This window comes from Hylobates moloch, unplaced genomic scaffold (assembly GCF_009828535.3).
Source record: "Hylobates moloch isolate HMO894 unplaced genomic scaffold, HMol_V3 SCAFFOLD_6, whole genome shotgun sequence".
Lineage (NCBI taxonomy): Eukaryota > Metazoa > Chordata > Mammalia > Primates > Hylobatidae > Hylobates > Hylobates moloch.
The window spans coordinates 116,450,685-116,516,062 of record NW_026652281.1 but is presented as its reverse complement, the minus strand read 5'-3'; the positions used below and the strand labels follow the sequence as shown (position 1 = coordinate 116,516,062).

Genomic DNA, 65,378 nt, shown 5'->3' with positions numbered 1-65,378 from the left:
TTTTTAAAATAGATATGAGATGTCACTATGTTGGCCAGGTTGGTCTCAAACTCCTGGTCTCAAGTGATCCTTCTGCCTCAGCCTCCCAAAATGCTGGGATTATAGGTGTAAGCCAAGACATTACTTCATTATACATTTTAAAAAATGAGGCTTTAGGCCGGGTGCGGTGGCTCACGCCTGTAATCTCAGCACTTTGGGAGGCCAAGGTGGGTGGATCACGAGGTCAGGAGTTCGAGACCAGCCTGGTCAAAATGGTGAAACCCAGTCTCTACTAAAAATACAAAAATTAGCTGGGCATGGTGGGAGGCGCCTATAATCCCAGCTACTCGGGAAGCTGAGGCAGGAGAATTGCTTGAACCCAGAGGCGGAGGTTGCAGTGAGCTGAGATGGTGCCACTGCACTCCAGCCTGGGTGACAGAGCAAGACTCTGTCTCAAGGGATTAAAAAAAAAAAAAGTGAGGCTTTGGCAGATGCGATGGCTCACACCTGTAATCTCAGTACTTCGGGAGACTGAGGCAGGTAGATTGTGTGAGCTCAGGAGGTCAAGGCTGCAGTGAGCTGTGATCGTGCCACAGCACTCCAGTCTGGGTGACAGAGCAAGACCCTGTCTCAATAAAAACTAAAAAAATAAAATTGAGGCTTTAGTAGAGGTTGTAACTTGGTAAAGATCAAATAAGTAGTAGGTAGTAAAACCAAAATTTAAATGCAAGTCTTGGCCAGGTGCAGTGGCTCACACCTGTAATCCCAGCACTTCGGGAGGCCAAGATGGCTGGATCATTTGAGGTCAGGCGTTCAAGACCAGCCTGGCCAACATGGTAAAATCCTGTCTCTACTAAAAAATACAAAAATTAGCCGGGCATGGTGGCACATGCTTGTAATCCCAGCTACTCAGGAGGCTGAGGCAGGAGAATGGCGTGAACCCACTAGGTGGAGGTTGCAGTGAGCTGAGATCACGCCATTGCACTCCAGCCTGGGCGACAGAGTGAGACTCCATCTCTAAATAAATAAATAAATGCATCTTTTGGTCTTCAAAGCACACTCTCATTTCATTATGATCCACCATCAAAATATAGATTTTTTGAGACAAAGGTCTAAGTCTCAACAACCTCACAGTTCCTTGACTCCCCATTGCCCTGCCCTCCTCCTCTCTTTAACCCAGACCCCCTTCCTCCCCCAGCTGCTCCACAGCCAATGGAGAGAAAGACAGCATCACCCTTATCTCCATGAAGAACATCAACATGAATAATGGCAAACAAAGTCTCTCAGCAGAGAAGGTACATTTTTCTGTTTGCTGCCTTCCTTCCCCAAATTCACCTTTCCCCTCCTCCTCCTACTTTCAGGCCAGAAAGGAGATACTTTCAAAGACCCTGGCTCTTCTCCCCTCTTCTGTACCCCTCCAGTCCTAAAAAGTTCACCCTTCCCCATTATGCATTTATTTTGCAGGTTCTTTAAAAGCAACTTTGGGTCCCCATGAGTCCAAGGATGATGCAGCTGCCCTGTGACTACAAGGAGGAAGAGATGGAATTAGTAGAGGCAATGAACCACATGTAAATTATTTTATTGTTTCATGTCTGCTCCTAGATCTAAAGGACACTAGCATTGCCCCAGATCTGGGAGCAAGCTACCAGTAGGGGAGACTCTTTCCTATATGGACAGCTGCTGTGGAAATACTGCCTGCTTCTCCCACCTCCTCAGAGCCACAGGAAAAGAGGAGGTGACAGAGCGAGAGCAAGGAAAGTGACGAGGTGGATTGATACTTTCTACTTTGCATTAAAATTATTTTCTAGCCTGCAGTCTAATTACTTTTAAGGTCTATGCTCCCATGCACATTTCTTAACAGAATGTTCTAGCAGCTTTTGGGCCTTCTTTCCTAGACCAGACACACATGCAGGTTTCTGCCCCTATGGGCAGCTCTCTGAGAAACTTGGATGGTCGATAGAAGGGACTTTGTGTCAGGTTTTATCAGATTCACCTGGGTTTTGTTGTTGTTGCTTTTGTTTTTTTTCTTGAGACGGAGTCTCACTCTGTCTCCCAGGCTGAAGCGCAGTGGCGCGATCTTGGCTCACGGCAACCTCTGCCTCCCAAGGGTTCAAGTGGTTCTCCTGGTTCAGCCTCCCAAGTAGCTGGAGCTACAGGTGCGTGCCATCATGCCTGGCTAATTTTTGGATTTTTTTTAGTAGCGACAGGGTTTTACCATGTTGGTCACGCTGATCTCGAACTCCTGACCTCAAGTGATCCACTTGCCTCGGCCTCCCAAACTGCTGGGATTACAGGTGTGACCCACCACACCCAGCCATTTTTTTTCCCTTCTTCTTCTTTATACTAGCCTTGCTAAAGCAAAGCCTCAAAAAATTAGCTAAAAACTAAAAAACTCTCCAAAGGAATCTTTAGTAAAAGGTGAAAGATTTATATGATCTGAAGAGAAACCAGAGTATCACCTGGTTTATTTTTATTAGTAGGGTTGAGGTGACTGACTAACCACTCCAATAGAGGAGAGAAACAAGGGGCTGTAAACAGTGACCAGTCGTCACCAAGAAAGAAGTTTTGACTAGGAAACTTCCTAGGGAAGTTCCTAAGTCACCTCTTGGGGAGAGGTGAATGAGATGAGGGCAAATGTCCTCTGCCTGCCCCGGGGTAGACATGCATCACTTTGGTCTTAGCTATGGGATGAACCCTGGGAAGGTTTGCGGTGAAGATAGGTCTGTGACTTCATCAACACAAACGCCACCCACTTTACCCCGTACAACAGTTATCTTGTGTCCAAATATAGAATAAAAAATTGTAGAAATACTGGAAAGTCATTTAAAGAGAAGGAGGAAAAGAAAGGAGGTGTCTGCTTTCTTAGTCTTAGTCATGTTTACCATGACACTAGTCTGGAAATGAATCTTGGGGAAAATCAAGGGAGGAGTCGTCCATGTGTGTCTTTCAGGAGTATTTAGCTTTATAAGTACCAGCTAATTGGCAATTTGGAACATAGGAAGAACACAGCTTACTCATTCTGAAGCAACAATATGCTATTTTTTCCTGATTCGGACTTCTCAAGGCGATGAGAGAGACAGGCTAGAACAAAAAGTTTCATCTCCTCTGTCTCATTAAAACTATTAAAATGAGACTGTAAAAACCTAGTGAGCAGGGCGTAGTGGCACATGCCTGTAATCCCGGCACTCTGGGAGGCCAAGGTGGGAGGATCGCTTGAGGCAGGAGTTCAAGACAAGTGTATTAGACCATTTTCACACTGCTATAAAGAAATACTGAGTAATTATAAGGAAAGAGGTTTAGTCAACTCACAGTTCTGCATGGCTGGAGAGGCCTCAGGAAACTTACAATCATGATGGAAGGGGAAGCAGGCACCTTCTTCACAAGGCAACAGGAGAGAGAGTGAGCAAGATCAGGAAAAACTGCCTTATAAAACTATCAGATCTCGTGAGAACTCACTCACTACCATGAGAACAGCATGGAGGAAACCACCCCCATTATCCAATCACCACCCACCTGATCCCTCCCTCGACATTTGGGGATTATGGGGACTAAAATTCAAGATGAGATTTGGGTGGAGACACAGAGCCAAACCATATCAACCAGGCTGGGCAACATGGCAAGCCCTTGTCTGTACAAAAAAATACAAAAATTAGCAGGGTGTGGTGGCACATACCTGTGGTCCCAGCTACTCGGGAGGCTGAGGTAGGAGGATCACTTGCTTCTGGGAGGTAGAGGCTGCAGTGAGCCATGGTTGATTGCACCACTCTCCTCCAGCCTGGGTGACAGGGTAAGACGTGAAAGAAAGAAAACAAAGGAAGAGAAAAGAAAGAAAGAAAGAGAGAGAGAGGAAAGAAAGAAAGAAAGAAAGAAAGAAAGAAAGACTCGACGATTGGGGAAAAGGGAGAAAGAAAGAAAGAAAGAGAAAAAGGAAGAAAATAAAAAAGAAAGGAAGGAAGGAAGGAAAGAAAGAAAGAAGGGAGGAAGGGAGGGAGGAAGGAAAAAAAGAAAAGGAGAAGAGAAGAGAACTTACTGTATTCTAAAATCCCCTAGGACAGGGCCTGTAACCTGCCCATGTCTGTAGCTCCTGCGTGACACACTGTGCCCAGCACTTCCTAGTTAATCTAAACTGGCTCTTGGGTGAAGGAAATCTGATCATAAGATTGGGCTCTGCCACAGACTTGCAGGTTGACTTTGGGTGAAACTGTCCCCCTCCTCCAAGCCTGTTCTCTTACATCTTGACTTTTTTTTTTTTCTTTTTTTTTTTTGAGACAGGGTCTCACTCCATCTCCCAGGCTGGCGTGCAGTGGTACAATCATGGCTCACTGCAGCCTTGAGTTCCTGAGCTCAACCAATCCTACCTCAGCTTCCTAAGTAGCTGGGACTCTTGGCATGAGCCACTGCACCTAGCTAATTTTTTAAATTTTTTTATAGATACAGGCTCTTGCTGTGTTGGCCAGGCCGGTCTCAAACTCCTGAGCTCAAGTGATCCTCCTGTCTTGACTTCCCAAAGTGCTAGGATTACAGGCATGAGCCACCATGCCTGGTGGGTTTTAAAGTGAGCTGGCTGGACGACTTGGCCTTCACTGTCTTTTCTCATTCTTATGTTCCACAGTTCTGTAGACTCTGGATGTAATAAAAAATGAATCCAATGTGCTAAGTAGAGATCACTCTGGGTGGGAGCCAGAGACAAGTCGCAGGCAGCTCTGGACAAGCCTTTCACATTCTCAGGAGTTCCATTTCTTCTGTGTATTAACAGGGAAGAATGCGCCCTACCTGGCCCTGGCTAACTCACAGGCTAGTGGCTAGGTAAAATGGGATAATAAATGTGGAGATACTTGGGAAGTGAGCAATTGTAGCAGACAGCTTGGAGTAGGGCACCAGCACCCAGGTCCCACTTCAGGATCAAGGCACTTGTTCCCCAGCTGTGGGATTGTTGGCTGCTGAGGAATCACTGCTGGTTGATGACTGGCTGATGGGGGCTAGGAGTGGGGATGAAGACCTGGACCCCTTGCCTCAATTCTTTCGCCCTCATTCCTACTTTCCTTACTCCTCACAGCTGTTGTTCCAGGAGTGCTCACCAAGAAACCTTTAGTATGCAAATCTCAGCATCTCGGAGTCTATTTTGTGGGGCACCTAACCTACCAAAGCAATACTGCAGTATTTTTTGGGGGGAGGGAAGACAAGGTCTGGCTCTGCGTCCCAGGCTGGAGTGCAGTGGCATGGCACAATCATAGCTCACTGCAACATCAAACTCCTGGTCTCAAATGATCCTCCTGCTTCAGCCTCCCAAGTAGCTGGGACTATAGACGTGTGCCACCACAACCGGCTAATTTATTTAAATTTTTTATAAAAATGAGGTCCTGCTACATTGCTTAGGCTGGTTACAAACTACGGGGCTCAAGACATCCTCCCACCTCAGCCTCCCAAAGTGCTGGGATTATAGGTGTGAGCCATCACACCTGGCTAGTTGTTTGTTTTTTGTTTTTTGTTTTTTTTTTGAGATGGAGTTTCACTCTTGTTGGCCAGTCTCCACTCACTGCAACCTCTGCCTCCCAGGTTCAAGCGATTCTCCTGCCTCAGCCTCCTGAGTAGCTGGGATTACAGGTGCCCGACACCACGCCTGGCTATGGCTAGTATTTTTTAAATAATTCCTATATATTTGATTTAAATCTCGCAGCCAACAGCACATGACTTAGTAGCCAGTTCTGATCCAACATCCACCATTGGGATGGAACCCCTCAGGTGACATAACAATGTCTAGGATTCTGTTTGTGCTGTTGTTATTCTGCCTGCCATGGGCATTCAGTACAGCTGCTCATCATACTGGACTAATCAGGTCAAGGACATGGGGCTTCACTCTAGGTAACTCAGCTGACGTCTTCATTATAAAACCACACATTTTCCTCTGACTCTGGGCAATGACCTGCATATATAAGCTGTTAGTCATAAGGTATTTATATGTGGGGGAAGAGAGAGAGAACTGGTATTAATAATCTTTGAGATTGAAAGGCTTTTACCCTGACACTGACACTGCAGTACCACATGAGCCATGTGGATTTTTCTGTTGCTAAGTAACTCTGTCCTTTGGGAAGGGGTTGAGGATGAATTAAATGCTGAATTCTGCTCTGGAGCAAACTCTAGTAGAGAGGTTTCTCCTGGAGGAGCCTACTATTTATGCAAATCCAAGACCCCACCTCTGACAGGAAATCTGAGTGCAGCCTTCTGCAGCCCTTGCAGCTTCCCTGAAACCCTATCTCTTCCTTCATGTCTAGACAACAGGATGATGATCGTTTACAAGATGACTTCCTCCCTTTTCTCACACAGGACTATGTGGTCCTTAAACAGGAACAGGTGGTGGGGATTGGGGGCTTGCTGCAGAATGTCCTTCTCTCATTTCTTCCCCCATCCTATGGGAGGGCAACCAATAAACCAGCTCAGACACACAGGCCCAGTGGGACAGGAGGGTCATTTACTCAGCTTCTTTCTTCTAGGGCTGGATGGGGCAGCATCTCAATCATATAGGGCACAGGACAAACCTCAGTATCACCAGCAAGAATCCATTACAGTTCAACATGTAAGTAAGTGGAGGCGCCTGTAATCCCAACACTTGGGAAGTCCCCGGGGGCAGGATCGCTTGAACCCAGGAGTTCCAGACCAGCCTGGGTAACATAGTGAGATCCCATATCTTAAAAAAAAAGCCGGGCATAGTGGGCATAGTGGCATGTGCCTGTGGTCCAGCTACTCAGGAGGCTGAGGTGGGAGGATCGCTTGAGCCCAAGAGATCAAGGCTGCAGTGAGTTATGATAGCGCCACTGCACTCCAGCCCATGTAACAGAATAAGACCCTGTCTCAAAAAAATAAAGTGGAGAAAACTGAGAGAAATCTGAGGCTGGCCCTAAGGTAAAATGGTTTAGCAGATGAAGGATCATTGCAGACCCCCTGGACCTAGTTCTGGCACACAATTTCCCCGAGCCCAGCTAGTACTACTCTATTAAATTTGAATGTGCTGGAAAACACTGTGTGATTCTGTCCACCAGTCTTTTCCTGGGTTTGTGGATGTCCTCCTTTCTCTCTTCGTTGAACTTCTTTCCACATCTACCTCCTTCTCTTTGAGAACTGCCTTGGAGACCCCAATTTCTCTTCCCTTATCTCCTTCCGAGTTACCCTCTCACTTTTCCTGCGGGTCCTTTTCGACTGGCATCTCCATCCTGTATTCTTTGGGCCCACAGCTTCCTCTTTTACAAAACACAAAATTGAACTTTACAGTGAGGATTATTTTTGCTAACTAGTTGATGAGTTTAAGCAAAAACTGGCACAGAAGTATTCTCAACGTTGAGCTTTAGAGTTCTGCGTTAGTCCAAGTGATGTGATCACAAAAAAAAATTCATCCAGAAGTGTTAGTTGAGGTGTAAACAAACTGAAGAATACATGTGGATACTTGGCAATATTTGAGAAGGTCATAATGTTAAACCATTTTTGTTACTGTTCTAGAAGTAAATGAAAAGAAGTCTGGAAAAGAAGGGGATGTAAGGTTTCAGAGGATGAGGAGAGAGGATGCTTAGCTACCAGACAGCAGCTAAGATTTGGGAAGAGGCCCCAGCTTCCCAAATCTTGTCCAATACTCTTGAGCCTAGGCTCTGCTCCTAGATAGTCTTATAATTCATAGTTGCTCCTCTCAATCCAGTTAACCCCTACAGTGCTCTAACAGCCCACTCTCAGCCAAACACCTCTGACTTCATGGTATTCTAACATCTCCAGGTAGTACCTCCAGACCTTTTCCCTGTGCCCCTGGACTCCAAGGTCCATCCCACCCTCAGCTGTCCATCTTCTAGGGTAGGCAGTCTAGCCTCCCCAAACCAGAAGAACTTCCTTTTATATTCAACCACCTGATGGATGTCCCTGATCAGGTCCCTCAGCTGCACAGCACAAGTGGGACCTTCAGGATCCAGCCTTCTGTGAGCACACTGCTCCCTGGATTAGTTAGCTGGTCATAGGTCCAGTGTCCCAGAGCTGAGCTTTTGACTCATCTCATGGTTCTGGGACCTCCTTTGCCTCTCAAGTTTAAGGACATTCATAATTCATTGGATTTAGGATGACCCAAAACATTCTCATACCAGTTCACTTTTGCCATCTTCTTCTCTTTCTGAAAGGGAGAAAATCACCAGTTTTAGTGGCTGAATTCAGGGGTTAGGGTGCATGGACAAGCAGCTTCCCAGCCCTTTTTGGCAGTGTTTTGCTTCTTGTCTTATTTGCAGGTAATGATTGCCAAATAGACAGAAATGGGGTCCAGTTAGTTATATCCAGGACCTTATGATATACCCCATATACACCCCTTTGCTCCTAATTTACAATGTCAAACCATAAAAAATGGTTTCTCTTCCTCTGAGCCAGTCTACAACAGTGGCCAGCATTTATTAAACACATGCTACATGCCAGATGAGGTGCTAAAAGCTTTACAAGCATTATCTTATTATATCCTATGGCAATCCTATGCAGATTTTTTAACCACTATGCTAAATTCCTCCTCCTAAATTAAGTGAAAATGATCAAATTTCTAGACAACTGTTACTTTCTCAGTGCTTATGGAGGTGGGGGTGAGGAAAGAACACTGACTTTAAGTGCTCCAGGAGAAATTGATATTACAAATGACACAAGCCTTTAGTGGTCAACTAGTTTAGTAGTTTTCAAACAGTGAGTTTTCTTTCCTTTAGTAGACCACAAAATACAAAACAGAAAAAAGCAGAACTTCTTTGATTGAAGAAGGGTGAGGTGCTAGTGCCTTCCCTGCTATGCCTTCCTCCCCACTCCCACTCCTCAACAGAAGATTCCAGAGACATCTGCACATTAAGCCTTAAGGATTCCTCAATTTAAAAACTACTAATTGAGGCCGGGTGCGGTGGCTCATGCCTGTAATCCCACCACTTTGGGAGGCCGAGGCGGGTGGATCATGAGGTCAGGAGATCGAGGCCATCTTGGCCAACATGGTGAAACCCCGTCTCTACCAAAAATACAAAAATTAGCTGGGCATGGTGGCGTGTGCCTGTAGTCCCAGCTACTCGGGAGGCTGAGGCAGGAGAATCGCTTGAACCGGAGAGTCAGAGGTTGCAGTGAGCCGAGATTACGCCACTACACTCCAGCCTGGCGACAGAGACTCCGTCTCAAAAAACAAACAAACAAAACTACTAATTGAATCCAACCTTCTCATTTTATAGGTGGGGAGACTGAGGCCAAAGAAGAAGGAAAAAAGAGATGTTCAGGATCACGCAATGATTTGTGGCAAAACCCCAGCTATTAATATAACACCTACACAACTTCTAGGCCAGTGCTTTTTCCACTTGAAAGGCCTTGTTCTCTGAGTTTTGTTTTTTGTTTTTTATCTGAGACAGAGTCTCGCTCTGTCGCCCAGGCTGGAGTGCAGTGACACGATCTTGGCTCACTACAACCTCCACCTCCCGGGTTCAAGCGATTCTCCTGCCTCAGCCTCCCGAGTAGCTGGGACTACAGACACACGCCACCATGCCCAGCTAATTTTTGTATTTTTGGTAGAGACGGGGTTTCACCATGTTGGTCAGAATGGTCTCTATCTCCTGACCTCGCGATCCGCCTGCCTCGGCCTCCCAAAGTGTTGGGATTACAGGCATAAGCCACCGTGCCTGGGCATTCTCTGAGTTCTTTAATGGGCATGATGTTAATGATGTAGGCAAGGGCTGGAACTGCACGCCCTTTGGTGCTTTTACCCTTCCAAGTTTATGTCCAGGAATATACATCTCTCCCCAACTGCCTAAGTAGGTGCTAGTTGATATCATGCTTGATTTGGTCTTCTTGGGTAAGACCTCAGTGAATTCTGGGTAATTTTTTGTTTGGGGATGAACTGTAGCCATCCACCTATGAAGAAAGTGTTGCTTTTATTCTTTGCTAGGTTCCATCCATACCTGGATGAGGAACAGCAAGAATATTTATTTCTTCATTTCCTTTTTACTAATCTCAATGTCTGGTCCTTCAGAAAAGAAACGAATGGGCTAAAGAGACAACTGGACTGGAAGAGAGGAGAAAAGTGTCAGAGGGGTGTTGGAGTAGGATGGGTTGGAGGAAGGACAGGAACAGCAAAGATGCAGGCTCTTAATGCCGGCCCCAATACCTTTCCATGTCTTCTTTCTCCACCCCGACACCCTCTGATGTCCAGTGCCTGAGGAGCTGGGGCAGTTAGGGGCATACTGAGATTGCCCTCCAACCCCATAAATCTACATCACTTTTCTATTTTCTTGACTCAAGCTTCCAAAGGCTGGGTTCGGCATCCCCAAAACCCATCTCTGAATCTCCAGGGCCTACCGCTGACTGCACAGAACAGGCATTAGCGTATGCTTCAAAAAGACATCCCTGAGGAGTATAATAGTCATACTGTCACCCTCTGGCCTATAGTTTGCGAAGCCCTTTCCAGGCAGGACTTCAGTCGCCCCTCCTTGGATGTCCCTAGGGTTAGGCAGGGCCGAAGCCACTATCCCAACTCTACAAATGAAGAAAAGCCAAGAACCGTGCTGCAGGCAGCTAGCAGCAGCACTCTTCCACAGGTCTCCTGACGGAGGTCGAGCACTTCTCTGCATCTCCCACGGCCTCTGGCGCAGAGCCTGCCGGGAGTTGTAGTCCAGTGCCCCGGGAGCTCATATAGACTGGACTACAATGACCAGCGTGCCCCGCGCTCCGCGCCCCCTTCTCTTTCAGCCTCGGGCGCGGGGGAGGCTCGGCGGACCTGCTGATTGGGAACCGATATGGCGGCGACTCTGGGCAGCGGGGAGCGCTGGACGGAAGGTACTAGGTCCCCGCCTGAAGGAGGGATAGGGCGGCGTTCGGGAGAGATCAGGGATGAGGATCCTGAAGACGCACAAGGGCTGAGATCCTGGGTCTGAGGTGATGGATAGAGGCCTGTGAAAAGATGCTGAGCCTGAGTAGGGTTGCTGATGGAGTAGGGAAGCTGGGGACCGACCGCGAGCCCAGAGTCACCGGTGACGACTTGTTGCCTCCGGCCCCCCAGCCCCGCCCAGGGCCCGCAGCTCTCAGGCCCCGCCCGTGCCAGGGTGACTGGAGGGCCCGTGGGGTGCTGCGGTCTCTCCGCAGCTTGCTAACCTGGCCCTTATCTTTCGCCTAACTGGGCCACCTGACCTTCAGTCCCTGTTTGATCATGTCGTTCCAGCCGGCATCAGGACCAGCCTTTTCCACCCTGGAGTCAGGCAAAAAGTATTGATCCAATACCTATTGTGTGCCCCGCATAATGTTGATTCTGCAGTGGGGATTTGACTGACACGGGTCCCTTAGCTCACAAAACTCGCAGCCCACTGAGAGAGTTTGACGACTGAACAGCTAATTACAAAACGGGCTAATAATACAAAACGCCTGGGATACACAGCAAGGTCAGGGAATTGGAGAGCACACTGACAAGGCACCTAACGCAGACTGGCTGTCAAGGGAGGTTTCTTGCAGAAAGTGTTACAAATGGTGACAAGAAGGATGCGTCGGAGTTAGCCAGGCCGACTTAGAGGAAGAGTGTCCAGGAGCAGTGGGTGGAGGTAGCTGAGGGATGTTAAGCGGAAGAAAGATGTTGTGAAAGCCTTTCCCAGGTCCTCCAGAGAAGACATGAGTGCTCTGCCCCTTTTGACTGTATTGCTTATGACCCTCTTTACATTCTGTAGGTGTTGTTATTGAATCTTCTCCCTTTAAACCAGGGGTATCCAATCTCTTGGCTTCCCTGAGCCACATTGGAAGAAGAATTGTCTTGGGCCACACATAAAATACACTAACTGACGACTAAATAACTGATGACAGCTAATGAGCTTTAAAAAATTGCAAAAAAAACTCATAACTTTTTTTTTTTTTTTGAGAGAGAGTCTCACTCTATCGCCCAGGCTGGAGTGCAGTGGCGCGATCTCGGCTCACTGCAAGCTCCGCCTCCCGGGTTCATGCCATTCTCCTGCCTCAGCCTCCCCAGTAGCTGGGACTACAGGCGCCCGCCACCACGCCCGGCTAATTTGTTGTATTTTTAGTAGAGACGGGGTTTCACCATGTTAGCCAGGATGGTCTCGATCTGACCTTGTGATCCGCCCGCCTTGGCCTCCCAAAGTGCTGGGATTACAGGCGTGAGCCACGGCGCCTGGCCCTCATGATGTTCTAAGAAAGTTTACGAATTTGTGTTGAGCTCAAAGCCGTGCTGGGCCACATGCCACCTGTGGGCTGCGGGTTGGACAAGCTTGCATTAAACTAACCTCTTCGTGGTCAGGAGTAGGTCTTACCCATCTGCCCCCTTGATCTTCTAGCCAAGTTCCTTGGTATATATTAGTTCTATAATTGTTAGTGTAAAAGAATTGAACTCCTCTCTACTTTAAATTTTAGGGATGGGAGGCACTGCAACAAAAAATACTATTTTATGAGCAGTGTCTCTTCTGACCATGGACCACAGAGAAACATGTTTATTCAGCTTTGTATGAATGCTTAAAAGTCAGCATGACATCCCTAGCCCTGGCCATCACGCTTACCTTCTCATGCTTACGAGCAGCCTCCCAGAGAGCTAAGGCAGGTTGCAAAGTTGATTTTCAGGGTCAAATGGAGACCTAATGGAGGGGCTGTTGCTTTGCAGCTTACATTGATGCAGTTAGAAGAAACAAATACCCAGAAGACACACCTCCTGAGAGTCATGACCCCTGTGGCTGCTGTAACTGCATGAAGGCACAAAAGGAAAAGAAGTCTGAGAATGAGTGGACTCAGACCCGGCAGGGTGAGGGGAACTCCACGTATAGTGAGGAACAGCTGCTTGGGGTACAAAGGTGAGCATGTGGTGAGATTAAATGAGTGATTTTATGGAAAGTGCTTAGAAGAGTGCCTGGATGTGCTATGTAAGTATTGACTGATGATGATGATGATGATCATGATGATGATAATTGAAGCATACTAGCTTCTTGACCTCAGAAGGAAGACTGAGTAGAAGTGGAATATTAAGGTATAACATGAACTGACTACCCTGCTTCTACTTTAAGAGAGGCAGCAGAAACCGACTAGACACAACACACATTTACAGGACATTCTTTCAATAACAACAGAATCATTTTCTTCTTAAGGATACATAGAATATTCTCCAGGATAGACCATATCTTAGGTCATAAAACAAGCCTCAGTAAATTTAAAAAGATTGAAATCATACGTTGTATGTTCTCTGAAATCAAAAACAAAGGGAAATTTGAGAAATTCACAAATATGTGGAAATTAAACTACAAGCTCCTAATAAGCAAGCAGGTCACAGAATAAGTCACTAGGAAAGCTAGAAAATGCTTTGAGATGAGTGAAAATGAAAACACGACATACTAAAACGTATAGGATGCAGCCAAAACAGTGCTTAGAAGGAAATTTATAGCTCTAAATGCTTATTTTTTTAAAAAAAGACTCCAAATCAGTAACCTAATCTACCTTAAGGAACTAGACAGCCTGAACAATACAGTGAAACCCCCTCTCTTCCAAAAAAAAAATGTATATACAAAAATTAGCTTGGTGTGGTAGTGCGAGACTGTAGTCCCAGCTACTTGGGAGGCTGAGGCAGGAGGATTGCTTGAACCCAGTAGGTCGAAGCTACAGTGAGTCGTAATCGCACCACTGCACTCCTGCCTGGACAGCAGAGCAAGACCCTGTCTCTCAAAAAAAAAAAAAAAAAAAAAAAGAGGGATATCCCTACCAATCTAAATGCTATGAACAATTGTATGCCAACAAATTAGATAACCTAGATAAAATCAACAAATGCCTAGAAAGACACAAATTACTGAAACTGACTCAAGAAAAATGGAGGCCAGGCATGGTGGGTCACATCTGTAATCCCAGTGCTTTGGGGGTGCTGAGGCAGGAGGATTGCTGGAGACCAGGAGTTTGAGACCAGCCTGGGCAACATAGCAATACCTTACCTCTAAAAAAAGAAAAAAAAATACTTGGGCATGGTGGCACATGCCTGTGGTCCCAGCTACTTTGGAGACTGAAGCAGGAGGATCACTTGAGCCTAGGAATCTGAGGTTACAGTAAGCTATGATAGTGCCACTGCATTGCAGCTTGGGTGACAGAGACCTTATTTCCAAAAAAAAAAAAAAAAAAGGGAAACCCAAGTAGACCTACAACAAATAAGGTGATTTAATTAACAATCAAAAAAATTCTAGCCGGACATGGTGACTCATGCCTGTAATCCCATTACTTTGGGAGGCTGAGGTGGGAGGATCACTTGAGCCCAGGAGTTCAAGACCAGCCTGGCCAACATGGCGAAACTTCATTAGTACAATAAAAAACAAACAAAAAGACCCCACAAAAATTAGCCGAGCATGGTGGTGCACACCTGCAGTTCCAGCTGCTCAGAAGGCTGAGTGGGAGGATTGATGGAGCCTGGAAGGGCGAGGCTGCAGTGAGCACCATTGCACTCTAGTCTGGGTGACAGAGGGAGACCCTGTCTAAAAAAAAAAAAAAAACAAAAAAACAAAAAAACTTCCAATGAAGAAAAGTCCAGGCCCAGCTGGCTTCATTCTTTGAGACCAGTATTACTCTGTAACCAAAACCAGACAAAAATATCATGAGAAGTCGAAACTATCAACCAATATCCCTCATGGATTAGATTTTTAAATCTTCAATAAAATACTAGTAAAACAAATACAGTAATGTAAAAAGTATTATACATTTTGACCAAGTGGGATTTATCCCAGTATTGCAGGATTGTTTAACACACAAAAGTCAATCAATGTAACATACCATGTTAATAGAATAAAGGACAAAAATCACATGATCATTTCAATAGGTACAGAAAAAGCATTTAACAAAATCCAACACTCTTTTTTTTTTTTTTTTTTTTTTGAGATGGATTCTTGCTCTGTCACCCAGGCTGGAGTGCAATGCCATGATCTCAGCTCACTGCAACCCCTGCCTCCCAGGTTCAGGTGATTCTCTGGCCTCAGCCTCCTGAGTAGCTGGGACTACAGACGCGCACCACCATGCCCAGCTAATTTTTGTATTTTTAGTAGAGACGGGGTTTCACCATGTTGGCCAGGATGGTCTCATGACCTTGTGATCTGCCCACCTCGGCCTCCCAAAGTGCTGGGATTACAGGTGTGAGCCACTGCGCCCAGCACCAACACTCTTTCATAATAAAAACACTTAACTAGGAATAGAAGGGAACTTCCTCAACCTGATAAAGTCCATCTACAGAAACCCACAGTTAACATCATACTTAAAGGTGAACAACTAGGTGTTTTCCCACCAAGATCAGGAACAAGACAAGTATGTCTGTTCATTCTTGCCACTCTGTTCAACATTGTACTAGAGGGTCAAGCCAGGGCATTTAAGCAAGAAAAAGAAATAAAAGCCATCCAGATTGGAAAGAAGAGTAAAACTACATCCACAGATGACATGATCTTATAAATGGAAAATCCTAGTGAATACACACACACACACACACACACACACACACACAAATACTGTTAGAACTAATAAACAAGTTGGACAAAGTTACAGGATATAGGATCAATATACAAAAATTATCCTTTTTCTATATGCTAGCAATGAACAATCAAAAAATGAAATTAAGAAAATACAGTTGAGGCTGGGTGTGGTGGCTCATGTCTGTAATCCCAAAACTTTGGGAGGCTGAGATAGGAGGATCTCTTGAAGCTAGGAGTTGAAGACGAGCCTGAGCGACATAGTGAGGCCCTGTCTTTACTAAAAATAAAAATTTAGCCAGGTGTGGTGGCATACACGCAAAATCCCAGCTACTCAGAAGGCTGAGGCAGGTGGATCCCTTGAGCCTAGGAGTTCGAGGCTGAGGTGAGCTATGATCACCCTACTGCAATCCAGCCTGGGTGACAAAGCAAGACCCTGTCTCTAAAATAAATAAATAGTTTTAAAAAAGAGATACAGTTGGCCTTTGAACAACACAGGTTTGAGTGGCATCAGTTTGAACCGTGGATTTTTATATGTAAATTTTAAAAGATAAATACATTGGAAAAATTTTTTAGATTTGCAACAGTTTGAAAAAGTGGCTCACACTTGTAATCCCAGCACTTCAGGAGGCCAAGGCAGGAAGATTACTTGGGCTTAGAAGTTCGAGACCAGCCTGGGCAACATGGCAAAACCCCATCTCTACTGAAAATACAAAATTAGTCAGGCATGGTGGTGCACACCTGTAATCCCAGCTACTTGGGAGGCTGAGGCAGGAGAATTGTTTGAACCCAGAAGGCAGAAGTTGCAGTGAGCTGTGATTGTGCCATTGCACTCCAGCCTGGGCAACAAGAGCGAAACTCTGTCTTAAATAATAACAGTCATCATCATCATCTCACAAACCATGGAGCATGGGCATATCAAAAAAATTAAGAAAATTATATGAATGCATAAAATATATCTAGATTCTAGTCTATTTTATCATTTACTATCATAAAATATACACAAATCTATTATAAAAAGTGAAAATCTATCAAAACATATGCTCACAAACACTTAAGAGATTTTACATGGTGCCATTTGCATTTGAGAAAAATGTAAACATACAGGTGCAGTATTAATCACAACTGCATAAAATTAACAGTAGTACTGTACTACTGTAATAATTTTGTAGTTAGCTCCTGTTGTTATTTTGCTGAGCCTCAAGTATTGGGAGTATCTGCTTAAAATGCCACATGATGCTAATCATCTCTTTGTGAGCAGTTTGTCTCTTGAGTAAATTATGTATAGCAGTAAAAAGTGATCTCTTGCAGTTCTCCAGTTTGTTTTTGTTTTTTTTTTTTTGAGATGGAGTTTTGCTCTTGTCGCCCAAGCTGGAGTGCAGTGGCATGATCTTGGCTCACTGCAACCTCCACCTCCCAGGTTCAAGCGATTGTCCTGCCTCAGCCTCCCAAGTAGCTGAGATTACAGGCGCCCACCATCACGCCCAGCTAATTTTTGTATTTTTAGTAGAGACGGGGTTTCACCATGTTGGCCAGGCTGGTCTTGAACTCCTGGCCTTGTGATCCACCTGCACTCAATGCCAGCAGGTACGAAAACATTGCACTTTTTGCAAAATACCTTTTAATCTCATATTGAAAATGAAGCTTTTATATGGCTGCAGGACTGCTATAAGAAAGGCATACAGTCCATGATGTGATTATTACTTATCGCATGCCTGCGCTCAAGGCTTCCACTCACCTCAGTCTCTCAAAGTGCTGGGATTACAGGTGTGAACCCTGCGGCCAGCCCTACCTCATCAGCTTTTTAGTGCAGACAAAAGTGCCCTATTCTGGAAAAGAAATGTCACAAAGGACATTGTATTAGTAAGGACGAGAAGTGAGCACCAGGATATAAGGCAGGAAGGGATAGGCTAACTCTGCTATTTTGTGCACATGCAGTTCAGTTTATGATGGGGGCTGCCATTATATATAAAGCTGCTAACCCCTGAGCCTTGAATGGAAAAGATGAACACCAGCTGCCAGCCTTCTGGTTGTACAGCAAGAAGGCCTGGGCAATGAGAGCCCTTTTTCTGGATTGGCTCCATTGATATTTTCTTCCTGAAGTCAGGAAGTACTTTGCCATTAAGGGACTGCCTTTAAAAAGTTCTTTTGGATTAACTCGGGGTTATGGTGCATGCCCGTAGTCTCAGCTACTTGGTAGGCTGAGGCAGGAGAATCACTTGAGCCCAGGAGTTGGAGGCTGCAGTGAGCTATGATTGTGCCACTGCACTCCAGCCTGGATGGCAGGGACCCTACCCTGTCTCTAAAGAAAATAATAAAATTCTGTGGCCAGGCGCAGTGGCTCACGCCTGTAATCCCAGCACTTTGGGAGGCCGAGGCAGGTGGATCACAAGGTCAGGAGTTCGAGACCATCCTGGCCAACATGGTGAAACCCCGTCTCTAATAAAAATACAAAAATTAGCCGGGTGTGGTGGCAGGCACCTATAATCCCAGCTACTCAGGAGTCTGAGGCAGGAGAATTGCTTGAACCCGGGAGGAGGAGGTTGCAATGAGTCGAAACCATGCCATCACACTCCAGCCTAGGTGACAAGAGTGAAACTCTATCTCAAAAAAAAAAAAAAAGAAAAAGAAAAGAATGTGAAAAGTCAACCCACAGAATGGGAGAAAACATTTAAAAACTGTGTGTCTGATAAGGGACTTTATCTGGAACAAAGTTCTCTTAAAACTCAACAATAAGAAGACAAATAACCCAATTGGAAAAATGGGCAAAGGGTCTGAATAGGCATTCCTCCTATATATTCCTCCATATATGTATAAAGAAGATATACATATGGTTAGTAAGCATATGTAAACTTGTTCAACATCATTAGTCATTAGGGAAATGCAAATCAAAACCACAATGAGATATACCCACTGGAATGGCTATAGTCAAAAAGGTAGATAATAAGTGTTTATAAAGAAGCAGATAAATTGGAGCCTTTGTACATTGCTGGTAGGAATGCAGCCAGTTTGGAAAACAGTATGTCAATTCCTCTTAAGGTTCAGAAGAAAATTAAGATTATTGACCTAGCAATCTACTCCTAGTATATTCCAAGAGAAATATAAATATACTTCCACAAAAAAACTTGTACATGAATGTCCATAGCAATATTATTCATAACGACCCCAAAGGGGAAACAACTTAATGTCCATTAACTGATAATGGACAAGCAACATGGGGTATATCCATACGATGAAATATTATTTTGTAACAAAAAGGGATGAACAGATTCATGCTACAACATGGATGAACCTTGAAAAAATTACAGTAAGTGAAAGAAGCCAGACACAAAAAGCTACATGTTATATAACTCCTTTTATATAAAATATTCAGAATAAGCAAATCTATAGAGGGGAAAGTAGATTAGTGGGTCCCAGGGGCTGGGGGAGAAGTGGGAGTGACTACTAATGAGTATAGAGTTTCTTTCTGGGGTGATAAAAATGTCCTGAAATGAGATAGTGGTGATAGATGCACACCTCTACAAATGTATTTAAAAACTAATGAATTGTACATTTTAAAAGGGTGAACTTTATGGTACGTGGATTATTTCTCAATAAAGCATTATTAAACAAATAGTAAATTTAGGAGAGGGAGTCCTGAGTGTCTGCTATGGAAGCAGAGATTGGAAACTGGGCTGGAGATTCAAAGACTCCCCATAGGCAGCTCATGTGGAAGGGACCTGCTGACAGCCCAGACCCTGCATTAGAGTCCAACCTATGTTACTGACTTACGATGAATTTCCCAAAAAAGCTCTGAATCTCTGCCTGCCTTACTGAATTATATAATAGCAAAAGACTGAAGAACTTCTCAATACAAATTAGTAGGTGATGTATATATTATACATTGATACAATGCAATAATATTTAGATTTTAAAAAGAATGAGGTAGGCCAGGCGTGGTGGCTCATGCCTGTAATCCCAGAACTTTAGGAGGCCAAGGCAGGTGGATCACTTGAGGTCAAGAGTTCGAGACCAGCCTGGCCAATATAGTGAAACCCTGTCTCTACTAAAAATACAAAAAACTAGCTGGGTATGGTGATGCAAGCCTGTAGTCACAGCTACTCGGGAGGCTGAGGCGGGAGAATCACTGGAACCCAGAAGGAGAGGTTGCAGTGAGCCGAGATCACGCCACTGCACTCCAGCTTGGGCTCTGTCTCAAAAAAAAAAAAAAAAATGAGGTAGATATATAATACTAGGTAATATTTATTTAGCATTAAATGCTCTCAAGCACTTTGATGAAGACTTTATTTAATCATAATATCAACTCTGTGAAATATAATTATTAGCCCATTTCACAAGATAGCACCAAACTATAGAGGTTAAGTACACAGCAAAATCAAAGCTAAACCAAGGCATTTTGACTCCAGAGCTCATCTGTAATCCAGCAGTTCTCAAAGGGTGGTTGGGGAACCCCAAGACCCTTTTAGTGGATAGGTCTGCAAGTTTAAAACTTTAGTCATAACGATACAAACATGTTACTTGTCTTTTTCACTAATTTTCTCATGATTATACAGTGGAGTTTTTGAGAGGCTACATGACATGTAATTACGTCATCACTGTTTAAAAATTTTTTGTTTTCATTTCTGGTATACTAGATGTGGATTGATAGAAGTCACATAAATGAAAGCTCTTTTGAGGTCTTCAGTAATTTTTTTTCTCTTCCTGTACCATGCATATCAGTAATTTTTAAGAGTATAAAATGTTGCTGAGATCAAAATTCAGAACTGCCACTCTAATCTAAACTACTGTCTAGTCTAAACTATTATTCTATACTTCTCATCTCTATATGTTAAGGATTGATCTCCAAGATAAATTGTTTTTTGTTTGTTTTTTAGAGACAGGATCATGCTCTGTTGCCCAGGCTAGAGTGTAGTGGAACAATCATAGCTCACTGCAGCCTCAAACTCCTGGGCTTAAGTGATCCACCTGCCTTGGCCTCCTGAGTAGTTGGAATTCCTGATGCAAGGCACCATGCTTGGCTAACTTTTTAAAGTTTTTCATAGAGATAGGGTCTTACTATCCTGCCCAGGCTGGTCTCAAGCTCTTGGCCTCAAGCAGTCCTCCTGCCTCAGCCTCCCAAAGCACTGGGATTACAAGTGTGAGCCACCGCACCCAGCCCAAAAAATAATTTTTTTTTAAAGCAAGATGTAGAAAACCGATTACAATATGTTTCCATTTAGGCAAGAAAAAAAATGGAGAGGACTACACCTGTACTCTCTGTACATAGGATCCACAGAAAACTTCTAATGATGGTTGTCCCTGTAGTGGGATACTGGGGGACAGGGAATGATGAAGCAGGAGAATTTTTACTGTATAAACTTCAGTTCAGTTGGCTCTTTTTCTTCTATCATGTGTATGTTAACTTTTTAAAAACACAGTTTAGCCAGGCACGGTGGCTCACACCTGTAATCCCAGCACTTTGGGAGGCCAAGGTGGGCAGATCACAAGGTCAGGAGTTTGAGACCAGCCTAACCAATATGGTGAAACCCCATCTCTACTAAAAATACCAAAATTAGCCAGGCCTGGTGGTGCATCCCTGTAATCTCAGCTACTCGGGAGGCTGAGGCAGGAGAATTGCTTGAACCTGGGAGGCAGAGGTTGCAGTGAGCTGAGATTGCGCCATTGCACTCCAGCCTAGGCAACAAGAGCAAGACTCCGTCTCAAAAACAAAACAAAACAAAAAACACAGTTTAAAAAGATAGCCATAGGAAAAAGAGAGAAAAAATTATAAACAAACAGGGTGATTAACTGTTTCTTCCGGCTTTGCTGTCCTGTAGTTCATCTCTTAGGATCTTAGCCTGAACCTTGGTGTAAGGATTAGCATACTTGTTCTACTCACTTGCAGGGATATAGGAAGAATAAATACTAGATGTAAAAGTACTTTGAAAGGCATTAAGTTCTGGGTGGGAGAAGGACATTGTTAATGAATTTGAATGTTTCATTAACGTGTGCACTAATTTTCTTATAGGTTTGTTTTGGGTCCCACAGATGGAGGTAGGATCAATGGATTATCTTGCAGTGAGTTGTACAGAAGGGGCCTTTGTAGACATATATGCTTGTGATTTTTTTTTAGGATCAAGAAATGCAGAAATTACTATGAAATTCTGGGAGTTTCTCGAGATGCCAGTGACGAAGAGCTTAAGAAAGCTTACAGAAAACTCGCCCTGAAATTTCACCCTGATAAGAACTGTGCTCCTGGAGCAACAGATGCTTTCAAAGGTCTGATCCTGAACCAATGCTCAATGGTGCCCTTGTCATGGTTGGTCATAATAAGTTGCTTTTAGCCTTCCCCATAGTTGTTTTATAAGGCCATAAGGAGGGTTTTTTCCCCCTGCCACACCTCTTAAATAGTGATTATCAGCATAGCTCCCACTTGATTTTACCCAGGCTGGAATGCAGTGGCAACATCTCAGCTCACTGCAACCTTCACCTCCCGGGCTCAAGTGATCCTCCCACCTCAGCCTCCTGAGTAGCTGGGACTACAGGTGGGCACCACCATGCCCGGCTAATTTTTGTATCTTCTGTGGAGATGGGGTTTTGCCATATTGCTCTGGCTGATCTCAAACTCCTGAGCTCAAGTAATCTGCCCGCCTAGGCCTTCCAAAGTGCTGAAATGACAGGTGTGAGCCACTGTGCCCGTCCTCCATGGTATTTTAAGAAATATATTCTTCAGGCTGAGCACAGTGGCTCATACCTGTAATCCTAGCACTTTGGGAGGCTGAGGTGGGAGGATTGCTTGAGCCAGAGGTCAAGGCTGCAGTGAGCTGTGATTGCACCACTGCAATCTAAATCATTGTTTCAGGCAAAGATCATCAGTGAATGCTAAAACCATTGAGTGCTAGGTAGTTGTCACCTATGGGGTATTCTTGCCAAAATATTTGACCTGAATCTAATAATAAGGAAACAATCAATATGAAACATTCTACAAGAATACTGATCTGTTCTTCCAAGAAATTTAACATAATGAAAAACAAAAAAGATGGGGACAGTTTTAGATTAAAAGAAACTAAATGCTATACTTGATCTTGCATGGATGCATTGGATGATAATGGACTGATGTTAATTTTCTCAGCTGTGATAATGGTGTTGTGATCACATAGGAGAATGTGTTTCTTCTTGGGCGATATATGTTGAGGTATTTAGGGGCAAGGTAACATAATATCTGTGGCCTACTTTCAAATGGCTCAGCAAAATAACTGTATACTTATTACAATACATACGTACATATGTATACATAGAGTTGTGGGTAACAGAGTGGCAAGGCAAACATTTAACAATTCCCCAGGTAAAAGAATCGTGAAGAAATACTCTTTCTGTATTTCTAACAGTGTTGACTGAATTACAGGTAGGGAGTGGGGGATGCCTTAAAAGATTTTTTTTTTGAGGTTTCTATTGATTGGTGCTACTGATTGTATATTTAAATGAAATTGGGCAAGGTTTGCACATTTGTACATAGAAAGGAGACATGTTGGTAAACATATGTAACTATTCAGGCTTTGAACCCTCCTTGAGACATTGGAGATACATTTCTTAATTTCAGAAAATAACTGTCTAAAGTAAACTGAAATAAGACTATGATGAAGACTTTGTTTTTAGTCAAGCACGAAGGTTTCTATTAAGAGTGTTTCAGAAGAAAATTCAGGAAATTTTTCAGACTACAAGTTAGAATATCACTACTGATGTGTGAACTGTTTCCAACATAAACTATTGCACTCAAGTGAAATAAGAACACTTTTTTGGCCAGATGCAGGGCTCACACCTATAATCCCAAACTTTTGGAGGCCAAGGTGGGAGGATCACTTGAGGCCAGGAATCTGAGACTAGTCTGGGCAATGTAGCAAGACCCCATCTCCAAAAAAATTTTTTTTGAAGTAAAGAGCACCCTTTGTGTGTGTGTGTGTGTGTGTGTGTGTTTGTGTGTGACGAAGTCTCACTCTGTTGCCCAGCCTGGAGTGCAGTGGCATGATCTCAGCTCACTGCAAACTCCCAAAGTGCTGGGATTACAGGCATGAGCCATTGCGCCCAGCCAGAACACATTTTTTATGATTGAGAGTGCTGACCAGTTGGAGAACATTTCCCCAACATGCCTGGGACTTGTGGTGACTGGGAACCCAAACTGAGGGGGGCTTCCTAACTTCTAGGACAGCTGGGATGACTCCAAGACTGTTGATTGGGAGTTAACTCACTTCAGCAGTAGTTCTTAATTCCTGTGATTCCAATGTTGTTGTTTCTGGCGATCAGGGAAAACCTGAAGGGCAAGCACTGTGGAGAACTTTCTAGGCCCAAGCACCTCTTCTTGGGCCCCTGCGAAGGTATCCAGCTCGAGTCACCTCTAGGCTCTTTGTCACTGCTGCTGCGATCACTCTCAGCCATAGCAAAGACTGTGTCCTCATGTGCTGCTTCTTGTTGGTTGCAGCAATAGGAAATGCATTTGCAGTCCTGAGCAATCCTGATAAGAGACTTCGCTATGATGAATATGGAGATGAACAGGTGACTTTCACTGCCCCTCGAGCCAGACCTTATAATTATTACAGGGATTTTGAAGCTGACATCACTCCAGAAGAGCTGTTCAACGTCTTCTTTGGAGGACATTTTCCTACAGGTTAGTCTCCCCAAATTATCATTCTTAAACATATTTCTCTATTTATGGCTCTTAGCAAGCTCCTGTTTGAAAATCTGAATAGAGGTACAATGGTATGATGGAAACAGCAAGGATCTGGAATCAGTTGAGCAGGAGTTTGAGGCACGTCTCCAGCCTCCAGCTGTGCATAATTTTGACCAAATCATTTAGTCTCTCTGACCCTGTTTCCTCTCCTGAAAAATGCAGCTGTTAATAATACCTACTTCACAGGGTCACTGTAAGGATTAGATATTTTTAAGTGCCTTATAAATAAGTAACAAAATGCCTATTATTATTATTATAAAATGGCACTTACAAAGATAGAAGATAGGAAAGTACCCCCTAGCAAGTTGGAAGTTGGTATAATTCAGTGCCCAGGAAGTAAATTGAATTTTATGAGTTGCTATTAAAAGATACCAGTGACACAATATGGTATTGGGCACGAAAGCAGACGTGAACATGCCAGATAGGATTCATGGCCCAAATGCTCTCTCTCTTCTAGCCTTTCGGGGTTCTCTCTCACTAGTTGCAAAGGACTATTTGAATGAAGTCAGGAGAGGTCAGCACGCTTTAGCTCCAGCTGGTTCACTTGGCTTGCCTATTGTCTTATTTTTCTACTGGGTAAAATAGGCCAATACTCTATCCTTAACAAACCTAGCTGGGAACAAGGACCTTGAAAAAGGCAAGGAAGGGTCAGGCGCGGTGGGTCATGCCTGTAATCCCAGCACTTTGGGAGGCCAAGGTAGGTGGATCACTTGAGTTCAGGAGTTCGAGACCAGCCTGGCCAACATGGTGAAATCCCATCTCTACTAAAAATACAAAAGTTAGCCGGGCGTGGTGGCGGGTGCCTGTAATCCCAGCTACTGAGGAGGCTGAGGCAGGAGAATCGCTTGAACCCAGGAAGCAGAGGTTGCAGTGAGCTGAGATCATGCCATTGCACTCCAGCCTGGGTAACAGAGCGAAACTCCGTCTCCAAAAAAAAAGAAAAAGGCGGGGAAGGAGTGTTTGCCATATCCCATACCAAGTATTTCTTTTTCTTTCTTTTCCAGGAAATATTCATATGTTTTCAAATGTGACAGATGACACTCACTATTACCGTCGACGGCACCGACATGAGAGGACACAGACTCAGAAGGAGGAGGAAGAAGAGAAACCTCAGGTACCTAGGGAGGGAGGAGCGCTGCTGCCCATAAACAGTTGTACTTGGCCAACCTTGATGGTACATGGTCAAGTTTTAGAAGTTGAACTTGAGTTATGTTGCTTTAGGAAAGCAAAAGCAATGGTGAGAAGAGCTGGAAAATTGGCCTAAATAGGCAGAATGCTATCCCCTCCCTCTGCCCATTCTTGGGTGGCTCTCCCAGGATCTCAGCAATCCTGTGGGGCTGACTTCATCAAGGCTTTTTTTTTTTTTTTTCCTTTGAGAGAGGGTCTCACTGTCACTCAGGCTGGAGTACAATAGTACAAACGCAGCTCACTACAGCCTCGAACTCCAGGGCTCAACCAATTCTCCCACCTCAGCCTCTCATGTTGCTGGAACTATAGGTGCGTGCCACCATTCCCAGCTCATTTTTTGTAGAGATTAGTTCTCACCATGTTTCCCAAGCTGGTCACAAACTCCTGGGCTCAAGTGATCCTCCTGCCTTGGCCTCCCAAACTGCTAGGATTACAGGCATGAGCCACCGCTCTGGCTCCAAAATTTTCTTGGCTGCAGAAAATAGGAATCCTCTTCAAAATATTTAGAACTAAAGGGGGTTTAAGGTAAGGGAACAAAAGAGTCTCATGAAGCTCAAGGACAAGAAGCACAGCTGGGCCTCATGACAGACAGGAACAAGGAACTGGGATACTGTCAGGCTCCCAAGCAGCTGTGCTCTGCAGGACTCTTTGGGCCCAGATTGTCTCCAGTTTTCCTGCCACTCTTTGCCTCTGTTTTGTTTTCACCAAGCAGCTTTGCTTGTTCTACTTCCCCTTGCAAATAGCTAATCTGCAGTGCCTGAGAGTGTGTGTTCTTCCTTAAAGTGATGACCCAGAAGTGAAGGGTGATGAGTCTCAATCCCAAATTCCTAGGAGAGAAAACGTGATTATCTCTGCCAGAGTTAGATGTCCCCTGAGTCCAATCAGCTGTGGCCAAGCATAATGCTAACCTGGCTCCTAGAGCCCCACTCCTGTAAGAGGCACAGTCTGGGCAGGTTTACCTAGAGATGTTTGCTTCATTGGTCTTATTAATGGGGCTGCAGGGAGATTACTGGGTGTCAATCCAGGTTGTTGTTGGACCTCCTTCAGCCTGCTCAGCAGAGAGAGTAAAGGTTATTTGGTATAGATTGAGTATCCCTTATCTGAAGTAAATTGGACCAGTAGTATTTCAGATTTCAGATTTTTTTTTTTTTTTGGATTTTGCAAATTTGCATTATACCATTATACACTTGACAATTCCTAATCTGAAAATCTGAGGCTGGGTGCTGTGGCTCACACCTGTAATCCTAACACTTTGGGAGACTGAGGCAGGAGAATTGCTTGAGCCTAGGAGTTTGAGACTAGCCTGGGCAACATGGCAAGACCTTGTCTCTACAAAAATTTAAAAATTAGCTGGACACGGTGGTGTGCACCTGTGGTCCCAGCTTCTCAGGAGGCTGAGGTGACAGAATCATCAGAACCCAGGAGGTCAAGGCTGCAGTGAGCCATGTTTGTGTCACTGTACTCTAGCCTGGGTGACAGAGCAAGACCATGTCTCAAAAAAAAAAAAAAAAAATTGAAATCCAAAATGCTCCAATGAGCATTTCCTTTAAGTGTCATCCTGGTACTCAAAAAGTTCTAGATTTTGGAGCATTTTCGATTTTGAATTTTCTGATTAGGATTGCCCAACCTGTACTTCTCAGCTGAAAGTACAGCCTTCCCAGAAAAGCCTGGGGCTTTGTGGATCCTCCTATGTGGTGCATTGATAATTTGTTATTTTCTTTGGGGCAACGATCTTATTTTCAATAAGCTTTATATTGATAAAGAGCACTTACAGGCCAGGCGCAGTGGCTCACACCTGTAATCCCAGCACTTTGGGAGGCCGAGGTGGGCAGATCACGAGGTCAGGAGATCAAGACCATCCTGGCTGCGGTGAAACCCCATCTCTACTAAAAATACAAAAACTTAGCCGGGCTTGGTGGCGGGTGTCTGTAGTCCCAGCTACTTGGGAGGCTGAGGCAGGAGAATGGCGTGAACCCGTGAGGCGGAGCTTGCAGTGAGCCGAGATCGCACCACTGCACTCCAGCCTGGGCGACAGAAAAAAAAAAAAGGACACTTACAGCAAGTTTTTTTTTTCTTTTTCAGACTACGTATTCTGCATTTATTCAGCTACTTCCAGTTCTTGTGATTGTGATTATATCTGTCATTACTCAGCTGCTGGCTACTAATCCCCCATATAGTCTGTTCTATAAATCGTAAGTCTGATATTTCTAAATCTTTCTCAGTAACAGTTTGGGGGTGAAAGACTTGAAGGTTTTGCTGATACATTACTAACATTTCATTTCACCTTTTGCTGTAGAAAACACCGATTTGATGTTTAAAGGAACAGCTGGGTAGTCATGGTGCTGAGACTCAAAAATACTGAGGCAGTCTCCTGTGTGCCTCGGGAAATAGATTGTCTTGTTGTATAGTGACATCATCTGGTCAGCTGCAGAACAGCAGTAACTGGTTTTTGAAGGATCAGTAGAATTTAAGGTTTAAATGAACTCATTATCACACCATGGTAGAGTTAGAAAGACTCTGTTAAGCTGTTGATAGGATTGCTGGACCCTGTGGGTCTCAGAGCATAGTATTAATAATGGGGATCAAGTGATTATTTTCCATTTTTTTGTTTTTGTTGAAAATAGAGAAATTCCTTGTAATGCTTTTTGCATATAGATTATAAACTCTGATAGGATTTTAAAAATTTTCTTCAATTAATTCTTTCAGTTGATTCAGTTCCTAAAGTTTGGTCCCCAGACCAGCCATCATCAGCATCAACAGGCAACATGTTAGAAAGGCAGATTCTAGGATCCCTCCGTATCCATTGAATTAGAGGCTCTGGGGGTAGGACCAGAAGCCTGAGTTTTAACAAACCCTCCAGATGATTCTGGTCCCCACTGAAGTTTGAGAATCACTAGATTATCTTTTTTGTTAATAATGAATAATAAATTATTATTCATTATTATAATTTAGTGGGAAAAAACCTTTTAAAAGTAGAATTTATTAGACAATATATAACAGGAAGAGTCTTTGTCAGCAATCACTGTAGACTGAAGACCATCATTCCAGGTCACTCCAGGTCAGTATTTCCTTTTTTGTTTGTTTTTGTTTTTTGAGACAGAGTCTCACTCTGTCGCCTGGGCTGGAGTGCAGTGGTGCAATCTGGGCTCACTCCAACCTCCACTTCCCTGATTCAAGCAATTCGTGTGCCTCAGCCTCCTGAGTAGCTGGGGATTATAGGCGGCACGCACCACCACACCTGGCTAATTTTTATATTTTAGTAGAGACAGGGTTTCACTATGTTGGCCAAGCTGGTCTCAAACTCCTAACCTCAGGTGATCCGTCCACCTCGGCCTCCCAAAGTGCTGGGATTACAGGCATGAGCCATCGTGCCCGGCTAGTATTTTCCTTTTATAGAGAGCGAAGCTGAGGCTGAAAGAGAGGTTTTTTTGTTGTTGTTTTTGTTTTCGAAGCAGTCTTGCTCTGTCACCCAGGCTCCCAGGCTGAAGTGCAGTGGTGCAATCTTGGCTCACTGCAATCTCCTTCTCCCGGGTTCAAGCGATTCTCATGCCTCAGCCTCCTGAGTAGCTGGGATTATAAGCATGTGCCACCACACCTGGCTAATTTTTGTATTTTTTAGTAGAGACTGGGTTTCACCATGTTGGCGGGGCTGGTCTCGAACGCCTGACCTCCACCTGTCTTGGCCTCCCAAAGTGCTGGGATTACAGTCATGAGCCACTGCGCCTAGCCTTCATAGGGAGGTTTTTGCCATCAGGCCACACTGGCCCGATTCCCTCTGTTTCCCAGCTTCTCATGTTTTTCCATATGGCACTTCAGCTTTCTTTCTTGTGAGGCCAGCGGGGTAAGCACGGACCTGCTCTCTGTAAGCTCCCCTAACCCCTTAGAATGAGGGTAGAGCAGTCATGGCCTCAGCTCTTACTCTAATTAGAGAGGATCAAAGGAAAGGGCCGGAAAAAGGCCAAATAAAATATAGCCCCTTCAATGTAGAATTTGTCCAGTTTGAAGAAAACCATTTCTGTCACATTGTTTAACTTGAGTTTGGGGTCCCTTCTACGTTTCCTTACAGTTAGAATTAGTCAGCTCAGTACTCTTGTTAATGTTGCTGAGCACCAGATACCTTTGCATGTCTTGGACCCACAGAGAGTTAGCTCTGAAGCATCATTGAAATCTTTTGTCTGAGTTTCTTGCAGTTCTCAGTTAGCAGCTATGTGCGAAGTACTTTTTATCATGCCCAAAATATTGCTTCTAGGTTGGTGTGAGCTATCTGGTTTTTTGTAAATAATTTGCTATATAATATAATCAGTTCATTCCACCAGCATTTATAGTAGCCTACTCTGTCAGGTACCATACTAGATCCTACACAACATAAAAATTGTTTGTTTTAAGCATTCAGCATTCTACTTTTAGCACAGAGAGCAGTATAAGAGAGGTGAGTCCTTTAAGAGAATAAACTAGTTATGCTGAAGCTGAATTCATAGTATGAACTTGCTTACATAATACAATTATGATGATGTTATACTTACAATTTTGCTAGGGAAACAACAAGGGTATATTAGAAAATGATATCTGCCTCTGCTCTATGAGCAGATGATAATGATGATATCTGTGAGGGCAGTGCTAAGAGTAATATTGCCAAATATTATGAGCTCACATGAGCCTCTCTCTCCTTGTTTCAGGACCTTGGGCTACACCATTTCTAGAGAAACTCAGAACCTGCACGTGCCTTACTTTGTGGATAAAAACTTTGACAAGGCCTACAGAGGAGCTTCTCTGCATGACCTGGAGAAAACAATAGAGAAGGATTACATTGATTATATCCAGACTAGTTGTTGGAAGGAGAAACAACAAAGTAAGATGCTGTAAAAGGGGCATTAGCTGGTGGCTGTGGTTCCCAACAGGAGGCACCCCCAGCCTCCTGATCCCTCCTCTCTTCTTGTTTGAGGCTACGCATGTTTATGTGAACAGAGTTAGAGGACAAAGGCCATTCAGGATACTACAAAAAAGTAGGGGAAATTTGTTGACAGGATACATGTGGCCAGGACTTGGAAATCTTGGAAATTTAGGTGGCGCTAGTCACCTGTCTGTATGTCTGTCTCTCTTTGAGTCTCTACCTCTCTCTGCCCATCTGCCCCCTCTCCTCTCTCCACCAGCTGCCTTCCTTTCTTTCTTCCAGCTTCCTTTTTTCATAACCTTGTTTGCCATGGTTTACAGTAGTTGCCACCCTGCTTATCACTCTCTCCAATTCCCCAGCCTCACCAGTCAGTGCCCCTTTCTGCAGCACACACCTCCGTAAGTTCTTGGTGCTCGCTGATTTGGTCCACAGTTTCCCAATTCCACACTCCCTAGAGGGAAATCTGATCGAGCCAGCCTAACTTTTTGAAACAGAACAAAGGTTTAGAGGTTTCTGGTATGGAATGAGGTGTCCCCTACCCTCACCTCCAGCCAGTTGTGGCCACACAGAACAAAAGTGACCCCCTGGGTCTGCCCCTTTGGGTGTGGCAGGCCTTCCCCCCTATTTCCCTCTTTGGAGACAGTGGGGATGACAGCGTCTGCCACTGGCTTACAGCTCCAGCAAGTGTTACTAGGAGTGTCTGCAGCAGGGGTAGTCCCGTCTCAGCCAACAACTTCACCTTTGGTCCCACTTGAATTCTACACACACACACCGCGTTAGTGACTGTGTCTTCTAAAACTTGGTTTTGATTATTTTTATTTTCTTTTTTATTTTCAGGAGCTACCCTTTTAACTGAAGTTTTGGCTCATGTTTAAAAAGCAAATTCTGACTCATTTCTAAAGCCTTATTACTGAGTATCATTAAATACCTAATGGAGTCTGATAAAATTAGCTCTTCGGTCACAGTGCTGCTAAGCCCTCACTGACCATCACACACTCCCAACCCCGCCCTCAAGTTCAGCTCTCCTTCCTCTGTGTTCTTAAAGCACTTTGTTCAGCCTGCTAACATAGTACCGATCACACAGTGTTAGAGTTCCAGAGATATATGTCAGTCTCCCCTGCGAGACTGTGGGCTCTCTGGGAATAAGAACTTGGTCTTACTAATTTTGTGTCCCAGGCTCCTGGCACAGTCCTTGCTTCAGAACAGGTGCTCAACAAATGTCTTTTGAAGAGAGGATTCTCAGGAGTAGAAAACAATGAAAATGCTGAGGATTGTGAATAACAACAGCAGGGTTAGTGTCCTAGCTCACCCTTAGGGACCTGGTCTCTGCCCCCTATTTCCGTAGGGCAAAGTCCCACTGTTCTCTCAAGGTGTATTAGGAAGTTGGTAAGCAATGACTCTGGGATATAAGAGGAAATTAAACAGGAAGAGGAAATTCCAATTTATTGAAAAACACTGAGGGTTCAGGAAATACTCTACCCCATTGCTAAACTAGATTTTACAAGAATCAAAAATCAGGAAAGAATTTTAGAGCAGGATAAACGCCTCATACTAAAAGGCAGTATATAAGCCAGGCATGGTAGCTCATGCCTATAGTCCTAGCACTTTGGGAGCCAAGCCATGAGGATCATTTGAGTCCAGGAGTTTGAGACTGATCATTTGAGTCCAGGAGTTCCCAGGCTGCTGGGAACCCCATCTCTACAAAAAGTATAAAAATAAGCCAGGTGTGGCAGCACATGCCTGTGGTTTCAGCTACTCAGGAGGTCAAGTCTGGGAGATCGAGGCTGCAGTGAGCTGTGATCACTCCACTGCACTCCAGCCTGGGCCACAGAGCGAGATCCTGTCTCAATAAAAAGGCAGTATATACCTGGATCCAAATCAAGTGAAAGCCAGTGTATGTCCTGAAAATCCCCATTGTCTGGGTCCTGGGAGGGCTTTGACTTCGTTGCTTTCTGCAAGAACTGGATGAAAATCTGCATTTCACATTCTTCAAACACCCCCCTGCCCCACATCTTCCTCTGTGGCAGTAAGATGCTGGAATTATGCAAAGAGCTCATGGTAAGGATTGCACCAGAGGTGGTTTCTAAGCTTTTGTCTCCATCCCCATGAGGCCTAGTTCAGAGCTTTGGCACTCTCCAGGTATAAATAAAAATCCAGTGAGTAGCCAGGTTTGGTGGCTCATGCCTGTAATCCCAGCACTTTGGGAGGCCAAGGAGGGTGGTTCACCTGAGGTCAGGAGTTCGAGACCAGCCTGGCCAACATGGCGAAACCCCGTCTCTACTAAAAATACAAAAATTAGCTGGGTGTGGTGATGCACACCTGTAATTCCAGCTACTTGGGAGGCTGAGGCTGGAGAATCTCTTGAACCCAGGAGGCGGAGTTTGCGGTCTGCTGAGATCGTGCCACTGCACTTCAGCCTGGGTGACAGAGCGAGACTCTATCTAAAAAAAAAAAAAAAAAAAAAAAAATCCAGGGAGTAAGCATGATGCGTGTACCCACAAGTTCCAAATGGCAGTTATCAGCACAAACCCCTTAAAAATCTATTTCTGGCATTTAAGTACAGCGGCTATGCAGAGCCTCCACACAACCCAAGTGCCATTTGAGAACAAGCAGCATCTGCCCTCCGAATCCAGCAGCAAGTGCAGCCAACAAGGTTAAATTTAGCACTTGGAGGTTGTAAAAATAAACCCACTTGAGAACAAAGTTCACTCTTGGCAAAATACCAAATGCAAACTGTTTTTAGCAAGGTTAGCCATTGACTTTTTAAATCTTTGTTTGGTTCATTTATTTTCTCTGCTCTTCCTTAGAATGCTTGATCTGGGTGAATTTTTTTTTTTTTTTTTTTTTTTTGACAGAGTCTCGCTCTCTTGCCCAGGCTGGAGTGCAGTCATGCAATCTTGGCTCACTGCAACCTCCACCTCCTGGGTTCAAGCGATTCTCCTGCCTCAGCCTCCTGAGTAGTTGGGACTACAGGTGCATGCCACCATGCCTGGCTAATTTTTGTAGTTTTTAGTAGAGACGGGGGTTTCAAGGATGTTGGTCAGGCTGGTCTCAAACTCCTGACCTCAGGTAATCCGCCCACCTCGGCCTCCCAAAGTGCTGGGATTACAGGCGTGAGCCACCACACCCAGCCAATCTGGGTAAACTTTTATGAGTAATCCCTTACTATAAACATTAATTGTCCTGTTTACTTCTTCGCAGCTGCATCTAGATAGTAAACCTGATACCAGGGCAAGTGGCCACAACACTAGGCTGGGCTGGACGAAAGTAGCAGGCAGGAACTGCCTCTTGGCCTAGCTGAGCTGAGCTGAGCTCCTGGCCCGGACTGACAGAGGAGCACTTCTTTCTACACCCTTGAGCAGGATAACCTAGTGGATAGAAGCTTAGGCTTTGAAACGGGGATAGACTCCACTTCCTCCTAGAGAGGTTGTGTGGGTTATGGAAGATGGTATGGGTGTAACTCTTAGCACAGTGTCTGGCACATAGAAAGTGCCTAATTTCTGGTGGAGTCCTGGCTTTACCTGGCTTTGCACTGTAGACTGGATGTAGCACCACCTCATGGGGCTGGATCATGAGGGCAGTTGGGATCTGTTGCAGTGTTTCAGCTGTCGAGACCAATCTGGGCTGTTTTGCAGAGAGCCTTAGGAGAGGTTCTGGGTCTTGCTTCTCTTGGCAATTTGCCTGAGTCAGTTTATCTTTAAGGCTCAATGCTCTGTCCATCTGTTACAGTGGCATTCAAAGGAAGGGGAACTTTCTGCTGAGAAGAAAAGGTATTCTCTGGAACCTGCCACTCCCCCAAATTTTTTTAAATTACTTAGAATTTATTGAATATTAACAGAATTTGTCAAAAGTAGCATATTCTTCAAGTTGACCCTTTGTTCACTGAAGGATGAAAGGATTCACTGGCAGTTTGGAGAGAAGTTGCTCTAAGCTTGGTAGTGGAGATGTGGGACATGGTTCCTTGAAACACTGACCTTGAACAAGGTCATTGCTCTGGAGCAGGGGTCTCTGAGCTGGTTTCAGTGAACTTTATGAAAAGCAATGTGATATTTTGAGAAAAGCAGTTATCTTTCATCAGCTCGTTGAAGTGGCCTTCAATGTAGAAAATATAAGGAGTCACTAGCCCTTAATGTTTCCTGGAACAAGATTTCAGGGAATGAGGTATTTAGAAAAGCTGAGCAAATGAAAAACCTAAGGAAATCATTTCAAAGAAAAGCAAAACCACAGAATCTGTTTCAATACTGGTGTAACTGTGACTCCAGAGGACTAAAGGCATAGACTGACTTCACAGAGGCCTCCTGGGCGAGGCTACCCACGTGCCAAAGTAGCCTGAGATTGGAGTTAGTGCCGAGCCCTGTGCAGGATGCAGGAGCAGAGAGCTTTCATTTGGATATGGCCCATGATCCTCCATGACGCCCCATCACCTGCAAGGGTGACTGTGCCAAGGCAAGCCCTGGCTAGCAGGCGCTGCAGGCACCCTCACCGAGCAGGGAGAGCACATTGTTCTGGAGCCTGGGAGACCCACTGCTTGCCAAGCAACTGCTGGGCTAGAGCCCAGGCTGTGCAGCCTCCATTGTAGAGGGAGGGTTTTTATGCATATTCACCCCTCACTCTGGAATCCTGCACTTAATCTACACTTTGGGCCTTACTTGGGGGTAAATAGCATCATTGTGAGCAGAAATGCCAGACGGTGTTTTGTGTTGATAGAAACGTATTCAGAAAGCAATGCCCATTGTTCCCCCTGGCTAAATAATAATTCCGTTTCCAGGCAGTTTGCTGATTAATCAGACAGGTGTCTTTCGTTCCACCAAGAAAAACAAAATCTGTCAGCAAGACGATTAAGAATAGATAGGCATATTTCAAAACAATTAAAATAGCATTTTTACAAGTCTGGTCCTTTAAACATTGAGTAGCTGCCTGCTGTTGGAGGCTTTCAGAAGCCACACACCACATCCAAGCATGCCATCCTGTTAATATGCAATACGTCTCTAAAGGTGCTTTTCAGGCATTCCTCCTTGAATATGTCTGAAACTTCACAAAAGAATAAAAAATAGAGGCAGCCAAACCACCGTTGAGTCGGGAAACACAGCAGAGATTATATTCTGGTTAAAAATAGAATGACCTTCTCCACCATAAAGAGAAAATGAAATTCATTTTGTCAAGGAGACAAAGGTCACCGGATCCAGATGATTCAACTTTTAGAAAGGCCTAGCTGCCTTTGGCCTTTGAGTTGGGGACCCTACGTGTGGTGAGGGAATGAAGAGCGCCAGTAGTGCCCCGGCCTTCTGTAGATGCACACCCGGCAGCAGTAGGCTCTGTGTGCCTTCGCACATGTGAGTTATGATGCAGCAATGCAGGAGAAGAATAAAGCAGCTGTCTATTTCAGATGACAGGAATAGGCCACTGGACTCCATTCTCTCCCAGCTGCTGTTGGAATCCCGTTCGTAGGAGGCTATAGGGCGGTCTCACTGCACATGCGCAGGTTTCCTAAGTCTGGTGGCAAATGTTTTCTTGGTAAAAACTAAGTCCAGTGCTTTTCTAAGACAGCACAGATACTGTTGGACTGCAGGGTCACAGGTGCCCTTTAATCCTCCGCACCTGGTCTAGTGCCTAAGACGTGTTTTGTGAATAAATGAGTAAATGTTTCTTGTATTTAATTGTAAGAAAAAGCTTGAAATGAAGCAAAAGGAGCTTTGACTCCAGAAACATTGAAATGAAACAAAGGAATTCAGCTCTTGATGAATTGGTTACCTCTTTTATCTTTCAGAGTCAGAGCTGACAAATTTGGCAGGATTATACAGAGATGAACGATTGAAACAGAAAGCAGAGTCGCTGAAACTTGAAAACTGTGAGAAACTTTCCAAACTCATTGGCCTACGCAGAGGTGGCTGAGAGGATAATGGTCCTACGCAGGGCTGGGGTTTTGCTACTTGTTCCTATTTACGTTCCTGATTCCATTTTATAATACAAAATTAGGTAATGATGAACACTTTACTATTTGCTAACTTCGTTGGTTGGGCAGCGTGGCAGGAACATGGGCACGAGAGCCAGACGTGTCTTCACAGGATCATTCCTGGGGAGTGGCTCCAGGGGCCAGGAGTAGTTCATCTAAGTTAAATTAATGGCAAGGCATTGGATTCCGTCTCCCTGCTCCATGCCTGCCCTGCCTATGTGAATGGAGTTCAGGGCATCCCAGAGCAGATCCATGTTTTCTTCCTTCTTCCCTTCTTCAGTGAAGTCTTAAGAACCAGGCATTCCTAGGCTTAGCCAAAGCTTAATATTAGTTATTTACACTGTCTACCAAGAATTATACCTCTCCCTTCATTAGAGTCATCATCTCCACCAAGATTTAGCCTTTGGAACATGTTCCTGCCCAGCTTTCCATTTTCTAGGGGAATATGGAGAAATTTAAACTATTGTAGTCAATAGTTTTCTATTATTCCAATCTCTGCTCAGTTAGTAGCATTAGCAAACTGCCTGATTTGAGATTCCTTTATTTCCTTAACCCTTTCTCTTTTAGAGAGTCCAGAAATTAAAACTACTGAGAAGCATCTGGAGGCAGGGGCCGAGGTGAAGGTATAATGCAAGACCGAGCCTCATCTTCTCCACGAAGCCTCCCTACTCCATCATAGAACCCAGAGAATGTCCCTTCGGTCATTTCCCCTCAGTATCATCATTGGTGTCATTGCACTTGGGCTGAGTTCCTACATCCCACAGAGGCAGATGGCCAGACCCAGGAGGAGGCATTGCCAGCTCTCCAGGCTGTTTGCTCAAGCCTAGAGGTAGAGGAGACAGATCCTCTCTCCTTGGATATGGGGGTCTAGCGTTGGCCCCAGCAGCCACTTTGTTTAACCCAGTATCCTATAGCTCGTGATTTGAGATGCTTTTTCATTCATTCAACATTTATTGAGTGCCTACTATAAAAGCAGGGGCTCTCACACATATTTTTTTACTTAAGCCTCCTCACAACTCTGAAGTAGATGTATTATCCCTGGTTCTATGAATGAGAACATTGGCCCAGAGAGGATGACCCAGGTCATACAGCTGGTAGTGGCACAGCAAGATGGTAGGCTGAGTGTCAAGTAGAAAGTGGGAGAGCATCCTCATGTCTCAGGTGATTCTAGCCAGACTGGCAAAGCAGAAACTTTCCCAAGGATGCCTCTGTCCTCCCCAACCCCATGACCCCTCATCCTTTCTGTGGCAATCCTGCATCCGTTCAGGACAACATCCCTGCTGCTCTTTAGGAAGCAGGACCCTGTCTAACATAAATTCTATACACAAAATAAGAGGTCCCTCACAGGCAGGCAGCCCTCCCACTGGTGACTAGGAAGAATTCAGTCACTGCCTGGGCTGTGTGGTTCTGGGCCTTCCTGTGGAACTGAGCTGCTTGAATTATCATGACTCTGAACTTGGAAGGATCATTAAGTGACTGTAGCCTACACTCCATGCTTCCTTCATATTGGAAGAAAAGTTTCTGGTAGAGAGTCGGCCGGGCGCAGTGGCTCAAACCTGTAATCCCAGCACTTAGGGAGGCTGTGGCAGGTGGATCACCTGAGGTCAGGAGTTCAAGACCAGCCTGGCCAACACAGTGAAACCCCGTCTCTACTAATAACACAAAAATTAGCCAGGCGTGGTGGCACATGCCTGTAGTCCCAGCTACTCGGGAGGCCGAGGCACAAGAATCACTGCAACTTGCGAGGCGGAGGTTACAGTGAGCTGAGATCGCACCACTGCACTCCATCCTGGGCAACAGAGTGAGACTCCGTCTCAAAAAAAAGAAAAAAAAGAGAGTCTACATTAAACAGATTCCAAAGTAAAGTTTCTTCATCCCAATGCATGGCCATGATTTACACAGACGTGCCTAGCATGGCTCATCAACATCTGAACAGTTGTTCCCTACCATGCCTCTGCAGGCATTCCACAGAGTCAGGAGATGGGTTCACAGGTAAAGACTGGGGGCTTTAGTGGCTTGTAGGGGACAACTGCTCAGTTGTAGGGAGAGGGAGCATTTCTAGAGATAGCCAGATTTTGCTGCCCAACTAGATCTGTTCTCCTGGTTTTAGGGGGCCCTTCTTGATCCCCTCTGAGTGACTGAGGGAGGTTACATTGTAAAATATGTCCATGAGCCAAACAGGCTTATGGAAAGTTCTTCTACACACAAAAAAATCAAAGCTCTCCTCTCCCCATCCCCAACCTCTGCTAGAAAATTGGCCATAATGAGACTGACTTGACAGGTTAAAAGACCCTGTCCTAGATGCCCAGGAATCAGGTAGTCACACATTTTATGGACTTCATGGCAGCGATGAGTAATCTGTGATGATATTAAATAGAGGCAATAATAACTAACTCCATTAAATGTCATGCTGATTGTCTGTTTTTATAGCACTGATGATACTGTTTTATTTATTGCCAATAGACCACAACATTCACATCTGTTTTTCCTCAAGGGAACTGTATTTGCTTTTAGTTGAAGGATTTATCTATTTGATACTATCCAGAATATTGTTAAGCTATAATTTCCTGGGTTATATTTTAGATGGGTTGTCTGCACGGTGGTAAAATAAGCTTTTTCCTCTCGCCTACATCCTTTGGAAGATCTCCTGATCATACATAACTAGGTAGGGCTTATTCTTGCTGTCGGAGCTTGGCACCCAGCTCTAGACTGTTTCTTTGAGCATTACTGCAGATTGGAGATGTGTGTGATAGGAGCAGGGCTCAGAAACAGGGCTTGAGGCTCAAGCAGAAACTGAAGCTCTCATTCAAATGAAGGTGCTGTCTCTACCGCATGATCGGCAGTGAGGAAAGGAGGATGAAAATCCTTCTCATCACAAAGAGCTTGAAGGAATCCATGTCCCCGGATTAGCAACCCTAGAGTTCATCTGCGCAAGCCGGGAAATGTGTAAGCTTCCCTGATCAGCTCCAGGACTCACAGCACGGGAGCAGTGACCACTAAGCAAACGCCACTGCTGTGCTTTCTGTTGGAAATTGCTAGAAAATACAGTGAACTGGCCGGGCACAGTGGCTCATGCCTGTAATCCCAGTACTTTGAAAGGCTGAGGCAGGCAGATCATTTGAGGTCAGGAGTTCGAGACCAGCCTGGCCAACATGGTGAAACCCCGTCTCTACTAAAAACACAAAAATTAGGCAGGCATGGTAGCAGGTGTCTGTAATCCCAGCTCCTTGGGAGGCTGAGGCAGAAGAATCGCTTGAGCCTGGGAGGCAGAGGTTGCAGTAAGCCGAGATCACGTCATTGCACTCCAGCCTGGGTGACAGGGCGAGACTCTGTCTCAAAAAAAAAAAAAAAAAGAAAGAAAAAAGAAAAAACAAAATACAGTGAACTCCAGATGCCACTGGAACATTGGTTCCAGCAGCCTGGCCAAGCTATGTGTCATTCTTTTTCCTCATCATACCCAGGACGGGCTTTGTGAGGAGGCACTGTGCAGTTCCATTGGCTTTCTGTTACAGCTGGCCACACCACACAAGCAAGTGCATCATCTGCATGCACTACTCCTCACAGGAGCTTGCACTTCATTCATATTTATTCTGCCCTCATTTAAGGTGTAAGCTAGTGTCCTATTTATTTTTGGAAAGGGCCAAGTTACAAAACATCTTTTTGTTTGAGGCTGCACTGTTGATATGTCATGCAGTGACCACCAAGAAAGTATATACTCGTGTTAGATACTGATTACATCATTTACATCACGCTCAGTATTTGGAATTAAAGATGTGAATGTTCTGTGACCAGAGTAGGGATGACACAAATGGAATCAGCTGCTAGTGGACTAAGAATCTTGAAAAAATCTGGCCACCTCATCCACTACATCTGGATTGAGTGTATTGCAACAAAGAAAAACATTAAACAATTTTATATTAAAAGAATGGCTACTTTTCCTTGGTTCTTTTACCTTTGCCCATGGCATCCTTGGCCACTGCACATCGCCTCACTCCCTTGGAGCCACGTCTGACTAAAGAAGCTTTTGACACCTGCTCCAGTCTTCCCTCACCCGTCAGTGGGATTATTTGCATTTAGAATAGTAGATAGCATTGTTGGCATCAGTTCCACATTTTCTATCAGATAACAGTAGTTGCAGTACCTCACAGCCAATATACAGATCAAAACTACACTTAGCATCAGAAATTCAGGTGTTATCCCAGTTCCTTGCTGGCTTTGGTCCTAGTGGCCCATATTTAGGAAAGTTTTGGTTTAAAAATATAGTAAATGATATAAATATCATGATAGCTTTCATTTGAAAAAGAGGCCGGGCGCGGTGGCTCACGCTTGTAATCCCAGCACTTTGGGAGGCCGAGGCGGGCGAATCACGAGGTCAGGAGATCGAGACCACGGGGAAACCCCGTCTCTACTAAAAAATATAAAAAATTAGCCGGGCGTCGTGGCGGGCGCCTGTAGTCCCAGCTACTCGGAGAGGCTGAGGCAGGAGAATGGCGTGAACCCGGGAGGCGGAGCTTGCAGTGAGCCGAGATTGCGCCACTGAACTCCAGCCTGGGTGACAGAGCGAGACTCCGTCTCAAAAAAAAAAAAAAGAAAAAGAAAGTGAGATGAGATTCAATTCAGCAATGATTGAGAACTTACTCTGAGCCAGGTGGGCTGGGTTTTTGGAATGGGGGTCAGGGAACAGGTGAGGCCCAGCACCAAGACTCCTGGAGCTCAGATCTAATGGGGAGGCCAGGCTTTCCACAGCGCTCCCCAGTGCAATGAATAGCTAAAGGGAGACCAAGGGGACCACAGACTGTATAACAAAGGGATTTAACCCAGTCTGAGGGGTCAGTGAAAGCAACTCTAAGGAAGAGAAATGTGAAATATAATCACCCTTCCTACAGAGATGAGTGGATTTTTATTTAGCGAAGGAGCATGGAAGCAAGACTTCCAGTGCTCCCATTTCCATCACTAGCACTTCCACCCTTCCAAGTGCCAAAGTCAGCAACCCAAGCCAGGCACGGTTGTGCACACCTGTATCCCAGCTACCTCCGGAGGCTGAGGCGGGAGGATCACTTGAGGCCAAGAGCTTGAGACCAGCCTGAGTGATAATAGCAAGACCCCGTCCCTAACAATAAAATTAAAAAGTTGGCCAGGCGCAGTGGCTCACACCAGTAATCCCAGCACTTTGGGAGGCTGAGGTGGGCTGATCACCTGAGGTCGGGAGTTCGAGACCAGCCTGACCAACATGGAGAAACCCCCATCTCTACTAAAAATACAAGAATTAGCCAGGCATGATGGCGTGTAATTCCAGCTACTCGGGAGGCTGAGGCAGAAGAATCGCTTGAACCTGGGAGGTGGAGGTTGCAGTGAGCCGAGATTGCGCCATTGCACTCTAACCTGGGCGACAGAGTAAGACTCCGTCTCAAAAAAAAAAAAATTAAAAAGTCAAAAACCCAGGAAACTTTGTGTGGTAGACTTAATTTGGCATCCCCTAATATTTATGCCTTTGTGTGGTCCCTTTTCTAATCGGGGCTGGCCTTTGATCTTTAACCAACAGAATGTGGCAAAACTGGCAGCTTCCATTTTTGTACTTGGAGGGAAGCCAGCTACCACGTAAATTCAACCACATGAGACCACTACACTAACCAAAGGAGAAGCCATGCAGAAGAGAACCCAGCAACCAAGCTGACAGCAAGAACTGAGGACCCAAACATATAATTCAAGTTGAGCCATTTGTGTTACCCCAGATGATGGGCAGAGCAGAAATGTACTGCCCCACCAAGTCCTGCTCAGACTGCAGAATTGTGAGCAAATAATAAAATGATTGCAGCCATTTTTTTGCAGGTGCAGTGGCTCATGCCTGTAATCCCAACACTTTAGGATGCTGAGGCAGATGGCTTGAGCCCAGGAGTTCAAGACCAGCCTGGGCAACGTGATGAAACCCTGTCTCTACCGAAAAATACAAAAATTAGCTGCACACCTACAGTTCCAGCTACTAGGAAGGTTAAGGTGGGAGGATTGCTTGAGGCCGGGAGGTGGAGGTTGCAGTGAGCTGGGATCGCACCACTGTGCTCCAGCCTGGGCGACGGTGTAAGACTCTGTCTTTTAAAAAAAAAAAACAAGTTGCTGTTTGAAGCCATTACGCTTTATGGTGGTTTTTAGCAATAGACAGCCAAAACACCTTTTCCCTGTCCCCATATCCCCTCTCTCTGTTAAGTTCCATCAATTTCACCTCCAGAATATCCTAAACCTACTCTCATCTCTGACACTATCTGACTCTCAAACTACCATCCACTTTCACCGCGGTAGCCTTCTCAGTTAAAGTGGTCTCTGTGCGCTTACACAGCCCCACTCCAATCTGTATACCTCACTGCAGCCAAAGAGATCTTTTCCAAGCATAAATTGGATCACGTCATCCTCTTGCTTAAAATATTTCAGTAGCTTTCTTTTGTCCCTAAAATAAAAATCACCAAAATCCTTAGCATGGCCTACCTTGCTTAGCAAGGCTCTGCCAAGTTCTTGGCCTCTACCCACTGCCCAAGCCCCCTCTTGCCCTATAATCTTTTTCTTTTATGCCATGCTACCCTTTAGTTACTATACCAACCCCTTTTGCCCCAGGGACTTTGTGTATACTGTTTCCTCTTTCTGGTATCCCTACCTACTCACCTGCCCCTACCCTCTTTGCTAAGTGCTTCCTAGTTACCTTAATAGGCTTCAGCTCAAACATCACTTCCTTACAGAAGCTTTCCCTTGCACAGAATCTTAGCCCCACCTGGCTAAGTTTCCCTTTAGATTTATCTGGTTGTTTGATTATTGTCTGACTCTTCCCACTAGACTAAGTTTCTGACTGGTTTTACCTGAAATGAACCTTGAAGGGAGTGGTGTGCCATCTATCATAAGGATTTGCTCTAGAAGTGCAGCCCAAATTCTTTGACACTACTCCCATTGAAAGGTGGTGGGGTCGGGGGGGCGGAATCTGTGTGCCCTCCTCTGGAATCTGGACTCTGACTCCTTGACCAATAGAATACAGCAAAAATGACACTATGCCAGCTATCAGGCCCAGGCCTTAAGAAACTTGCATCTTCCATTTTCTGTCACTTTGAATGCTTTCTCTTTAACCCAATCTCCATGCTATCAGAAAGTCCAGGCAGCCTATGGAGAGGAACCAAGACCTTTGGTCCTCAGCCCTAGCAGAGCTCCCAGCTGACAGCACCAACTTGCCAGTCACCTGAATGAGCCATGTTGGAAGTGGAACTTCTAACTCCCCGTTGAACCATCCCAGCTCACACTGCATGGAGCAGAGATAAGCTTTCACCATTGAGCCTTGCCAAATTCCAGATTCATGAACAAAATGATTTTTTTCAATGACTTAAAAAAAATTGGGGGGTGGTTTATTTTGCACCAATAGATAACCAGAACATCAGCCAAAATGACAAGCCTGTGCAGAAAGGCAACCCTTCCCTGACAGGATCACAGAGCTGTTTGTGATGTCATGTCATCCTGAGTCTCACTGAGTCCCGGTTGACCAGGAGCCCAAAGTGCCTTTCAACATATAGAGGAGTCTGTGGCAGTGCCCAACCAGGGTGACCACCCCTCATGTCCATGCCAGGAAGCAGGTGCAGACCTGGATCCAGGGTTCTCTCTTGCTCATAAGTTTCCACCCCCAGGTGGCTGCTGGAGCCTACTGCTCTCCAGGTTTTTGCCCCAAATACGCAGAGAGCAGCCTGTTCCAGCTGGTGAAGGTGGATGTTGGATACCAAGGGACATCAAGCAGTGCCTCATGAAAGACCCTAGGGAGGGAATGCAGTTCGTGGGGAAGGCTCAGGAATCACTGCCCCAGAGGAATGTGCAGCTTTGTGCAGGGTGATTCAGGTGAACATTCACATTTGGTACACCAAGTTCTGAGAGGGTCTGTGCTGAGGCACACAACCTACACAGTGCCCTCTAGGCACACACTTTCCAGTACAGTAGCCAGTAGCCACACATGGCCATTTAAACTAAAAATTTAAAAATTTTAAAGAGCCGTGATTAAGGTGATCTTGAGAAAATAATAAAAAAAATTTAAAGCAATTTCTCAGTCACATGAGCTACGTTTCAAGTGCTGAAGAGCCACATGTGGCTAGTGACTATTGAATAGTGCAGCTGTAGAACATTTTCATCACTAGAAGTTCTATTGAACTGTATTGTTCTAGGCCCTTTAACAGAGGTCGGCCGGGCACAGTGGCTCATCGCCTATAATCCCAGCACTTTGGGAGGCTGAGGTTGGCCGATCACCTGAGGTCAGGAGTTCGAGACCAGCCTGGCCAACACGGTGAAACCCCGTCTCTACAAAAATACAAAAAAATCACCTGGGTATGATAGCAGGTGCCTGTAATCCCAGCTACTGGGGAGGCTGAGGCGGGAGAATCGCTTGAACCTGGGAGGCAGAGCTTGCAGTGAGCCAAGATTGCTCCACTGCACTCCAGCCTGGGCAACAGAGCAAGACTCCGTCTCAAAAAACAACAAAAAAAAGAGGTCAACAGAGATGGCCTTGTCTCCAAGTCCATGAAAATAAATGCAAGAACCAAAACAAGGGCTCCTGCTGAGAGAACCACAGGGATGGCCAAGTTTGTCAGGCCCTCGGGAGTTTTGGGGAGCAGCTTGAATGACTTACCCTGAGCTTTTGGCCTCCTTTCATAGTCACTGGTAACTTTTTTTCCAAACTCCTTGTTAGTATAGTCATTTCTTACTTGGGGGTATCAAATTCCATAACTTCCACCCATGACGTGCAACACAAATGCAGCACAGCATCCTGGTTAAGAATATGAACTCCAGGCCCAGCGAGGTGGCTCACGCCTGTAATCCCAGCACTTTGGGAGGCCGAGGCGGGCGGATCACCTGAGGTCTGGAGTTCGAGACCAGCCTGACCAACATGGCAAAACCTCGTGTCTACTAAAAATACGAAAATTAGCCAGGCGTGGTGGCGGGCGCTGTAATCCCAGCTACTTGGGAGGTTGAGGCAGAAGAATCGCTTGAACCTGGAAGGCGAAGGTTGCAGTGAGCCGAGATCACGTCCCTGCACTCCAGCCTGGGCGACAGAGCGAGACTACATCTCAAAAAACAAACAAAAACACGGACTCTGGAACCAAACTGCCCATAGCAGAACTCAGTTCCACAACTTACTAGAGTGACCTTGGGCAAGTTATTCATTCTCATTCTCATACAGCCTAGGTAAAAAGGGGCTAATAGGAGTTCTATGAGGGTCACATGAAATAATATAAACATAACGGTGCCACGAAATAGTGAACACAATATATATTCGCTCTGATGTTCTCCAAACCTAATCTTATTTGGATTTCCAAGAAGGAAAAAAAAAGCCTTCAATAGAGACTTGGTGAGTGTGCGTAATCACCGTATCCTTCCCTGACTTCATTTTACTAAACTCTCCTCCTTCAAGCCCTCTTCAGTCCTCCTAATCTCTTCAGGGCCCTCCTCCTCGGGTGGTGGCACATGACTCTAGTGCAGCTGCCCAGAGCCTGGTATCAGAGTATGAAGACTTTGATCTCAGGTGAAGCCATTCTTGTTTTTTATCTTCTTCTATCTTCCGTGCTTAGGCTTAGGACCCCTAAGTGTGTTCCAGGAGGCTGGAATCTCATACAAGGGAGGAAATTTGGAGATTAGGATAAAGATTTGGAGAAAGAGGCATGAGAAGCTAAAGATGCAGGAGTTGCCTATGCTGGCTCTTGCTTCGTGGTCATGCAGTTTAACAGGCCCCGGGTGAAGGCTGAGGGCTGGTGTTCTAAGTGTTGCCTGCTCGCAGGCAAGGAAAGTACAAGCCGGGCCCTGCTGGCTTCTCAGGACTGCGTGAGAAACAGAAGACGTAATAAAAGCGCAATTTCCTATAAACTTAAATGCCTTAAGGGTTGTCAGCAGTTTCCCCGCTCCAGGTGGCTCCTTTAAGAGGCGGCCCCTCGCCCCGCTAACAGAGGAAGTCCCCGCCCCCCGTTGCCGGGGTGCTCTGTGGCGTCGCATTCTCATTGGTGGGCGGCGGCGGGGATCACCGTTGAGGCAGCCATTTCCAACTAGCTGGCCGGGGCGGAAGATGGCGACGCCCCTCGGGTGGTCGAAGGCGGGGTCAGGGTCTGTGTGTCTCGCTTTCGATCAACTGCGGGACGTGATTGAGTCTCAGGAGGAACTAATACACCAGCTGAGGAACGTGGTATGCAGCCAGAGGAGCTTGGGGAGAGGCGGGGCCGGATGCCTCACTGGTGGGGGCGGGGCCAGAACCTGTTCCGATGCGGGGACCGTGGCTAGAACGCATGGCCCATGGCGTCATCAGGAGGAGGCCGGGCTCAGTCGGTGGGGGTGGAGCCAAAAAGGGGCGGACCTTCCTGAACCAGGGAATTTTAACTAAAATCAAGCCATATTCTCCCTTCCGTTTGCCTGGTTGCTGCAAGAGCTGGTAGAGAGTCCCCGAGCCAGGCCGGGCGCGGTGGCTCACGCTTGTAATCCCAGCACTTTGGGAGGCCGAGGCGGGCGGATCACGAGGTCAGGAGATCGAGACCACGGTGAAACCCCGTCTCTACTAAAAATACAAAAAAATTAGCCGGGCGTGGTGGCGGGCGCCTGTAGTCCCAGCTACTTGGAGAGGCTGAGGCAGGAGAATGGCGTGAACCCAGGAGGTGGAGCTTGCAGTGAGCCGAGATTGCGCCAGTGCACTCCAGCCTGGGAGACAGAGCGAGACTCCGTCTCAAAAAAAAAAAAAAAAAAAAAAAAGAGTCCCCGAGCCTCAGTTTCCCCATTTTCAGTGGCGATGACGTCACAGAGTTCCCAAGGCCCTTGTGTGCAGGCAGAGAAACTGTCATCCCTACTATTATGGACACCCTTCCCCAGAGTCAAAGGCAGTACCATATTGAATGCAGTAAGCGCAGATTTGGCCCTTGCCAACGCTAGCTTAGGGGCCTCCAAGAACTTTACATGCCTTAGCTTTTGCCTTCTCAATCAAACCCCAGCTAATGGGTGCAAAGCATTGCAGTCACAGATTACCTGGGTGGGCATGATAGAATCCTGGCCAGCTGGAGTTCATGGTTTTTCTGGTTTTGTTTTTCTGTCTTGATAAGAAGGTTGGGATGTATCTCCATCTCAGAAATAAAACTGGCTTCACATCTATTTCTCATTCTAAGTTGTTCTTAGACAATTTCTTCCCTTCTGGGAAGTTGAGTGTGGGGGGAAGAGGAGAGAGACATGTCCTATTTGCTACCCTAATGCTCTCATTCGACAAAATGTATGGACCTCTAGGCACTGAATTGCCTTTGATTCCCTGAAGGTACCCAGGTCTTCCTCTTGGCAGCTGACCTTGGCATGTGTGTCCCCACCATCCAGAGTGCTTTTCTCTCTGTCCCTCTTCTGGCCCACCCTATATAGCAGTCAGATCTCAGGTCTAACGTCCCCTTCTCCGGAAGTGATTCTGACCCTTCCCCAGGCTGGGTTGGGGCCTCCTCTGGGCCCCAGATCCCCTTATGTCTCCCCATCAAGGCACACAGCATGTTAGAAGTGCTAGCTGTGGACTGCCTCCTCCATGAGACTGGCTGCTCCTTGAGGGCAGCACTTAGAGCTGAGTCTCAGTTTATCTGTGGAACTGAATTCTCCCTTCCCAAGGCCTCAGTCTCATCCTAGGAACCACGAGCATCATCCTGTTACCCAGTTTTGGTCCTGGTCCCTAGAGGGCGCCCCTTCTACTCTAGCCCCAGGCCCTCCCTCAGCCAGGCTCTGTTGCAGATGGTTCTCCAGGACGAAAATTTTGTCAGTAAAGAAGAGTTCCAGGCAGTGGAGAAGAAGCTGGTGGTAAGTAATGGCCTCTGCAGTCTCCTAATCTTCCCCCGTTTCCCAGGACCCCTGTGGTTAGGCAGGCTCATTAAGCCTCTGATGGGTGCGGTGGCTCACAACTGTAATCCCAGCTCTTTGGGAGGCCAAGGCAGGCAAATCACTTGAGGTCAGGAGTTCGAGACCAGCCTGGCCAACATGGTGAAACCTTGTCTCTACTGAAAATACAAAAAAAAAAAAAAATATATATATATATTAGCCAAGCATGCGTGGTGGCAGGCGCCTGTAATCCCAGCTACTTGGGAGGCTGAGACAGGAGAATTGCTTGAACCCAGGAGGCAGAGGTTGCACTGAGCTGAGATCATGCCACTGCACTCCAGCCTGTGCAACAGAGTGAGACTCTGTCTAAAAAAAAAAAGAAAAAAGAAAGGTCGGCCTCTGAGAACTTCCAGCCCCAATAGCAAAGTGGCCAGAATCTCCCTGTGCTCTGGCTTCTGTGTGTCCCTCTGAGAAGGGGGGCTGGTTAAGGGAGTCTAGGAGACCCAAGGCAGCCTAGGGTAATGAGGTGACTGCTGCTGCCCGTGCAGGAAGAGAAAGCTGCCCATGCCAAAACCAAGGTTCTCCTGGCCAAGGAAGAGGAGAAGTTACAGTTTGCCCTCGGAGAGGTAGAGGTGCTGTCCAAGCAGCTGGAGAAAGAGAAGCTGGCCTTTGAAAAAGCGTGAGTGGGCCTCAGTAGGGGGTGTGGGGTTTGGGGGACGCATCTGCTTGCTAGCCTGCCCACCCTCCCATCTTATCTTCCCCACCCAGGCTCTCCAGTGTCAACAGCAAAGTCCTACAGGAGTCCAGCAAGAAGGACCAGCTTATCACCAAGTGCAATGGTAGGCGGGAGGCCTGTGCTCTCCACCACGGTTATATAAACGGGCTCTTTCCTAACCACCCAGTGCCTGTGTCAAAGGCAGGGTTTCACTCTAACACCTGTCCCCAGCTGAGGATACAGGCAGGCCCAGGTGGGCCACACCTTCGAAAAGGCCTTAAGGGACCAGGCAGGCCACGGAAATGAGGGAAGCAGTCGGTGTACTATATTCTTCACCGCCATAAAGGAATGGGCTTGCTCCCATTTTTCCTGAAACACACAACCTTCTTAGTCTACCTTTTGTTTTCCCACTTTTGATGGGTTACTCCTAACTCTGATACAAGAGGAACACAGGGCAAGCACTGTCCTATTTGGGACCTGATCCTTAGTCTCAGGGTCAGGACTCAATAGGGAAGGGTGCATGTGGTGACAGGGGGCTAGGATTGCCAGATCTTTAAAATGGAAACTAAGAGTTATTTTTATATTTCTAAGACTGGGTGTCACTATGCTGCCCAGGCTGGTCTCAAATGCCTGGGCTCAAGTGATTCACCCACCTCAACCTCTCCAGTAGCTGGGACTACAGGTGTGAGCCACTATGCCCAGTGAAACCAAGTTGTTTTATTTTATTTTTTTGAGATGGAGTCTTGCTCTGTTGCCTAGGCTGGAGTGAAGTGGCACATGGCTCACTGCAACCTCCGTCTCCTGGGTTCAAGTGATTCTTCTGCCACAGCCTCCCAAGTAGCTGGGATTACAGGTGTGCACCACCACGCCCAGCTAATTTTTGTATTTTTAGTAGAGATGGGGTTTCATCATGTTGGTCAGGCTGGTGTCGAACTCCTGACCGCAGGTGATCCCCCACCTCAGCTTCCCAAAGTGCTGGGATTACAGGCATGAGCCACCGCACCCCGCCAAAACCAAGTTTTAATGGAAGCTTTTCTGACTTTTTAGTGTTGGCAGTTGATTTTGAAATTTTAAAACTATCATGTAGGCCAAGTAAAATATCTGTGGGCTGCCAGTTTTCAACTCTGCTTTGTGCAGATGCCTGTGGGCCACTTGTTTGGCTCAGTTGGTGCCATAAGTTGTGGGGCACCTTCAGAGTCAGCTACACGTGCCCGTGCACCTCAGGAGCCCCTTTCATTTCCCGGAATGCTAAACTCCCCTTACCCAGTTTAAGTATGGGCTGGGCGCGATGGCTCATGCCTGTAATCCCAACACTTTGGGAGGCCAAGGCAAGCGGATCACATGAGGTCAGGAGTTCGAGACCAGCCTGGCCAACATGGTGAAACCCCATCTCTACTAAAAATACCAAAAATTACCTGGGCATAGTGGCGGGCACCTGTAATACCAGCTACTCAGGAGGCTGAGACAGGAGAATTGCTTGAACTCAGGGGGTGGAGGTTGCCATGAGCCGGGATCGTGCTATTGCACTCCAGCCTGGGCAACAAGAGTGAAACTCTGTCTCAAAAAAAAAAAAAAAAAAAAAAAAAGTAGGTATGAATTCCAGGCACATCTGCTTTGTTCACTGCAGCAGATCTCCAGTAGGCCAGAGCGCAAGCGCAAGAGGTTCAAGGTTCTTCCTGGTGGGGCTCCCACGTGGAGCCTTGAGTACCCTGCCTTTCACCAATTCAGCCTTCTCTCTCCCCTGGTGAGTGCTCTCACTGGGAAGATGCCAGCAGGCTGACATCTTGATCTGGCCAGGCGGGCTGACAGGTCTCATAGTAGTTTGGTCACTGGCTCCTGCCATGGCAGGGCCCAATAGGCAGTCACTGCCCCCATGCTCAAGGCCATTGGTCCCCTCAGTCTTGCCCTCTCCCTGAGTATCCCCTTACTTCCCAGAAAAGAACCTGGGGTTCTTTCCTGGTGGGGCCAGAGACCTCCTTCCCCTAGGTCATTTCCTTCCAACAGAGATTAGTCAAGCTCATGGGGCTTTGGATCTGCTTGTTGGAAGGTGTGTGTGTCATGGGGACAGGTCCTGGCTGCCTCCCCCAGAATATTCTAAATCCCTCCTGTGGGACACAAGCCCTCCTAAGCCAGTCTGGTGATGTGAACCTCACCCTGGCCAGTGCCTCCCACCCCACCCCACCCCTACAAACTTCCCTTGTGTGGTTTCAGTTTGGTTTTTACACTTACATAGTTCTTTACTCTCAAAGGGATTTTCTAACCATTCTCTCATCATCAGGTGCCACAGGCTTTTATTTTCAAGGAGTCACACAAATTTCTAATTCTTTTTCCCAAACGAACTTCACAAGTAATTAATCCCACTTAGCTGGATGCCTGGGAAGGAGGTTCAACAGTCCTCGTCCCATGACCCGGTGAACTCATGTCTTCATTCTCTCCCTTCACCTGTCTCTCCTCTTTTCCATGCTATGCCTTCACTTTTTACCAGGTCTTCTCTTTTGAAATCTTAAATGCTTAGACATTTTTGTATTTTCGGAGTTTATGTTCTAGTTAATCCTTGTCCAACCTTTTTTTTTTTTTTTTTTTGAGATGGAGCCTTGCTCTGCCGCCCAGGCTGGAGTGCAGTGTCAAGATCTTGGCTCACTGCAAGCTCTGCCTCTCAGGTTCACGCCATTCTCCTGCCTCAGCCTCCCAGGCAGCTGGGACTATAGGTGCCCACCACCATGCCTGGCTAATTTTTTGTATTTTTAGTAGAGACAGGGTTTCACCGTGTTAGCCAGGATGGTCTCGATCTCCTGACTTTGTGATCCACCCACCTTGGCCTCCCAAAGTGCTGGGATTACAGGCGTGAGCCACCGCGCCTGGCCTTTTTTTTTTTTTTTTTAAGCGGAGTCTCGCTCTGTCACCCAGGCTGAAGTGCAATGGCACAATCTTGGCTCACCACAACCTCCGTCTCCTGGGTTCAAGCAATTCTTCTGCCTCAGCCTCCAAAGTAGTTGGGATTACAGGCATGTGCCACCACACCCGGCTAATTTTTGTATTTTTAGTAGAGACAGGGTTTCACCATGTTGGCCAGGCTGGTCTCAAACTCCTGGCGTCAGGTGATCCACCCGCCTTGGCCTCCCAAAGTGCTGGGATTACAGGCATGAGCCACTGTGCCCGGCCCCTTGTCCAACCTTTGAAGACAGTAGGATTTTCTTTCTGTAGGAATCAGAATTTTCCAGGGTGCCATGTGGGGCAGTTGTGTAAATGAAGCACCTCCAGATCCCTACAGCCTCCTTGGATTTTGATCCAACACAGAAAAATTATTTATTTATTTATTTATTTATTTATTATTTAGAGACAGGGTCTTGCTCTGTCACCCAGGCTGGAGTGCAGGGGCACAGTCATAGCTCATTGCAGGCCCCAACTCCTGAGCTCAAGTGATCCTCTTGCCTCAGCAAGTAGCCAGGACGTAGACGCGTTCCACCACCATGCCCAACTAGTTTTTTTTGTGTTGTTTTTTTTTAGTTTTGTAGAGGCGAGGTCTCACTATGTTGCCCAGACTGGTCTCTTACTCATGGGCTCAAGCCATCCTCCTGCCTCAGAAAGTCATCTTTGCCTCAAATGTACGATTAATTTGGGGGTAGGCTTTGCCACCACTATCTCACCGGGTCTTCCCCACACCACTGTGGGATAGGGCTGTCTCTTTCCCCATCTTTGAAACGAGGAAACAGGTCTGAAAATCGAGGCAACTCCCGTCTTTTCCCACCACCCCTGAAGCCCTAGCACAAGGCTGGGCATCCAGCCAGCCTTCGGGAAGTTTTGTTGGACGGGGATGACTGAACTAGGTCTTTTTTCTGAGTCCTAAACCCCCAGGGACATCCCATTCATTCGGTCTGCAAATATGCTGTTTGTATACCTACTATGTGCCAGGTAGTGTTTTAGGCCTTAGGGATAAAGCCATGAATAAAACAAATATCCTTGTCACTGTGGACCTTACATCCCAGTAGCGGAGAAGACAGATGAGTAAAGTATATGGTATGTTAGGTAAAAGTGTTAAGAAAAATAAAGCAGGATGTTGGGCATGGTGGCTCACGCCTGTAATCCCAGCATTTTGGGAGGCTGAGGTGGGCGGATCACCTGAGGTCAGAAGTTCGAGACCAGCCTGGCCAACATGGTGAAACCCCATCTCTACTAAAAATACAAAAATTAGCCGGGCATGGTGGTGCACGCCTGTAATCCCAGCTACTTGAGAGGCTGAGGCAGGAGAATTGCTTGAACTCAGGAGGTGGAGGTTGCAGTGAGCCAAGATGATGCCACTGCACTCCAGCCTGGCCACAGAGCAAGACTCAGTCTCAAAAACAAAAAAAAAAAAAGAAAGAAAAAGAAAGCAGGAAGAGGGAATAGGAAGTACTGGGAAATGTAATTTTTAGATGAGGGAGAGTTGCTCGAAGGAGGCAACATCTGTAAAGACCTGCAGGAGTTGAGGGCAGGCGCCATTCATCTTCCAGCCTTTGGGCAGGACTGCCCACCTGTCTCCAAGGACCTTCTCCTGCCCTCATGTGGGTCCTCTGGTCCAGAATAGACTTGTGAAGTCATTGACAACAATCTTCAAACACTGCACTCCCCCAAGACTGCATAATAAACTCATTCATACTAAGATATTAGCAGTTCTTCATAGAGAACTCCTGGGTGGGGAGCCAAGCTCTGAAAAGCCCCATGAGGGAATGCCTTATCTCAGGAAGGAGCCCTGGGATGGGAACCACCCCTCCTCCCTGCCTCTCTCCCACACAGAGATTGAGTCTCACATTATAAAGCAAGAAGATATACTTAATGGCAAAGAGAATAAGATTAAAGAGTTGCAGCAAGTTATCAGCCAGCAGAAACAGATCTTCAGGTGAGGGGTCTGGGCCCGGCTGGGGATTGTTGATGACACTGGGGAGCCAGACCTCTGGCCCCTACCTACCCTCGGCTGTCCACAGCCCACCACCAGCTGGCTCCGTTGCAGGAATCATATGTCTGACTTCCGGATCCAGAGGCAGCAGGAGAGCTACATGGCCCAGGTGCTGGACCAGAAGCATAAGAAAGCCTCAGGGACGCGTCAGGCCCGCAGCCACCAGCATCCCAGGGAAAAATAAAATGGCCGCCGCTTTCCTGTTCTCTGGCTGTATTCCCCAGCCTCTGCCTTCTCTGCTCTGGGAGTCCCCAGCCTCTATCCCCTGCTACTTCCCTCCCTCTTGGGTAGTGGGGGGGTCCACAAGGTGGGGCTTGTAGCCTAGGGGAGGAGCTGAGTCTTTGTTGTCTGGTAGGCACCGCCGCTTCCTTTGGGTGTTTAACCCCTTCCTATATAAACAGCCCTGGTCATCCAGTAACATCCCACCCCACTCCCAGTGTCCTGGTAAATTTAACTCTCCCAACTTGACTACAGGGCTGGAAGCCCTGACCAGAAACTTCAAAGACAGTGGGTTCCAGAACCACAAGGAATTTGGGAAGTCAGTTTCCATCACATGACAACAATGTTATACCTGCAAATTGCATTTGCACCTGCTGACACCTCCCCCAAACAAATGGGAGCTTCACAATGGGAGGAAGAGAAAAGACAATACTGTGTGTGGTTTTAAGGTGGAGAAACAATCTGGGAAGGGACCTCGATTTGCACAAGTTGCACAGGCAGGGCTGGATAGGATGGACCAGCAACATTCTTTCAGAAGCCATCGCCAAGTGCCCCCAGGTGATCATGGGGACACACCCAGGCAGAGGACCCACTTCAGGGGTCAGATTAGCCCAGTGTAGCCTGTCCTGGGTCAGTTTGAGGCCAAGTGCACAGGAGGGGGCAGTGCTCTTGCTCCAGGGCCAGCTGGGGCCTGAGTCATAGCAGGACCTTGAGGCCAGAAATTTAAGGGCAAGTGGTGCCCACAGTTGTAAGACAATGACAGGTGGTGATTGCCTCCCAACCAGTGCCTGTCCCCAGGGCAGGTCCTAAGGCTGTGGGGGCTGAAATTAGGGCCTTGTGAGTACCTGGGGGGGCACAGGGCTGTTCTGGCCGTAGGGGCCTTTGGAGCTGGGAACACAAGCTACTTCGAAGCTTCCCATGGGACCTCACATCGGTATCCAGGGCCTGTTCTAGGTGCTGAGGCAGACTGTGAAAGCTAGAGCTGTCCACTCCAGCCCCTTCCAATAGGTCCCACTGAGGGCAGTGGGTCCAGCAGGGGTAGTACCTTCCTGAGGCCCTGAGGAGTCAGGGAGGCCTCTAGCGGTGCTCTTCACTCTACTGAAGGTTGGGGATCAGGGGGAGTGTAACTGGGGTCAAGGAAGGTGGTGCGTGCACCCTTAGGAGCTCTAGCTGAGGCCAGCAATGGCAATGGGGGGTCCCCTGAAGTGATGTTAAGACACCCGGGGCTGAGGGGAAGATGAAATTGCTGGCTCTACCTGAGTTTCCTGGCCTGAAGGTCTGGTTCACCGGCTCACAACCTGAACCGCACACAGCAGTGCCTGACTTCAGGCGGATCCCTGCTGTGCTTCAGTTTCCTCACCTGTGAGATAGGTGGAGTTGGGCCTAACTCCTGGCTCCAAGGCTTGGGAAGTTGGGCCTGCCATTCCGTCACCTGCCTGTCAGCCAAAGCTTGAAGCCCACCCCAGGTACTCCGGCTTGTGCCTGAGAAGGGGGTTAGTTGGGCATGGGGGCTGGACAAGGAAGGGTGCAGGGCCCAGGTCTTTTCTGCTGCCGGCGCCGCTGGCTCAGGAGTGGACGCGGCCGCTTTAAGGAGCGGTGACCCCACGGCATCCTCGGGCGGGGCGGGGACAGTGCCGGCGCCACCAGCGGAGGCGAATGCGAGGGAGATAGTGCGCGGCGTCCGGCCCCACCATGCTGACCGCGCTCGCCCCGCCAGCCCTGCCTGGGATCCCGAGGCAGCTGCCCACGGCCCCCGCGCGGCGCCAGGACTCCTCCGGTTCGTCAGGCTCCTACTATACGGCTCCGGGTTCTCCGGAGCCCCCGGACGTTGGGCCGGACGCGGAAAGCCCAGCGAATTGGCCCTGGGTGGCCCCTGGGAGGGGGGCGGGCGCGCAGCCTCGCCTGTCCGTCAGCGCCCAGAATAGCCGCCAGCGGCACGGGCCCGGCTCGGGTTTCCCGCGAGGCCCAGGTTCCGGCCCACGGCCACCCCAGCCCCAGCTGCGCACGCTGCCGTCGGGGGAGATGGAAGTCATCTTCGGCGTCGGGCCCCTGTTCGGCTGCTCCGGCGCAGACGATCGCGAGGCACAACAACAGCTCACGGAGCCGGCCTTCATCAACCCCTTGCCGACGGGGCCAGAGTCTCCCGCCCTGGTCCCACGCCAGTCCCAGGTCCCCGATGGTGGCTCCCGCTGGGCCACTTACCTAGAGCTGCGGCCCCGTGGGCCAAGTCCTGCCGCCCCAGCGCAGTTCGAGTGTGTGGAGGTGGCTCTGGAGGAGCGCGCCGCGCCAGCCAGGCTCCGGACGGTGCCCAAGCGTCAGATCGAGCTGCGCCCCCGGCCCCAGAGTCCCCCGCGGGCGGCCGGCGCGCCGCGCCCCCGGCTGCTCCTGCGCACCGGCTCCCTGGACGAGTCCCTGGGCCGCCTGCAGGCCGCCGCGGGCTTCGTGCAGACGGCGCTGGCCAGAAAACTAAGCCCCGAGGCCCCGGCCCCGAGTAGCGCCACCTTCGGTCCCACGGGGCGGTCGGAACCTGCGACCCGGGAAACGGCCCGCAGCACCCGCGTGGTCCTGGAGAAGGCTAAGTCTCGGCCACTTCGCGTACGAGATAATTCGGCCCCCGCCAAAGCCCCGAGGCCGTGGCCCAGCCTCCGCGAGCGCGCGATTCGGCGCGACAAGCCTGCGCCCGGGACGGAGCCGCTGGGTCCTGTTAGTTCCAGCATCTTCCTTCAGTCAGAGGAGAAGATCCAGGAGGCGCGGAAGACTCGGTTCCCGCGAGAGGCGCCGGATCGAACTGTCCAGAGGGCACGGAGTCCGCGTTTTGAGTGTAGGATCCCCTCGGAGATTCCGAGTAGGGCTGTGAGGCCAAGGAGCCCGTCCCCGCCGTGGCAGACTCCAAATGGGACTGTACGGAGTCCTCGCTGCCCGTCGCCCCAGAACCTGTCCCCGTGGGATCGGACTACTCAGAGGGTGAGTAGCCCATCGTTCCCTGAAGCCTCTTCCGCGTGGGAAAATCAAAATCCCGCCGTCGAGGAAACTGTCAGCAGGAGAAGCCCTTCCCCTCCAATCCTTTCCCAGTGGAATCAGTGTGTTGCCGGGGAAAGGAGCCCGTCCCTCGAAGCCCCTTCCCGGTGGGAGATTCCGCATTCGGCAGTCGCGGATGCGGTGGAGCCAGGTAGCAGCCCGTCCCCGCCAGCCTTCTTCCCGTGGGAGGCTCCAGATCGTCCTACTGGAACTTGGGGCCCATCTCCCCAAGAGACATGGGATCCCATGGGGCCGGGCTCATCGATAGTATTTACTCAGGAAGCTCAGAATGGGTTAACTCAGGAGGAGTTGGCACCGCCTACACCGTCCGCACCCGGGACTCCAGAACCAACAGAGATGCAGAGTCCATCCACGCGGGAAATTCCAGATCTTGCCTTTGGAGGGAGTCAGCCGTCCCCAGAGGTAGCAACAGCACCCGAGCCGCCCGGCAGCCACCCTGTGGGCACCCTGGACGCCGATAAGTGCCCGGAAGTCTTGGGTCCTGGAGAGGCGGCCTCGGGACGCCCGCGCATGGCCATTCCGCGGCCTCGAGACGTGCGCAAGTTGGTGAAGACCACGTACGCGCCAGGCTTCCCAGCAGAAGCACAAGGCTCTGGGCTGCCTGCGCCTCCTGCCGACCCCTGCGGGAAGGAGGGCGGCGAATCCAAGACGCAAGAGCCGCCAGCACTGGGGCCCCCTGCCCCGGCTCACTACACTTCCATTTTCATCAAGGATTTTCTACCGGTCGTGCCGCACCCCTACGAGCCTCCTGAACCGTCCTTCGACACGGTCGCCCGGGACGCCTCACAGCCCAACGGGGTCCTGCGGCGGAGGGCAGAGAACAGCACGGCGAAGCCCTTCAAGCGCACAGAGATCCGCCTGCCTGGGGCCCTGGCCTTGGGTCGCCGGCCCGAGGTAACCTCGCGAGTGCGAGCGCGCGGCCCTGGAGGAGAGAACAGGGATGCAGAGGCCCAGCGACTGGTCCCCGACGGCGACGGTCGGACCAGCCCTCTAGGCGGCGCCCGCAGTTCATCCCAGCGCTCCCCCGTAGGGCCAGCAGGGGTCCGATCGCCCCGCCCCAGCTCCCCTCAGGTGCAAGCCAGCCCAAGCCCTGGGGTAGCACCCAAACCGAAGACACCACTTACGGCCCCCGAGCCCGCGGCTGCCGTCCAGGCGCCACTCCCGCGGGAGCCCCAGGCGTCGGCGGGCAAGACGGCCCCAGCCCAGCCCCGCGCTGCCTCGGCGCCTCCCACGGACCGGTCCCCGCAAAGCCCCTCCCAGGGAGCGCGCAGGCAGCCCGGGGCCGCGCCCCTGGGGAAGGTCTTGGTGGACCCCGAGAGTGGCCGCTACTACTTTGTGGAGGCGCCGCGGCAGCCTCGGCTGCGGGTGCTCTTCGACCCTGAGAGTGGGCAGTACGTGGAGGTGTTGCTGCCGCCCTCGTCTCCCGGGCCGCCCCACCGCGTCTACACCCCTCTGGCCCTGGGGCTCGGCCTCTACCCGCCCGCCTATGGGCCTATACCCAGCCTCTCTCTGCCACCGTCCCCGGGCCCGCAGGCCCTCGGCAGCCCCCAGCTACCCTGGGTCTCTGAGGCAGGGCCCCTGGACGGGACCTACTACCTGCCAGGGAGTGGGACCCCCAGCCCCGCACCTCCTCTGCTCCTCTGTGCACCGCCCTCCAGCTCAGGTCCCACCCAGCCCGGCAAGGGTTCATTGTTCCCGCTGTGAGGCCCCGGGCCGATCCCCATGGAGTTGGAGCCCTTGGATGGCCTGGGAGGTTCTGGCATCCAAGCCCCTACCCTCCTCTCTTTCCGTCGCCTCTGTCTTTAACCCATCCCAGTCAGTCGTCGGACAGGAAGTGATCTTCAGAGAATGAATCTGAGCCCCGAGGCTGGTGGAGCTGGAGTCACCCAGGAAGTGGCTGCCTACTTCCTCCCCCAACAAAATTATGTATCCCTTTCCCAGGCATTCCCAGGGCGTGGTGTGGTGTGGTGTGGTGTGTGGGTGTGTGTATATGTGTATATGCGGGCAAGCAAATAGGGAAAGTGAAGCATCCCTGGGCTCGTCCCCAGGAGCCGATCAGAGGAGGTGCTGTGGCTGCCGTGGGGCAGCAGGAACGGGAGCAGCAGGAGACAGGGCGGGGAACTGTCTGCCCTCCCTGATGGCGGGCGCAGCTGAGGTGAGGCTGGCCAGTGCCCCTGGTGAGGTGGCAGGAAGGACTCTGGCTGTCAAGTCTGCTCTTAGAAAAAGGAGCTGAGCTTTGGCCCTGGAGGTTACTGGGGGGAAAGTGGCCAGTACAGCCCAGGCCAGGCTGGCTCTGAGAAAGAGAGCTAAGGTAGGGGACAGCAGGTGGAGGCAAAGCAAGGAATACAGGGAGGGCCTGGGTTGGGGGTGAGCCTGGAACTTGGGGTGGGAAGATGGGGAGCCTGGCCCTCAGAGCTGAGCTGACTCATTTTTGGGCCAGGGGTGGGGCTTCAGTCCCCCACTCCCTACATCGGGAGAAGGTGAAATGGTCATCAGGAAGCTCTGAGAAGAGGGAGCGTTGGGCTCTTGTCCCACAGGAGCCTCTTGACCCCTCTGTGTGGCTAGAAGGTGGGTTAGGGCCAGCAGTAGAAGCTATACCCCTGGTGGAGTATCCAGAGGGATCTGAAGCTCTTGGCAGATTCCACTCCCCAGTAACAGATGTGGCAACAATGCCCAGAGAGGGGCTGGCCCTACAGACCAGTCACAGCAAGGGACAGGGCCCAGAGCCTGCGCTTCAGTTGCCCTGAGATTTCAGGAGCCTCTGAGGGAGATGAGGGGGGTCTGCATGAGGTGGGAGGTGGTGTGCGTGGGGGTCTGTGTATAGTTCTGAACCGGAAATGGCTGGCCCTTGCCAGCCTGGTGTGTGATGTGATGAGTTTGGGAAGGACAGTTTCCATGAGAAGCAGTGGGCAGGGATGGGGATGGATGCCTTCGTTGTTCCAGGCCTGTCAGGGAGCCCAGGTCCCTAGCAGTCCCTGCCCTCTGCCCTGGACTGGAAGCTGACTAGGAGAGCTATGAATCAGAACAACTGGCCATTTTCTAGCTGGAGATGCCAGCTCCGATGGCATGGAGGGCCCTGGGGCCACCCCAGGTGCCTTTACTTCATCCTGGTATGTAATAAATTACTGACCATGGAGCCATGATGGCTGAAATAACTGGTGTGAGGTGCCTGATTTCCTGCCACGGCCTGTCAACACCCTCCACAGTGCCCTTCCATGCCTGGGTGTGGCCTGGGTGGAGGGGACCTCGGGGCTAGGGAAGGAGACCATGTGTGTCTTGGAAACACTATAGCATCCCTGTCTCCCTGAACTTGCCTCCCAGGAGGCTGGCAGCCACACCTCATTCCTTCTGGTGGTTGATTGGCCAGGGAGCCTTGGGGTCAGTCAGGCTTGGGTTTCTCAGCATGGACCCCCTAGCTATGTGGCCTTGGATTTGTCACCTCTCTCTCAGCCTTTGTGTCAGAAGAGGCAGAATAAACATGACAGTCTCATTTCTCAGAAAGGTCAATGAAACAAAAAAAGATGACGGCAGCCAACCAACTCTTCCCACAAGGCACTCAGCACAGTGCCTGCCACTTGGCCAGATCACAGGATGTGGGCAGTATCGGCCCCTATGTGTTCCTGCCTAGGCCCAGCCCCTCTCCTTGCCTCATTGCTCCCTATCTGTGAAATGGAGCTGAGATGGCTGGAGCCAGGGTCCAGCTAGAGGACATGCCCACGTGGCATCTTCCGGGCCCTGGAGGAGGGAGTGGGAGGAGGATGGGAGGGGTGAGGTGTCAGTTCCCCATTGGTCTAGGCCAGGTGTTCTGTAGCGGTCCCCACACCACACAAGCACACACACATCTGCACCTCAACCACAGACTACACTTGCTGAACTGGCTCCTGGGGCCATGAGGCTGTCACTGCCACTGCTGCTGCTGCTGCTGGGAGCCTGGGCCATCCCAGGGGGCCTCGGGGACAGGGCCCCACTCACAGCTACAGCCCCACAACTGGATGATGAGGAGATGTACTCAGCTCACATGCCTGCTCACCTGCGCTGTGATGCCTGCAGAGCTGTGGCTTACCAGGTGAGTCCTTCGCCACTGTCACCCTGCCCTGCTCACACCCCTTCTCAAGCCAGACCCCTCCACCCACCTCAAATTCCACCACCGGCCTTTGATCCCCAATCCCTACCACTGGGCATCAAGCCACAGATGCAGCCTTTCATTATATACCATGCCTCAGTTTACCCATCTGCCTGCCTAACAGCAGACAATCTGGGAGACCTCCACAGTATCTTGAGACCCCAGGGAATCACTCACTTGTCCTTAGACTTCTCCCTTTCCAGGCCCATCCTTGAGTCTGGACTCCTTCCCCAAACCTGACGGGGCGGCCTTGGCTATGTGTACATGGTGCACGTGCACACGTGTGAGCGCCTGCACGTGAGTATGCATGTGTCTGGGTTCACACACACACCTGCTGAGCATGCCTGCGTGCCAGTGTCTCTGTGAGGTGGGGGCCTGGGAGTACTTGTGCGATTGAATATTGGGCTCCAGTTTTTCTTACCTTGTTCTTGTGGTTTCAAATGGCATGTGCCGGCCGGGCGCAGTGGCTCATGCTTGTAATCCCAGCACTTCGGGAGGCTGAGCGGGGCCAATCGCCTGAGCTCAGGAGTTCGAGACTAGCCTGGCCAACATGGTGAAACCCCGTCACTACTGAAAATACAAAATTTTAGCCGGGTGTGGTGGCACGCACCTGTAGTCCCAGCTACCTGGGAGGCTGAGGGAGAAGAATCGCTTGAACCTGGGAGGTGGAGGCTGCAGTGAGCTGAGATCATACCACTGCACTCCAGCCTGGGCGACAGACAGTGTGAGACTCTCTCTAAATAAATAAATAAAAATAAAATGACACGTGCCACTGGGCAGGTGTGCCCTGGAGGAGGGACCCCAGTGCCAAGGCCTCACCTACCACTTCAGCATTTCTTTCCCATCCCCGACCCCCATCCCAGGGAGCTTTAGGGCTGGGCGGGGCGGGGGGGAGCGTGCAACAGCCTCACAGCTGCTTCCTGCTCAAACGGCTCTCTTGCCACCTTATTTTCCCCAGAGACTCTGCTCCTATCCTCCCCACCTCCCCCTAACTGAGTGGCAGTCCTGAGGCCCTGCCTCCCAGTCCCTCCTTGTTCCAGATGTGGCAAAATCTGGCAAAGGCAGAGACCAAACTTCATACCCCAAACTCTGGGGGGCGGCGGGAGCTGAGCGAGTCGGTCTACACGGATGTCCTGGACCGGAGCTGCTCCCGGAACTGGCAGGAGTGAGTTGCCAATCCTGCCCCCACCGCTCTCCTCCAAGGGCAGGCTTGGTGGGTGGAGATTCCCACTCAGCCGCTCACACAATACACACACTCCTCTAGGACTCTGGTCCAAGGGAGGGGCTGGCTGGGATGAAGTCTGGGCTCTGGAGCTGAGAGCAAGTGGGAGAGCAGAGGGCCAGCAGACAAGGTCACCCTGTGACCTTGGGCCAGGGGCTTTACCTCTCTGAATTCCACGAACGCCCAGCGTGTCCAACTTGGTGTGGAGATGGGTCTCTCCCTGGCTGGGCTTCTGCCAAAGCTGTACTCCTCTCCTATCCACTGCCACCAGCTACGGAGTTCGAGAAGTGGACCAAGCGAAGCATCTCACAGGCCCAGGACTTAGCGAGGGGCCAGAGCCAAGCATCAGCGTGATGGTCACAGGGGGCCCCTGGCCTACCAGGTGATGCCCGGGGCTTGGGGATAGGATGAAGCTCCTGGAGCCTTGGTTTGCCCCACTGTGGGCTGGGCAGCATCTGAGGCTCCCGCTGGGTTCCCTTAGGCTCTCCAGGACATGTTTGCACTACTTGGGGGAGTTTGGAGAAGACCAGATCTATGAAGCCCACCAACAAGGCCGAGGGGCTCTGGAGGCATTGCTGTGTGGGGGACCCCAGGGGGCCTGCTCAGAGAAGGTGTCAGCCACAAGAGAAGACCTCTAGTCCTGGACTCTACCCTCCTCTGAAAGAAGCTGGGGCTTGCTCTGACGGTCTCCACTCCCGTCTGCAGGCAGCCAGGAGGGCAGGAAGACCTTGCTCTGTGCTGCCATCCTGCCTCCCTCCTCCAGCCTCAGGGCACTGGGGCCTGGGTGGGAGCCAAGGCTTTCCTCTCTGGACTCAAATAAAACCCAGTGACCTCACTTCTTTTCTCTGCAAAAGGTGCTTGGGGGGCTGGGAGTGCAGACATTGGTGTTTCTGCTGATGTCCCTTCTAAAAAAAAAAAAAAAACTCTCAAAATCAATTTTTTTTTTTTTTTTTGAGACAGTCTCACTCTGTCATCCAGGCTGAAGTGCAGTGATCTTGGCTTGATGCAACCTCCACCTCCCAGGTTCAAGCGATTCTCCCACCTCAGCCTCCTGAGTAGCTGGGATTACAGGCACCCACCATCATGCCCGGCTAATTTTTGTATTTTTAGTAGAGACGGGATTTCACCATGTTGGCCAGGCTGGTCTTGAACTCCTGACCTCAGGTGATCGGCTCGCCTTGGCCTCCCAAAGTGCTGAGATTACAGGCGTGAGCCACCACGCCCAGCCTTCAAAATGCTTTTTCTATTCTCTCACTCAACAACAACACAGAAGATGGCTGTGACCAAATGCGTGGGGGCTTTCCCCCATACACCAGGCAAGCAGTTCTGCAGCCAACACCAGCTGGGTGCCCTCCAAAATTCAATTCTGGCACTATCTACCTGGAGATAGCATCAGATCCCACAGGCTGAGGGCTCAGTCCCCCATTCTGTCCCCCATTCAGACACCAGTTCCAACTCCAGGCCTCTGGAGCTTCTGGCCTACTGGCTTCAAGATGAGGTTCCTACAACCCCCTCTTTGAGTTCAACTAATTTGCTAGAGTGGTTCTCAGAGCTCAGAGAAACGTTTACCAGTTTATTATAAAGGATGTTACAAAGGATCCAGATGAAGAGATGTGTAGGGCAAGGTATGGGGAATGGGTTCGGAGCTTCCATGCCCTCCATGGATGCATCACCGTCCAGGAACCTCCACGTGTTCAGCTATCCAGAAGCTCTCTGAACCCTGCCCTTTTGAGTTTCTGTGGATAATTCATTACGTAGGCATGATTCATTAAGCCATTGGCCATTGGCGAACAACTTACCCTCCAACCTGTCTGCCCTCCCTTGACTGGGGATGGGGGGTGGGGGGAGGCTGAAATCCTGCCTTGGTCTCTCTGGTGACCAGCCACTGTCCTGAAGCTACCCTAGGGGCTGCCAGCCATCAGTCAATCATTAGCACACAAGAAGACATCATTTTGGGGATTCTAAGATTTTAGAAATTATACTCCAGGAAATGAGGTCAAAGACCAAATATATATTTCACAATATTACATCCCTCCTACAGAGGGCAAAATTTACATCCCTACAACTTCCAGAGGTAAGAGGGAGCCATCAATGGTGTGGCAATGTAACTGCCCAAAGGGTTAACCTTGCCCAAGCCTAGACAGAGCCGATTGCTCAAGATAGGGGAGTTGCAATAAAGAGTAATTAATGCAGAGCTGGCTGTGCAGGAGACCAGAGTTTTACTATCACTCAAATCAGTCTCCCCAAGCATTCAGGGAGCAGAGTTTTTAAGGACAACTTGGTGGATGGCGGGGAAGCCAGTAAGCCAGGAGTGCTGATTGGTCAGGACTGAAATCACAGGGCGTCGAAGCTGTCTCCTTGCCTTGAGTCAGTTCCTAGGTGGAGGCCACAAGTCCCAACGAGCCAATTTATGGATCTGGGTGGTGCCAGCTGATCTATCAAGTGCAGGGTCTGCAAAGTATCTCAAGCACTGATCTTAGGAGCAGTTTAGAGAGGGCCGGAATCTTGTAGCCTCCAGCTGCATGACTCCTAAACCAAAATTTCTAATCTTGTGGTTAATGTTAGTCCATCCTACAAAGGCAATCTAGTCCTCAGGCAAGAAGGAGGTCTGCTTTGAGAAAGGGCTGTTATTGTCTTTGTTTTAGACTATAAACTAAAAACTAAGTTTCTCCCAAGGTTAGTTCAGCCTACACTCAGGAATGAAGAAGGACAACTTGGAGGTTAGAAGCAAGATGGAACTGATTAAGTTAGATCTCTTTCACTGTCTCAGTCATAACTTTGCAAAGGTGGTTTCAGTGACACCCCAGGGCTTCAGAGCCATCATGAGAAAAGAGAACCAAGGAAAACTCTGCACGCAGGCCACCTTGTGGCACACCTACTCCAGCCACTCCATGCTATCTGCACCCCTCCCAGAACACACGTCTCACTGGGTCTATACCCGACGGCTGTTCATTTTCCACACTCTGCCTTTGACCTCAGCTGGTATGGATGGGCCCTGGGTTTCTGACTAGCCAGATTCAACATTTTGGTTCTCAGTCCTGCTTTCTCCGGAAATTCTTCTGGCTGGGCCTTTTCCTTAGTAAAGGAGCCGTGGACCCCACCTAGGTCTGGGAACTGGAGATTGGTGGCACCAGAACTTTCAG

The 65,378-nt window shown here is 48.3% G+C and overlaps 4 protein-coding genes and 1 non-coding gene across 16 annotated transcripts; 4 read left to right on the top strand and 1 right to left on the bottom strand.

Moving 5' to 3' along the window:
- Positions 1–2,324: 2,324 nt before the first annotated feature.
- LOC116472153 (U5 spliceosomal RNA) lies at positions 2,325–2,435 on the bottom strand. The gene has a single exon (XR_004249040.1). It is a non-coding gene; the product is annotated as a U5 spliceosomal RNA (small nuclear RNA).
- Positions 2,436–5,772: 3,337 nt separating this feature from the next.
- Positions 5,773–41,984, top strand: DNAJC18 (DnaJ heat shock protein family (Hsp40) member C18). 10 transcript variants are annotated; one of them, XR_004248824.2, is made up of 11 exons: positions 5,800–5,929; positions 6,471–6,553; positions 10,699–10,785; positions 12,605–12,791; positions 21,535–21,680; positions 23,878–24,063; positions 25,131–25,240; positions 27,397–27,506; positions 29,991–30,163; positions 35,973–36,181; positions 41,701–41,984. XR_004248824.2 is itself a non-coding variant. In XM_032158047.2 (11 exons), coding segments are annotated over exons 3-11 (1,035 nt in total). In that variant the 5' UTR covers positions 5,800–5,929; positions 6,471–6,553; positions 10,699–10,745; the 3' UTR covers positions 41,703–41,984. The 10 variants fall into 10 exon arrangements, 8 of the variants coding, with proteins under 8 accessions (XP_058297248.1, XP_058297249.1, XP_032013938.1 ...); XR_009214260.1 differs by lacking the exon at positions 41,701–41,984 and adding an exon at positions 36,726–39,534; XM_032158047.2 differs by having other exon boundaries at positions 35,973–36,053.
- A 4,194-nt stretch (positions 41,985–46,178) lies between these two features.
- Positions 46,179–53,848, top strand: SPATA24 (spermatogenesis associated 24). 3 transcript variants are annotated; one of them, XM_032158044.2, is made up of 6 exons: positions 46,179–46,341; positions 47,901–47,966; positions 48,533–48,663; positions 48,753–48,823; positions 53,473–53,575; positions 53,687–53,848. In XM_032158044.2, exons 1-6 carry the CDS (start codon positions 46,225–46,227, stop codon positions 53,814–53,816), a joined length of 618 nt encoding a protein of 205 aa, XP_032013935.1. In that variant the 5' UTR covers positions 46,179–46,224; the 3' UTR covers positions 53,817–53,848. The 3 variants fall into 3 exon arrangements, with proteins under 3 accessions (XP_032013935.1, XP_058297245.1, XP_058297244.1); XM_058441262.1 differs by having other exon boundaries at positions 46,224–46,341; positions 47,885–47,966; XM_058441261.1 differs by having other exon boundaries at positions 46,234–46,341; positions 47,867–47,966.
- Positions 53,849–55,358: 1,510 nt separating this feature from the next.
- PROB1 (proline rich basic protein 1) lies at positions 55,359–60,045 on the top strand. Its single transcript, XM_032158041.2, has one exon. The coding sequence runs from the start codon at positions 55,544–55,546 to the stop codon at positions 58,592–58,594; it is 3,051 nt and encodes a 1,016-aa protein (XP_032013932.1). The 5' UTR covers positions 55,359–55,543; the 3' UTR covers positions 58,595–60,045.
- Positions 60,046–60,722: 677 nt separating this feature from the next.
- Positions 60,723–63,171, top strand: MZB1 (marginal zone B and B1 cell specific protein). The gene is made up of 4 exons (XM_032158040.2): positions 60,723–60,956; positions 62,054–62,178; positions 62,507–62,617; positions 62,717–63,171. The coding sequence occupies exons 1-4, from the start codon at positions 60,780–60,782 to the stop codon at positions 62,871–62,873; spliced, it is 570 nt and encodes a 189-aa protein (XP_032013931.1). The 5' UTR covers positions 60,723–60,779; the 3' UTR covers positions 62,874–63,171.
- The last annotated feature ends 2,207 nt before the right edge of the window (positions 63,172–65,378 follow it).

What these genes read in the sequence shown, in the direction of transcription:
- DNAJC18 (XM_058441265.1), top strand. Translation starts at nt 10,746, where the DNA reads ATGGCGGCGACTCTGGGCAGCGGGGAGCGCTGGACGGAAG. An exon ending in AGCAACAGATGCTTTCAAAG is followed by an intron (nt 21,681 to 23,877) that starts GTCTGATCCTGA and finishes TGTTGGTTGCAG; the next exon opens with CAATAGGAAATGCATTTGCA. An exon ending in AGGAAGAAGAGAAACCTCAG is followed by an intron (nt 25,241 to 27,396) that starts GTACCTAGGGAG and finishes TTTCTTTTTCAG; the next exon opens with ACTACGTATTCTGCATTTAT.
- MZB1 (XM_032158040.2), top strand. Translation starts at nt 60,780, where the DNA reads ATGAGGCTGTCACTGCCACTGCTGCTGCTGCTGCTGGGAGCCTGGGCC. An exon ending in GCAGAGCTGTGGCTTACCAG is followed by an intron (nt 60,957 to 62,053) that starts GTGAGTCCTTCG and finishes TCCTTGTTCCAG; the next exon opens with ATGTGGCAAAATCTGGCAAA. An exon ending in GGGGGCCCCTGGCCTACCAG is followed by an intron (nt 62,618 to 62,716) that starts GTGATGCCCGGG and finishes GGGTTCCCTTAG; the next exon opens with GCTCTCCAGGACATGTTTGC.
- SPATA24 (XM_032158044.2), top strand. Translation starts at nt 46,225, where the DNA reads ATGGCGACGCCCCTCGGGTGGTCGAAGGCGGGGTCAGGGTCTGTGTGT. An exon ending in GCTTATCACCAAGTGCAATG is followed by an intron (nt 48,824 to 53,472) that starts GTAGGCGGGAGG and finishes TCTCCCACACAG; the next exon opens with AGATTGAGTCTCACATTATA. An exon ending in CAGCAGAAACAGATCTTCAG is followed by an intron (nt 53,576 to 53,686) that starts GTGAGGGGTCTG and finishes GCTCCGTTGCAG; the next exon opens with GAATCATATGTCTGACTTCC.
- PROB1 (XM_032158041.2), top strand. Translation starts at nt 55,544, where the DNA reads ATGCTGACCGCGCTCGCCCCGCCAGCCCTGCCTGGGATCCCGAGGCAG.